This window comes from Scleropages formosus, chromosome 2, assembly GCF_900964775.1.
Source record: "Scleropages formosus chromosome 2, fSclFor1.1, whole genome shotgun sequence".
NCBI lineage: Eukaryota > Metazoa > Chordata > Actinopteri > Osteoglossiformes > Osteoglossidae > Scleropages > Scleropages formosus.
In genome coordinates this window covers 32,365,233-32,435,246 of record NC_041807.1, presented here as the reverse complement: position 1 = coordinate 32,435,246, position 70,014 = coordinate 32,365,233, and the positions used below count along the sequence as shown (strand labels likewise).

The following is a 70,014-nucleotide window of genomic DNA, read 5'->3' as shown; positions in this document are numbered from 1 at the left end:
CATTATACCACATTATGTTCAGTTTGACAGTGGTCCTTTCATATTAATAATGCATTAAACTAAGAAAAACTTGTTAGTCTTAAAAAAAAATACTTTCAGGTTTTGAAAAGCGTTCGAGCGCAGCTCTGAAAATCAGCGAGCGTTAAAGTCGAGCGCATCTGCTTAATCTGTGTAAATCGTACGTGCGCAACGACGCGAGTTCGTAACGGGAAGAACGCGTTGCGCTTCGGACAGCGGAAGCACGGAGAGGTTTCACCTGCCCGGTTGGTCTTCACAAACGTGTCCATTGACACGTGGACTCGCGCGGCGCCTCGGCCGCAGTTTAGGAAGTTCCGTTCAATAGCCGCGCACTTTCTCATTCGGCCTGAGCGACCGAAGCGAACCAAAGGGGAGAATTAGATTGCCCCTCGGAGTCGTGCACAAAGTGGGCCCGTTGTGTGGATGCGCATTCATCTGGGCCCATCAGAACCCGCGCCTGAAAGGAGCCCTCGCTGCACCTGTAAGGCCGGGCCACTCGGAGCAGGCCCCCGGCACACAGCGCTTTTTGTCCGCCTCTCCCTTTTAAAAGCATTTATCAGCAGGAAGTGGAGACTGCCAGGGCGTCTGTTTAAATCAGCTATATCCGTGCCAACTTTCGCTGCAAAGTGCGACAAAGCCGCTAAGTGCGGCGCTCGCGCCAAACGTGATGTCCCTAGTAATCAAAACTAATGGCCTTATTGTCCAATAAGCCCGCGGTGGCTCGGAGTGCGCTCTTTTTAAAAAGCGCCGTGAATTGAGCGCGGGCGTCGGGGGGCGACACCTGCTCCTTTGTGACGGCCACCGTTGCGTCGGGAGCGCGGGCGCCGCGAAAGGAGGAATTACGGCGATTGTGTTATTATTATTATTGTCCCCATCGCGGCGACGCTTCGGTCATAAATGGGCATCGCCCCAGCATGCGCCACCGTGGCGCCGTACAGTGTCCAATCACGGTGATTGTTCAGGTGCGGTAAATTATAGGAGGAGGCCTGCCGGGGGGCTGCGGGGGCAGGGGTGGGGTGGGGTGGGGTGGGGTGGGGGGTATTAAAGTGCAGCACAAACACTGCAGGTTTTAGTGTTGAGATTAATAGGGGCTTATTTCACTTTCATTTTTAGCCCTGTGATCTTTCAGCGATTCCTTTGTCGTTTCCCATCCCGTCCAGGCGGCTGAAGCGCGTTAGAGCTCCATCTAGGTTTCTCGCGCGGAATCCGCTTCGTGTTTTTACATCCTCGCACGGTCTCTGGAATTGAAAGAGGCGATGAAAGCGCCGAGCCGGTACGCGGAGCCGTCGCCGTGAGGACACGCGCGAGGGAAACGGCCGCGAACGCGCGCGAAGCGCGCTCCGGCGTGACCGCCGTCGCCGTGCATGCGCGTTCGTACGTATACGTACAGGTGCGTGTTCGTGTGCATGCGCGTGCGTGTTTCTCGTTGCGTTCGGCCGGACGTGTTGGGATAGGCACTAGGGTGTTGCACACATGCTGTTTTTCTCCTGGAAACAACCGTCGCTTTCTTCATCTCCCCTCCTCGTGGCAGATGAGCCAAGACAGCGAAAGCAAGAGAGCACGTACTCGCTCCAAGGGAATAAGAGGTGAGTCCAGTGCAAAGTTTGACGTGAAACATTTCTTCTTCCCCCCCCCCCCCCCCCATTTCTACTGGAACCCAGTGCCAGTGAGATGTGCAGGATAACTGTTACTTTCGAGCACATGCGTTTCATCATCGCTGCTTGTGAACCGTTTCGGGGGGTTTTTTTAATGACAGATCTCAGTTTTCTTAAAATTGACTTGTGGGACTGCAAGTGCAAAATACATCAATAACAACTTAGGAGAGATTGATTTTACCCAAGGTGCTGTTGTGTTATGAACCCACTGGGTTGCCAGCAGTCACAGAGATGATGAAAGAGCGTGAAATAATTGCTGGAGAATTCAAGCTTTGAAAGGAATACATCTGAATTATTTTGGTCATGTTTTTAGATTTTTGGCACTTTGTCAGCTGATTCAGAATTTTAATTGGATGCATTTTCTTGTAACAGATTAATTACTTATAATAACATCGCAGTGTTTTCATACTTTTTCCTACCGACAGCACCAAAAGTTTATTTATTCTTGTTTCACTTGTACCGTGCTCTTGCTTTGTGGCCTGCCCCGTATCGTACATTTCGGGCTCTGCACGATGTTAGGACACAAGACAGAAATATAGTTTTGCAGAGTCTTGTTTGATTAAACGCATTCTTGTCCTTCAGTCTGTTTAATGAGCTTCTGCCTTGTTGCCCTCGTATGAGGTTTTTTATTCATAGTCAGGTGCATGTTGTGTATGTCGCTACCTTTAATAAAATTCTCAAACGTAAATGAAAGTGTTCAATATCCTGACTTTAGAGAAGTGAGAGTCTGTCAATTAAAAGAGGTCACAGTTTGATTTAGATGAAAGATACCTTTGCCCGTTGTTGTTTGGATCTGTAATTGTTATCGTATTTCCCTTTCTCCCCCAGTGCCTATAGAGCTTGTAGGACAGGAGTTCAGGTAAGAAGACGGCTGGCTGTTTTCAGGAACATTGCATCACAATATTTGATGTGCACGCCTGAGCTCGAAGGAGACGAACCCTGCAGATTCGGAAGCACGGCGCGTTCGGTGGTTATAGCTTTTTCTCAAGGATGAAGACGCGCAAAATGAAGAAGCGGTGTGTAGCTCAGCATCCTGAAGGATGTTGCCAAGGCCGGTGCGATGCCTAAGGTCGTGAGGTAGCCAATTAAACGGAAACGATACGAAGGCCCCCGTTTCACCGCAGCCCTGAAATTAGTACCAAAATGGGGTTCCCGTGCTCGCCGTACTCTCTTCGTTGAGACCTCGCTTGGCCGTGTGTCTTAACAATACCCTGTTGTACTCGGACATCAGGTTTTGCTCCCGCTCCTTGTCTTCGGACGTCTCTGCGGTTACTGTCGCCGCACTTTGCGAACGGATGCCGTTCTGTACGGAAACGGCTTTCCCGCGCCCTCACGAGCCCATCATTTGTAAATCAAAAGTCAGCGTTGACTAATTTCTCATTTGTCATGCCTCACCTTGCAGCATAGATCTACATTCACGATGTGCACCTAAAGGCATACGACAGGGTGTGTTGTATGATTTAAAATGCTAATGTAGCATTTAATAAATAGAAGCGGTAATATTTATTTAAATAATAATGGCCAATATTTTAAAAATTAATGGGAATTTGCGTCGGCAGTCCTCGGGGAAATCTCCGATGTCTAGACAGCGGTTATAATTGTCACGAGAAGGGAGTTAATTGTAGTCGCAGGTAATGAGAGGAGTTATATGTGGAGGTTGTAAAGCTGGTAGTAGTTGTGGCTAGTAATGGGAAAATTTTATAGTTTTCAGATATTAACAAGGGTTGTTCTAACAGAATTTACATGAAAATTCATTGATACAAGTTGTATTGCTGATAAAACTGTTCTGTTGTTTGTCATATTAACTATCTATCTCCACATAGTGTGTGCATGCATTTCTCTTAATTTGCTGACGAACACTTGCTTCATATACATTGATGCGCTCGAGGCTATTCTTTGTCTGAACGTAAAGGGAAAACAAAATACTTAAAAGAGACTAATTCCAATCAATTTATTTCTGACCCCCCCATTTAGCTGCCCAACTCCGGGATGCAAAGGCTCAGGCCATATCAGTGGAAAATATGCACGACACAGAAGGTAGGGCAGATTCCACTGTAGTGACACAAGACACAGGCTAGACCTTAACCAGCCGTCTATTGAAAGCAAAGAGCTTTAACTGAAATATAAAATCAGTGTTAACTCTGCATTGGACGAGAACACACAGTACTAGACGATTCTCGGTTTCTGGGTGTCCCTGTCACAGGTGGAAAGTATAGCAGATAAGGGAGCAGCAGGAGAGGTTTCTCAGGATGACCCAGAGTCGGCAGAGATCAGAACCCTACAACCCAAATTTCAAAATGTCTCAAGTTTTTTTTTTTTTCTTTTTTTTTAGAAAAGCTGATGCTGCCATTTACTTAGAATTACTTGGCATGCTAACTTAGAATTTACTTTAATGATACATTTTAATAAATTGCCACGTGTTTTTCACTTATATAAGTTTCTCTGCCCCCTCCGTTAGTTTCTGGATGAGGGATATATTGAATTTTATCCAAACTGCTTTGTTTCCTAATGAAGCCTTCCATTTGATTGGATTTTATGTGTCTCCTAACATATTGCCTTGCAATGGGTTCATACTCAGCATCTGTCCATTATTCATGTCATTCACCCATGAATTAGCATGTTATTTACTTCTTACTATGTTGATTTCACTTGCTGTATCCGTGAATGATCTGTCTAAAGGACCTGACTGTTATATGGACTCCTCGTTTAACCTAACCCTCCATTCTGCTCTTCTGTATCTGCAGTGCTCTGAGCTGTCCACTGGCGAGGAAAAGGAGGCTCCAAGAGGCCGACTCAGACCAGGATCAGCCCATCTCCAAGAGGAAGTCCCACCCTCTCAAGCTGGCCCTGGATGAGGGCTACAATGTAGACAGCGATGGCAGCAGCGAAGACACGGAAGCCAAGGAGGACTCCTGCGCAGAGGAGTCAGAGGAAACTCCAGAGGACCAGGATGAGATGGTTGAGGAGAAGGAGAAGAACAAAGAGCGGTCAAACACAGACGAGGATGAAGATGGTGGGTATTCAGAAAGCCAACGTCCTACAGAGCGCTGACAGTGGTGGCAACAAAAGCTGCTATTGTGATACTAACAGCACTGCTAGGATATTGAGTGCAGAAGAAGTGATTGTGTGATCAGTCTCTATCATGACTTTTTTTGGCTACATTTCATAAATATGTTCTTAATTTTCCATTTCTTCATTGATTCGGTATCCCCACTGTCTCCCGCAGAGGACTGTGTTGTTGTGGAAACTTCGAGTACAGTACAATCGAAGGACGCCAAGGCAACAGCCAAAGTCGTGGTCACGGCGGGTGCTCGGAGAGAGGAGTACTCAAACTACCATGAAATGGTGGCCAGTTCCCTGCTCAATCTGAGTCAGATTGCTGAGAGCCACAGTCCAGCTGATAACACCAATGTCCAACGACAGGAGTCTTCAGAGCGTAAACCCGTAGATGAGCGGGGCAATGAGAATGAACACGGGGACAGTCGAAAGGCAGCTGAGGTGACAGAGAAGCACGTGTCAAAGCCGCAGCCTGAAGGGGAAGGCGTAGCAACACATGTAAAGGATGACGATGAGGAAGAAGAGCTAGATGATGATGATGAGGATGAGGACGAGGATGACGAAGAGGAGGAAACACAATTCATGAGCAAGAAGGACAATTCTGACCACCAGTATTTCAGCGAAGACTTCCAGAAAGTTCACGCAAAGGACGCGGTAGAGGAGGAATCGGGCTCAGAGAGACCGTGTGAGGAAACAGTAGAGGAAGAGGAGGAAGATGAAGAAGATGATGAAGGAATCCACACTCAGCATGCCATTGCTGCTGTCACGGCTATCAGTACTCCAACTCAAAGATCTGAGAGTGAAACGCTGAGCGAGGGGCAGAAGGCCGCGTCACAGGAGGACTACCCTTCCCAGAAGGCCTTACCCTCCGTGATTATCGAGGTGCAGTCCAAGGACTCAGAGAAGGAAGACAACGATGAAGACAATGGAGACGAGGAGGATGAGGAAGATGACGATAGCCTCTCGCAAAAGTCAGCAGTAACCGATGAGTCGGAGATGTACGACATGACGAAGGGCAACTTGGGCCTGTTGGAGCAAGCCATTGCTCTCAAGGCGGAGCAGGTGAAAAGCCCACGCGAGTTGGGCCACGCTCCCGAGCACCTCGGCTACCTTGGCATGGAGGAGCGCTCGGGGAAGCCCATGGAAACCATTCGCAAGAGTTACTTCAGCAAAGGTAAGGCATTTTCAATGGTGGTGGACGAAAAATGAGGGCCTAGATGGCCCTTACACCGTAGATACATACAAGTATAGGCAATTATAAATTCATTTAGTAACAAATTACTTTTTCAATAAATTAGTGAGTACAAAATGAGTTGATTTATTGAAATAAAGTGTTAGCACAATGATTAATTACACGAGGAACCACTTAGGGAGGGAGAGAGCGGAAGCGAGTGGTGTGACATAATGGGATTTATTCCATATTGGTTTGTTTTCAGCGCTTCGCTGTGCCACCCCAAAGCTGGCTCGGGTCCCAGTGCCAGTTTCCCCTCCCTCCCAGTTCTGTGTGTGTGTGTGTGTGTGTGTGTGTGTGTGTGTGTGTGTGTGCGTGCAAGCAGCCGTTCCCTGTCGCGTCGCCCATGCCCTGTCCACTTTTAATTAGGAGGTCCATGTCTTGTTAACATTCAATTTTCGGGCCAGCGGAGCGCCACGTCTCTCTCCCTCTCCATCTTCCTCCATTTTTCCCTGCATGCCGAGCTGCGCTTCAAGTTGCGCGCTGCATATGCGAGGAGGAGAGAGGCCCACAGCTCCACTTTAATGAGTGCCATTTTTTCGGTTTCAATAGGAACAACATGGCCGCAGGCTTTCCATCTTTTCACCTATAATAGTAATTACATACTAAAATCACAGCACACTGTGTAATCATATATAACGATGGTAATTATAGTGATAAATCTGCATCGGATAAGGGATCGGGGACGTGTTCGTGAGATGCTTTGCAATAGGATCAACAATGATGAATATGTTTGTTTTCCTTCTTCCCCCCATCACGACAGAGAGCTCCAGGCCCGAGAAAAGGGAAGTCAAATGTCCCACTCCAGGGTGCGACGGAACAGGTCATGTGACTGGACTGTACCCCCACCATCGCAGTCTGTCAGGCTGCCCACACAAAGACAGAATCCCACCGGAGAGTGAGTACAACCCGGCCAGTCTATTTTCTGACATATCTCTAAACTGCCCTCCTCCAGCAGACCTTTCCACTGTAGCAGATGCTTAGCTTTTCCTCTCGGGATTTTATTTCATTAAAATGTGTGGCAATTAGTAGCTGCTCTTTTTGCTGTGTGGGGTTATTATCGGCAACGAGATGCATCTCATTAATACGGAAAATCTGCTGTGATTTGTCAGTTGTTGTGCTTGACCGTGTCTGTTACTAACTCTTTGCCCCCCCACAGTCCTGGCCATGCATGAGAACGTGCTGAAGTGCCCAACCCCTGGCTGCACAGGACAGGGTCACGTCAACAGCAACCGCAACACGCACCGAAGGTGGGTTCCTTGCCGCGTTGTCGTTGACCTCTCCCAAGGGCCAGTGGGCACCTCCACCAGTGTGTGGCACCCGACTGTGAAGATGTATCACGCCAGCTTACAATGATGAGTGAGACGTTGCCACGTTAAGTAATGTGGGCTAAACAATTCTGAGTAATTCGGGGGTTTTTTTTTTTTGCGCAATTTTTACGGGACCTCCCGTGCGACTGTGATAACAGATCCTGTAACGTGTGCTTGTATATTTAACTGGTATGTTTTTTTTCTTGTCCCTCCAGTTTGTCTGGATGCCCCATTGCAGCAGCAGAGAAGCTCTCTAAAACGCAGGAGAAGCAGCAGCACTCTCAGACTATGAGCGAGTATCCCAAAGGAAGCCCAAACTCTGACAGAGTACTCAGGTATGCGATCTCACCCAGCACCCCATATCCCACAAGCACGACATCCATTCTCGATCAATAACTTCTGATAAAATATGCTCCGTGCGAAGACGGCTACAGGGGCGTGCTCCCGTTGTTCATTCATTCATGTAGTTGACACTTTTCTCCAAAGTGATGTGCAGTGATTTATCAGTTTATACTTCTGGGTAATTTTTACAGGAGTAGTTCAAGGTAAGTACCTTGCTCAAGGGAACTACAGTAGGAGTTGGGGTTCAAACCTCGGTCCTTAGAGTGTAAGGTCGTGGCTCGAAGCACTATGCCCCTAGTCGGCCCTACCAAAGTCATGACTGAGAATTCAGCCTCGGTGAAGCAGATCAGTGCGGAGAATTTGCATGAAGATCAGTCTTTGTTGCTGGTGTGCGTATCTGCTGCTTTCGTCTGAGTGCGCAGAGGGCCTGCTCTGAAATCATCGTTGTGTCCTCCTTTGGCGAGTGCTGTGATTCGTCAGCGCTGTGTTCCATCAGACGGATGTTCGCCCAGCGCCGCCATTAGTCAGCCTTCTCAAACCGGGCTTCTGTTCAGCATCCGCATATTACCGCATTCCTCCTACCCTCTCATCCCATCTTCAAGAATTATAATTAATGACCAGGCTCTGGTATTATGCTGAGTACATTTTCCATTTTCCAGAGTATTTTAATTATGCGGCAGATAAGCTAATTATGCAAGTTATAGGGCATTGTGAGCATGGAAAAATAATTACTTTCTTTGAGGAACCTCATCCATGGTCAAAGAAAGCACTCAGGATTAAAAACATAACAAACCTAATCTCTTTTTTATTCTAATCAGCATTTCTGTATCGTGAAACCTTATTAACAAAACATGCAAAACCTACCAAAGGGACTCTCCAAATTTCAGATACAATCTTTCAATGCAAATGTGTATAATTAAAACAGAAGTGCAAGGAAGTGATCAGTCAGGATAATCCTCGTGTGGTGAGTCGTGCGGTCGTCCCTGCTCCCGGGTTGCTCTCCGTAACCGTGAGGCCCGCGTTGGAATGCCCGCGAGAAGGTCACTTTGGGACCACTCTGCGATGCCCCCTCAAGTCTCCCGGAATGGTTTCCTCTCCTCCAGATAAAGAAGAAGAGCAGGGACCGTGCTCGCGCGCTCTTCGGTCGGAGGATTTTCCGGAGCCGGTCTGACAGGAGCCTCCGCACTTGAGCGAAACGAGAGTGTTTTAAGCTCCTCGGCTCCTCGCACTACAATATGTAAATGTGCCCCGTGTTGATAAGGCTCCTTTTAATCCGGCGTCTGTCGCTCCTGAAACACGTCTCCCCCGCGCTCTGTCACGTACCCCTCTTTACACCGTCGCTCCCCTGACCCCCGTCTCCTTCGCTCCCTCTCTTCTCTCGCTCACCACCCTCCCTCCGACGTCTCGCCCCGCCGACTGCCACGCTCTCCCTCTTCCCGCAGGCCCATGTGCTTCGTGAAGCAGCTGGAGATCCCCCAGTACGGCAGCTACAGACCCAGCGTGCTCCCTGCCACGCCTCGCGCCAACCTGGCCAAGGAACTGGAGAAGTACTCCAAAGTCTCCTTCGATTATGCAAGCTTTGACGTTCAGGTCTTTGGGAAACGCATGCTCGCGCCAAAGATACACACCACTGAAACCTCACCGAAAGCCTTTAAATGTAAGGACCCTACCCAACGCTGGTACCTCGTTAGAATTATGTGTGCGTCTTAACTTACGGAGTCTCCGTCTGTATGTTTTACGAACTTCTCCTTTCAGCTGATCAGCTTAAGCAATTAGTGCCCTATTGGTTGGACGGTGCCTTTAAAGTGTTGTGTGTGACCTTGGGGTGGGGTGATGTTCAAAACACCTGTTGAACGCTAAGAGGGTATGCTGTGATTCAGCACTGGTCTTGTCAGAGTGAGTTCTAGCTTTGCTCTGTGTTTTTCCATCTCAACTCCTTTGAATACACACGCACTTTCTGAACCGCTTGTCCCATACGGGGTCGCGGGGAACCGGAGCCAACCCGGTAACACAGGGCGTAAGGCCGGAGGGGGAGGGGACACACCCGGGACAGGACGGCAGTCCGTCGCAAGGCACCCCAAGCGGGACTCGAACCCCAGATCCCCTGGAGAGCAGCACCCGGTCCAACCCACTGCACCACCACGCCACCCTCTCTCCTTCGAATAGCATTCAAAAAAATGTGTTAAATTTATTTGTTTCTTTTATGTATTTCTTGCAATTGTTTCTATTGAAATGTTTGTTTCTGTATTTTATATAAGGCAACTCTTTCAGAAATACTGGTGTGCTATAAATAGGATACTGCGTCGTGAAACGTTTTTTTTCTCTAGTTCGCTGTCTACTGTGAAGTTGACGATTAATTTTCCGGGCTCCTTCGACTAAAATACTGTGCATGTGAAAGTGACCAAATAAGGAAAACAGTAACGATTTAGGCGTTAATGGGCTGACTTGTTATACCGTACCATCGCGATGTTGGACAGTTCTTCGCCTCGTGCCTAAATGTGTCCATGTCCCGCAGCGAAACCGTTCCCCAAGGCCTCCTCCCCAAGTCACAGCCTAGCGGGCAGCTACTCAAAGAGCACCTCGTCTCCGTCCTCCAGCGGCTACGACTACTCCCACGACGCCGAGGCAGCCCACATGGCAGCTACGGCCATCCTCAACCTATCCACGCGGTGCTGGGAGATGCCCGAGAACTTGAGCACCAAGCAGCAGAGTGCGTCCAGCAAGGTGGGACGCCGTCAGGTTCTCTCAAAGCTGGTGGTCCCAGACCGGTTTGCGTAGCGATTAGTGCATTGCGGTTACTGTACGTAAAGTGGACTCTGTGGACAGCTGTTGAATAGGCTGCCCGTTGTTTAGTGCTTGTTTTTGGCTGCAGGTCTGTGGCTCTCAATGGATGATAAATGTGGGTTTTTTCTGTGTTTTGTTTTTTTTTCCCCCCCTTTGTTAATAGAGCACTGTAATTGTACCTGCACTTTTCCTCTTGTGCCATTTTTAAATAGCTTTTTAAATCTGTGGAGAGGCATAATTTTTCAGCTTCCTGACATGGTTTTTCCATTGTTTGGGGTTTTGGGTACATGGGCTAAGATGAATGGTCTGAGGAAGTGGCTACGTCTGCTGCAAGGGACCATAGCACACAGTAGGGGCTGGTCCATCTCTTCCCAACAGCTCTCGCATCCTCTGGCTGTTATAGTTGGCAGAGGATTTTTGGTTTTCTACAACATCTCGGATTTAAACTTATTCATCCAGATTTAAACTAAATTACATTCATTTTCAACTTTCCTATGCATGTTTTGTTGAAAGAATGAATTTGTTCACATTCACGCCTGTGACAAACTGCTACATGGATGGCATGGTGGCACAGTAAATAGTGCTGCTGTCTCACAGCGCCTGGGTGGTGCAAGAGGACATGGGTTTGATCCCCCCTGCAGTCTGTGTGGAGTTTGCATGTTTGCCCTGTGTCTGTGTTGGTTTCCTCCCACAGTCCAAAGACATGATGTTCAGCTCCCCCCTAGTGTGTGAGTGACAGAGAGAGAGAGAGAGAGAGAGAGTGTGTTCCACTGATGTATGGACGAGTGACCCAGTGTAAGTAGTGTATCTAGCAGTGTAAGTCACCATGATGAGTAAGGTGTGTGTGGGCTGATAACACTACATAGAGTTCGTTGGAAGTCGCTTTGGAGAAAAGCATCTGCTAAATAAATAAATGTAAATGTACTAAGACAGGATGGTAGACTGAATTCATGTAGTGAATAGAGTGATTATAGCAATGTTTCATTTATTCATTAAATTTGACACTTTTCTCCCAAGCAGCTTATCCCATTAGGTTTAAGTACTAATCACTTAAAGCTATTCACAACGATTTTCCCATTTATATGGCTGGGTAACTTTTCCTGTGTCAATGCAGGGTCGCTACCTGTATCAGGGCTACTACAGCTGGAGGGCGATTTGAACCTGGGTCTTTGTCTGCAAAGCAGTGGCTTTAAGCGTTACACCACCTGCTGGCCCTTTAATGAACCTTTCCTTCTCTTTGGTCCTCAGAGCATGGACATTGAGGTGGATGAGAATGGGACGCTGGACTTGAGCATGAAGAAGTCAGTGAAGCGGGAAGGCAGCGTGCCGTGCGGCAGCCCCGGCGTCCGCTCACCGGACAACTCCTCGTCCTCCTCATCGCAGCACCCGGGCAACAGCAGCGCCGTGACCTCTCCCCAGTCCAGCCACGCCTACAAGCAGGAGGAATGGGAGGGCCCCCTCGACTACACGAAGCCCAACCGCCAGCGAGAGGAAGACTCTGAGGAGGTGAGCAGGTTTCCTCTCTCTCTATCCTCCTCCTTTGCAACCTTAAATGTCGAAGAAGTGTTCGGCTGCAGCAAATGATTGTCAAGAAAAGGCTTCCTCCTTCGCCCGATTTGCACAGATGGAGCAGACAGCTCAGTCCTACGCCTCATCTGACCCCGAGGATTGTGATATGATGCAGGACTGCCCAGAGGACAGGAAGTACCCTGGCGAGGTGACCACCCCCAGCTTCAAAGTCAAGTTCCAGACCAAGGATTGCAAGAAGGAGCTCCTGCTGTAAGTGGAGACTTTACCATGCCGAGATCCACCAGCTCATGACCCATGAGAAAGCCAAACATCAATCATTTTTTTCGATTAGACGCAACCACACAAGTCCCCTGTCCACAGCGGAATGGTCCGCAGGGGTAGGCAGCCGCTGGTAGCTGAGCCTCCCTAGATTTATTTTTTCCGGTTTCTATGGAGTTGGGAGTTTTTTTCTTTTCATCTCCTCATCTGGATACAGTTAACTGTAACATATTAAAAAGAATTTAGATTAAATTAATTGTATTGTCGGTCTTAGGCAAACTAGGGCAAGTTGAGCTGAAGGAGCACGAGACTCTTAACACCAGGGTTGCGGGTTGGAGCCTTGTGTTGAGTGATCGCTGATTCACGGCCGCAGCAGGGCAGCGTGCGGGATGTCACCTTACAGTCTAAAGTATTTACTTTGAATTAATTGATACGGTAAGAACACCTCGCTGTATAAATGAGTAAATCGTTGCAAAATTGCTTCTTTAAGATAATTTTCCCTGGACAAAGACACTGGCAAAGTGAAGATTAATAACGAAAAGTTTTAAAAAGTAACTTGCAATGCGGTGAGAATGTGCTGCATCAACGGCTGACGTTCCCGACGAGACTTTTGAGAGCCAATGCTGTGATTTTTGTAAGACGCTCATGTTCCTGAGCGACCCTTTGTTAATGAGACTGACTCCTGTCTGCCGTCCCTGCAGGTGCCCCACGCCTGGCTGTGATGGAAGTGGCCACATCACTGGAAACTATGCATCCCATCGCAGGTATGTCCCCAGACTGCCGACTGCTGACCCACCGGCGTCAAAAGAGCGAGAAACCGTATCCGTCCAGCTGGTTCTGTCCGTCCTTGCCCTCTGCCTTCCTTCACTGACCCGCACCTCTCCCGGCCCTCTCCCGCTTCTCGTCTCTCTGTCTCTTTCTCTTCCAGCCTCTCTGGGTGTCCTCTTGCTGACAAGAGCCTGCGATCGCTCATGGCAGCCAACTCTCCTGAGCTCAAGTATGTGTTTTGTGCACTGTGTCCCGCTTGTCTCTGCTGCTGCTGCTGCTGCCGCCCTCTCAGCTCCTCTTTTCACACTCGGACGGCTCGCGGCAGCAGCAGGCCTGTCATCTTTATTAACCCTTAAGTGCGGCCTCAGCTCAGCGGCCCTCTGTTTACAGAAATGAAAACTGAAATGTTGTTTTTCTCTTAAGGTCTTGTATGAGGAGGGCATAGTGTGGGAAAAAGTGATGTTCAAAGTAATAAAACATTTACTTTCATTCGTTTAGCAGACACTTCTCCAAAGCAACATCCAGTGATTCCCATGTAGTATTTAACTGACACCTTTATCCAAGGTATCATACAGTGCTACGTACGCTGTAGTAAACAGCCTATATTCGTCCATTTATACAGCAAAGCAATGTGGCACGCACACACATTAGGGGCAATTTACAGCCCCCGGTTCAGCTGACACACGTGTCTTTGGACTGTGGGAGGAAACCAGAGCACTCTGAGAAAATTTGCGCAATCACGGGGAGAACGCGCAAACTCCGCAGAGACTGGGCACCAGAGCTACCCAAAACCGTGTGAAATTTGTTACGAGCAATAAAAAACTGAAATCAACTACTTATCAGAGTTGATATTATGGAAGCGGAGTGCAAATTCACAGGCTCATTGTCACCACATTCCTGCTGGACTTACTCCAGCACCAGCAAGAGCCCACATCTGGCTGCACCCGTGCTGCGTGTTTTGGACATTTCCAAGAAGCCCATTGACACGCACTAGACATAACCTCTTCATGTCTACCCTTGTAACGTTTTCCTGCGTGCATGTCTTGGGTGTGAATGCTAGGGGTGCGTGCCTCCAGCGTGAGCTCAGTAACGAGCAGAACCCTTCCCTGTAAGCACCCATCCGTCGTAGTGAGAAGCGTGCATGTCATATTTCTGCACTCCCGCCGCTCATTAGTGCCCCTGCCCCGTGCCCACAGGTGCCCCACTCCAGGATGTGATGGATCCGGTCATATCACTGGCAACTATGCCTCCCACAGAAGGTAGGTTGGATACGGTAGCGCCGTGGTCCTTCCCGCTGACGGATATGTGAAGGGGCAGCTATGAAAGAGCAGTCAGTTTTTCCCCCGAAACCACAGGGACACGCAGGCAGACACCGTAGACAGGACACACATGTGACAACACATCTTGGCATCTTCAGCTGCTCTTTTTACTTTGCGCATTTCTGTACTTTTTTCAGTTCTCTTCCATTGTTTGTTAGTTGAATATTAAAAAAAAAAAAAAATCTTCCCTCGCAGATTGTCGTTAATTAGAGCGTGATATACAATTTTTGGGTTTCCATGAATTTATTTTCCTCTGGCAGAAACATAAACACCGAAAAATAACATGTCGGGGTGTTTTCTGCATTTTTTTATCGGCTTCATACTTTCTGTTTTCAGTTTGTCTGGGTGCCCGCGTGCCAAGAAAGGTGGAATAAAAACAACTCCCACCAAGGACGACAAGGAGGACTCCGAGCTCTTAAAGTTCGTACCACAATGAAGGCCACGTCGTTTGTCTTCTAATGACAAAAAGCCTCATAAAAACAGTTGCTGCTGATTTACACACTGATATAACATTTTGCTGTTCTATATCCATACCATCCTGAGGTGCCCTGGTACCTCAGAGTTATTATTACTATTATTACTATAGTTCATGATGGTGTAGAGCAGTGTAGGTCATAGAGATCCATCGTGAAGATTTAAAATAGGACGCAACATTTCAGATCCTTTCTGAAGTTGTTGTTATCTTTGGTAGATTGCTGCTTGTACAGAAACTTTTTTTTTTTTTTTTTGCTTTCTTTTTTTTTTGCTATACCAATTGCTTGTTGCATGGAATTGACAGCAAATTAAAGTGGTGAAATATTACCTTGCTCTGCAGGAGAGTTCAAGGCGCTCAAAAAATGCCTCGCGAACGTAAACCGGAAAAGTGGCGTATCGATATTTGCCATCGATAACGCCTGAGATCATAAACCTGTATCCGTGAGCACGAGGTTGGTTTGAAGCCCGATAAATACATACGTGCTCGCAAGATAATGTTTCACCCCGCTGCTCCCTGTGCCGTTGACTGTCCCGTGTCTGTCAAGCTGTCGTCTTCTCATAGCTCAGTAACGCTGGCTTCTTCCTCCTTCTCCGCCACGCACGACCCGCCAGATGTCCAGTCCCAGGGTGCGACAGCCTGGGCCACATCAGCGGGAAGTACGCCACCCACCGCAGCGCCTACGGCTGCCCGCTGGCCGCCCGCAGGCAGAAGGAAGGTCTCCTCAACGGCTCTCCGTTCTCCTGGAAGTCCTTCAAGACCGAAGGTCCCACGTGTCCCACCCCCGGCTGCGACGGCTCCGGCCACGCCAACGGAAGCTTCCTCACGCACAGAAGGTAACGTGGGGCCGCCGCGCTCAGCGCGCGCGGGGGGCTGAGGGACGCGTCGTCGGTGACCCTAGGCAACCCATGTGTCGCAATTTCATCCGCCCGATACAGACGATAACCGCTGTCTGACCGCCAGTCCGACTGCGCTTTCGGTTTGCATCTGTCACTGTGTAGCCTGGCGAAGAAGGTCCTCATGCTGTCCCGCACTTGTGTTCGCAGTCTCTCTGGCTGCCCCAGAGCCTCCCTCGCCAAAAAGAAAGCCAAGTTCCCAGGGGACGAATATCTCAGCACAAAGTTCAGGGCCAGCGACGGTAAGGGTTCGGCACGCGGATTTGCGTTCTGCGCGGACCTGCCAGCGCAAGGTTATCCTGGGTGGAACCTGAGCTACCGACCCGCCTTTCTTTGCGCTGGACGCCACGCTTTCTCGCCTTTGGCAAGCTCAGCGTTTTTCCTGTTCTGCTGCTCTACCCTCAGTTCTGGACAACGATGAGGACATCAAGCAGCTGAACAAGGAGATCAGTGAGCTGAATGAATCCAACAGTGAGATGGAAGCAGATATGGTGAACTTGCAGACCCAGGTGTGTCCAGATTGCTGTCTTTCTGGAATGTTCTTATTCTAAGTGTTCAGTCTGTACATTAATGTGCTCTATAAAAACTGATATCGCTGAATTTTAATGATGTAAAATAGAAGCGTAGATTTATTGATAGCTTTGTTAGGTTCTTTCTGTTTTGAGTTACAGCTGGTAACTCCAGCCCGACCTACGACAGCGTTACACACACACACGCACGCACTTTCTGAACCGCTTGTCCCATACGGGGTCGCAGGCAACCGGAGCCTAACCCGGCAACTCAGGGCATAGGGCTGGAGGGGGGGGACATACCCAGGACGGGACGCCAGTCCATCGTAAGGCACCCCAAGTGGGCCTCGAACCCGCAGACCCACCAGAGAGCAGGACCTGGTCCAACCCACTGCACCACCCACCCCATGACAATGTTAGCTTTAGTATGTTATTTGGAGCCTCAAAATTAGGTTGTAACATTTACCTACACGCACTCCATCTGCCGTACAGTCACATCACCACCCAGTTGTTATTGTTTGGGTTTCAGCCAACGTCTCAGTCAGTGTTTGTCCAGCAGCAATTGCTGTTTTTTTTTTTTTTTTTTTTTTTTTTTTTTTTTGCGCAGACGTTGTTTCTGATTCCATTTAGGTTACTTTTTATGGCCATAAAATGGCAATTGAAAGAGTGAGTGTTCTGGTGGTGCTAAAAAGAAAAAGGAAAAAACAATACATTTCGAAAAAAAGGTGAAAAATGTTAATAGTGCGTGAAAATATAACTAGACTACACACAGTGTCTGAAACAACTTGTCCCAAGCGGGGTCACGGTGATCCAGAGCCTAACCCGGCAGCACAGGGCGCAAGGCTGAAAGGGGAGGGGACACGCCCAGGATGGGACGCCAGTCTAGACCCTAGACTCACTGAACCGAATGACCCTGCCAAGCCTGCTGTGCCACCACGCCCTCACACTAGATTATATTATTATTTTAACATGAATAATGTGCAAAAAGGGGGGGTGGGTGCGGTGGCACAGTGGCTTTGACCGGGTCCTGCTCTCCGGTGGGTCTGGGGTTCGAGTCCCGCTTGGGGTGCCTTGCGATGGACTGGCATCCCATCCTGGGTGTGTCCCCTCCCCCTCCAGCCTTACGCCCTGTGCTGCTGGGTTAGGCTCCGGCTCCCTGCAAACCCCGCATGGGACAAGCGGTTTCAGGTGATGTTTGTGTAATGTGCGAAAATAGTGAAAGCATAAAACAAAGCCCATTATAGAACACAGCTTTCATGCATCTTAATTGCTCATGTATCCTTATGGTTCACATAATACAAGGGGATATTTGACATACGATGAAGTCGACTGGGGGTGCAGTCTGCTTAGCTGGGTCCTGCTCGCTGGTGGGTCTGGGGTTCAAGTCCTGCTTGGGGTGCCTTGTGATGGACTGGCGTCCCGTCCTGGGTGTGTCCCCTCCCAGCCTTATGCCCTGCGTTGCCGGGTTGGGTTGCAGCGAGCTGGAGCCTTGCTCAGGACGGGTGGCTTCAGCACCCGTGTGTGTGTGTGTGTGTGTGTGTGTGTATGTGTGAAGTCGACTTACAATAGAGCGACCGAAAAGTAACCCTGCCATAAATTGAGAACCACCTGGCTATTTGAACACATAACCCCAGGATGTCAGATGCAAGAAAGACATAAAATCACAGACCTGAATTGACAGCTCTTCTGGTTGTGCCCAGATCTCATCCATGGAGAAGAACTTGAAGAATATCGAGGAGGAGAACAAGATGATTGAGGAGCAGAACGAGGCCCTGTTTGTGGAGCTGTCTGGGCTGAGCCAGGCCCTCATCCGTAGCCTGGCCAACATCCGTCTCCCACACATGGTGAGTCCCACGCGCACCCACACCTGCAGCAGCTAGGTGCTCCGACACGATCGCTGCATCAGCCGCCGCTTCCTAAGCCTGATCGCAGCTGGCAGAGGGAAGTCCTGCTGTCGAAGAAGCTGAACGCCAAATGCGTACTGCGCAGTTTCAAAGTAAGACGCGCCTCGTAACGATTTCCGATTCGCAGTCGGAATGAATTAATGTCGCGTTCCAATTAAGCTGATGCCGCATCAGAATGCAAAGACAAATGATCGCAAGGGATGCTGAATTTGATTTGGTTTCAGCAGGCCATCACTCCACTGTTTGTTCTTTGGAAATTATTATGTAATGAAGGCTTCTCTAAAGCTTAATTGCTTTAGTTAGTGATGCTGAACATACGTGTATGATAAAATAACGACATTCATCGTGACGCATAGCCGTGACGCCTTCATCCAATGTGTCACGGTAAGGAGGTTACAGCAGTTCATTGCTTGGGCGAACGACAGCTGTTACTCTGAGCTCATCATTTGCCGTTATGGCGATGTGTATCTAACCTTGGAGGAAAAAGTACCCTAAAGAAGAGCTCAAACCATGTCGCATGGACTGTAAGAATAGCACGCTGATCCCCCATCTCAAAAACATACCCAGGGGTTAGTGCACGCTCTGCATATTGCGTGCCTTGTCAGGGTTCTGCTTTCTTAGAGGTGCAGCCTGAACAGATGGGTCTTCGGTTTGGGTCCGAAGGGCTATCTCTGTCAGTTTTCGTTTCTCTCGGCACCAAAGCCCACCACCCGGGCGCAAGACGAAGGGAAAAAGTAGAGGAAGGTGCCAGGGCTCGTGGATAGGGGTGCCGCAGTTTTGGCTGAAGAGGCCATTCATTGGCTTGTTTCTGAATGTGTGAATTTGTCTATTTACTTCAGCAGGAGCCAATAACCGAGCAGAATTTTGATGCCTACGTGAACACTCTGACTGACATGTACACTAACAAGGAATGCTACCAGAACCCAGAGAACAAGGCCCTGCTGGAAACCATAAACCAAGCGGTTAAGGGCATCAAGGTCTGAAAAGTAACCAAGGAAGGAATCTGAGGCTTCGGCAGAGGAAAACAATTTTTAAAAAAATAAATAAAAGGGCATTCAGGTTTTTAAACAGCACTGTACTTCTTCCCAGGGACGATGTCATCAAAAATGAAATGACCGTAACTAAAGTCCAGAGACGCTGCTGCCGGTTAACGGGGACGAGCCGAACGGAACCAAATTCACCATTTTTCATTTTTTAATTTTGAATATGTTATTCGTGGGACGGTCTTTTGCCCCCTGTTGCTCATCTGCTACCGCTGACGAAAAGTGATCAGGAGCAAAACCCAAGTGCGGCATCTGCCTGCCAAGGATAATATGAAGATCAAACCGACATTTGAACGTTTTCATCAATGTGCTGTCGAGGCTACGTGTGTTGGGAAGGGATGACAATTGATTATCGAAACAGCTTATGTGAAAGCACTTGTCAGAGCCGGCGCCAGATGAATTCCTGACACCGGCGGCCTCCTCCGGGGTCGTTTTCCCGAGCCTCGGCCGAGCGTCGCGTGGTCACGGCCGACGTGTTTCCGGCAGAGCTCCAGGAAGGCTAGCAGTAGCGTTGTAAATCAGCAGCCGGTTCAAACTTTTGCTCGCGACACAACTCCTCCGAGTCTGGAAACGTGTCTCATACAGCAGGGGGTCCTTCGACACAACTGGTCCACGCATCCGCGGAGATGTCAACCAGCGATCATCCTTTCTACTAGGTGTTCTTGACACGTCAAGAAAAACAGTAGATGCAGCCTCTCTCTCCTTAAGTGACAATATATCGTGTAAATAGATGTCCATCCTAGTAATATCTATAGTATTTTTGAGCATAGAAGTTGCACTTTGTTTCCCGGACTAGTTTGTAGATTTATGATTGTTATATAAATTATTTAAGTTGAATCACTGAGGAGTGCAAAGGTAATTTATTCTCAACTATTTTACGTTGCCTATTTATTTAATCTTGTCTATTTATTCGGTTAAAGGTGTTGTTTTGGAAAACGGTTTTTTTAAATGGCCACGAGAAAAACGAGAATGAGGACGTCTTCCTCGTCAGCGTTTAAGAAAGAGGAAGCTATTCAGAATATCAACCATAGCAAATTATTTTATATATCTTATTTATTTTCAGGGGTGAAATTTCTGGCCTCTTTTTTAAGTGCAAATATTTTATATGTGACAAGTTTTGATAATTTTTTTAAGGTTTTCCTTTTGTTGCTTCTATTTCTGTTGTCTGGAAAATATTTTCGGTCATCCGCAAGGCGATGAAAAATGAAAGGATGTTTTTATTATTTATTTAATATTTAACAAATAATGACATTGAGAAACAGTGATGTTGTATATTTATTTTATAATGTGTGTGCGTGTTTGTGCGGACCGAGTATGAATAGTCTTTACGTCTCCAATGTTTAAATAAAAGAAAAACCGTCGATAGAAAAAAAAAAAATGTACAAAGCAGTGTTTGATTATATAACTTGTCCGTGACATACCAGTATACCAGCAGTTCTTCCTTTCGGATTGTGCGAAGCAATGGGTGGAGGTCCGGTGTGGTTTTCATGAAGTCTTCAAATCCCAGTAGCTTTTGACAGGGTCCCATTAGATCAAAAATAAAATGAGACAAAAACAAGTCAACCTTATCGTATTTTACCTCCAAGCGTTCTGTAGCAGCCAAATGGGGCTCACCTGAAATGTTGTTCACACTCGCGAGATGTTTTATGCCTTGTGTTAATTTATTCTTTCTTCGTATTGTCATTGTACTGTCATGTTGAATCAATGGAAATGTCTCCGGTAATTTGTAGGTGTCAAAACACTCTGAAGGAAATTATTCTTTTAGGTACATATGCCTAAGTCGCAAGACTACTTATTTTAGATAAGCATATACCCTTGTAGCCTTATTCTTATTTTCTATTTTCAATGCACAAAGTGCCACTAACTCTTATTTGTTTATTGATTCTCATTCAGCAATGACGCTACCCTCTTGTCAGTGGCGTAATATAGAGTCGTGATTGTTATAAAATGCCTTTTTTCTTGCCAGGATGGCCATAAATACACTATATTTACATTCTGTAAAAAAAAAAGAAAAAAAAAAACCTAAAGTAAAACTATATATAAATATATATATAAATATACATATATTTTTCCAGTGTAATTGTTAACACGCTTTCTCTTGTTGTAACTTATCAAAAAGAACAATATTTGTCTGAATACTGTGAGACTCGGTGAACTATATCATTTTAAAGTGGTGATTCCCATTACAGACCTGGTCGACTGTGGTTTTAGGATACTCCCGTTCAAGGCGTTACCTTTTAGATATGAGAACCATTTTGGAAGCTCAGTGCAGATCTTCTGGATTTTTAGCAGCTTCTGTCATTGCCCAGACATATCTCTCCGTTTACTCTTTAAAATGAGGTTATACCGTGTTCGACCACATTATTGGCTTTCTTAACAAAGATGCGGTTCCTTCGTAGACAGCTACCGTGGCTCTGAAAAGGAGGATCACGAAAGTGTATAGCGAACACGCAAGAGGCGTCGATAATGGATGCTCCTTTCGTTCACTCGCGCGTTCTTGTATACGTGGAAGTGAGACCGGTGCGCGACGGGAACGGGCGAGGCGAGAGGTTCCGGAGACGAAGTGGCTCGCGGAGCGCATTAATAACGCGACTGAAGAAGTTCGCTCGCGCGGCAAGTGCGAGGTACAACACCGTCTCTTTACTGCAGGGTGTGTCCCAGCTAATATGTAACATTCTTTAAACCTCGTATGGCAGCTCTGACGTGCCTCTGATTTACACCAGAGGTTTACAGATCACTGTAAGGGCCTTTGGAGCAGATTGCGGCATTCTACTTTTCAGCGGTTTCTTCGTAGGCTGTCCGAGACTTTTTTTCACGAAAGAGTGCACTCTCGAAACCCTTTAGGAAGGTACAATTTGCCAAAACAGCATTACACCCTTGGACCTGATGGATGGCTGTAGACTAGTGAGAATTTGGTTGTAGCGCTAGAGTAGCGAGAGTAGGTGTTATTTTGTAACCACACACTTGCATGCCGGTGCCCTTTGGCGTAGCGACCGGGCGCTCGGCTCACCCTACGTTTTCACGTCCACGCTTGTTGAAATCAACGTCACGCTTAATGTGAGAACTTTCGCTTCCCGACGAATGTAAATAATCTTCCGTTCGGTGCTTGTAAGCATAGTGATATTTTGGGACAGAAAACACCGCCGTGGGATCCCGTGGATCTTGGCGATAACCTTGACACGCTCGAGGGCTGTGTCAAAAGCAACAAAATCAGTCCTTATTGTATAGAACACGAAAGAGGTTTTTGAAACATGAAGCTTATGGCTGTTATTCAGAATTTAAAACCCCGAGCATTTCTTTTTCATTCTGACTCATCCCCTAAAATTGACTACAATTACTGACATATCCCTTCAATAAACCCCCTTCCCCCTCCCACATCTCCCCTGACGTTATTCATGTTCTGACCTACAAAAATGTGTTTTGATATTCAGTGGATAGAAATGACAGAAGATTAACTGAGTGCTCCCTTTTGCTCTCGGAGAGAAAAATATTGTATGTCTTTTAATGAGACTCCGTAACCCATTAAGTCTCTTAATTCAGCAGCGAATGGGGATTTGCTCTTGTTTCTGTATGAATGGCACGAAAAGAATCGATCTTTCACTTATTTTGCCGCATACACGTATAGGCAAACGGTCCAAGTCCCCATCAGCTGGAGGTGTCAAAAGGAAGGCGAGCGCACCTATCGGAGATGAACGGGGCGCTACGCAGGACACGCGTGGCACTCGTCTGCGGTTCTGTCCCCAGGTGTAAAGTCGAGGGTGAGGTACTGTACTTGTCACCGACACCCTCTATGACTTGAAGAAAAAGAAAGAAAAGAAAGGTGAAGGAAGGGGACGCTTAGGACAGGTCTAAACACACACGTGCACACAGGGGAAAAAGGCATGTTTGGTGGAAATGGACTTTCTATTACGCTCATATAACCAAAATCGCCTACATGGTACTGTAGGTTGGAACTCTGTAATGTTATCATTTGTGCCTTTCTCACTCCATTCATTGCAGCAAAGGGTATGTTTACATGTGGGAACTGGTTTCTAATCCTGCTCAGGATGTGGCAAGTGCTCGGCGGGGCCTCCGCGAAGGGGGCGCGGCTGCCGAAATCCGGAAAAGTGACAAAATGAAAGGCGCCACAAACTAAAAAGCACCATATTTAAGGTATACAGACTGCGGTGGTGGTGGGTTTCATGCAGCTTTACAGAGAGTCGGAGACAAACGCAGAATAAAAAGAAACACACACAGCAAAAACTGTGATCTGATGCGATGATTCAGGTACCAAATTGTATTAAGAGGTGAAATATTGTAAGATACGAAACAACACATTATGAAATATAAATGATCGTGCATAAGGGCAGGGCATTATTTTAAAACAAGTGGAATTCTCCATATACATTTGTATGAAAAATGCAGTGTTGTTGTTATTGTACTAAAGAAAAAAATTAATAAAACGATGGGGAAAAAAAAAAAAACCTAGATGCAATGTGACATGATTTTAAAAGGTTTGTCCTGCTAGCACATTTTTACAGAGAGCTATTTTTAATTTTTTTTTTTTTTTTTTTCCTTTTTCGTATCGATATCGATTTGAAATGGCAATGGTACTTCCAAAATGACAAGAACTTCCAAAAAAATGTAAGGAAAGTATTTATTTAATTTATTTATACTCGTTCTCATGCTTAGAAGTGGTGTTACTTTGCAACCATATTGTTAAAGCGGGTCAAGCCTCGAGTTCTGTGTTTTGTGGTCCCGTTTTCTGAAGTGAACCCTGTAGATCCGCGTGGATTGTGCAGTCTGTGAATATGTGTACCAGTGCACTCGTGTACATGTGTCAGTGTTATAAAATAAGAATGTGATGTCTGTAACTGTGGGAGTATGATCCATTTTAATGTTATCTATGGGAAAAAAAATAATAAATCATGAAAACAATGATGAAATTGTGTTATCTAAAGTTTTTGGGGTTTTTTTTTTTTTTTTTTTAATATTTAGGGAAATACATAGGTGAACGTTGAAAAAAAGAATTTCTCAGAAGACCTTGGACTCTCGTATATTTGCAGTCGTCCTACGTAATGACGTAGACGGGAGATGCGCACGTGTATGAAAATGATGTAATGATCCAAGTGTGTCGACCGGGAACGAAAGCGGAGCCCGTTGATGCTCGCTTTAACGATCCCCGTCCCGGCCCCCTCGCAGGCAAAACGCAGAGACGCATGAACTTAAGCTTTAAACCCCTACCGGTTTCCTGAATGAATTCGGAACGCAGAAGAATAGCCTGTCCATCTGCAGAGGACTTTCGGGCCCTTCTCCCTCCCCGAGCTGCACTTGGCACGGATGACAGGCCGTCAGCCTCTGAAGCCCGGACAGCCGAGGGGGCTTCAAAGCCCCTGCTCTGCCACTCACATGCCACCGATCTGCTGCTCCTTATAATTAATCCCAAATCCATTTGCATGGAAAACAAGCGAACAACAAAGGTAACTTTCATCTATAACCACAGATTGATGCTTTTGTGCTGCTTGTTTCGGTTCTGGTTCGTGCGCGCCCATGTATTCGTGCGTCCGACGTTCACGCGTGGGAGACGGAGGGAGAAAACGCCGGAGGTGGCGTCGCAAGGCGACAGTTTCACGTCGGATTTTTATTCGTCCCTAATTGTCTCGTTGAAGCGCAGGCCGGAGCACAAGACGAACGGCGCGAGAACATGCGTCTTGTCTGAGCTCCAGCGTGTCTTGGTCAGAGCAGCGTGGCTGACCGCTGAGGGAGAGGTTACGCGGAGCACAGTTGACTTTGCCGTCCTGCGTTGACAGATGGACCCTCTCTGATGACAAAAAGTGACTCTCAGTGGGATCACGGGCTTCTGCCATCGCGCGTCGGCTCTAATCTCCCCGCATGCTTATCCGGCTACCAACTGTTAGTATAAAATAGTAACGGTGGCGCTGATGAACAATACAAGCGGAGCATTTTAACTGTATTTACACGTGAAATGAGCTTCATCTGCATCTATATATATTTATGCATACCGAGTGGCTCGGCTTGGCCGCAGTGAAGTCGTGGGACCCGTACCTCAATCTGGGTTCTCTTACTTTTCAGACCGCGGCTAGGAGTCGTGTAATAGCTTTGGTATCATTTCGAGAGGGACCGTAAGGGCCTCGGATGGCCAAGGTTGCTTGGACGCCGCATTAGGTGTCCCTATGGACTTGACATTTATTGCCCCATGTGAGTCTGCTGTGAAATTCAAAGCAACATTTCATATATGTGACTCTGGTGGATCTTGTGTAAATATGTCTAGATGTGTGAGAGAAGGGGAAAAAAAGTGCCTGAACTGTTACTTTCTGTGTTTTATAGTTTCTGTAAATGTATTTGCTCAGTCTACATAAGTATATAGCTTGACAAGTTAGAGGTCAGACAGATTTTAAGAAATTATTGTTTGAGGGTAACAATAGTAGAAATGCATCTACCAATAAATAGTACAGTCACACATTTTTTTTTAACCAAACTTTATTTAATAAAGTTATCAATAATACACAACCAAAACAATACATTAAAATCCACAATCAAACAAACCCAACACCACTGTCCTACAGTTGGTCAACAAAGTTACTAAGCAACCCATTACATAAAACACATTGTCAAAACAAAATCTTTCCCACACATATTACAGTCACACATATTACATGTATTCATTTAGCAGCCACTTTTCTCCAAAGTGACTTACAATGGATACTATGTAGTGTTACTATCAGCCCACACACCTTATTCACCGCGGTGACTTACACTTCTCGATACACTGCTTATAATGGGTCACTCATCCATACATCAGTGGAACACACTCTGTCTCTCACTCACACACTATGCGGACTGTGGGAGGAAACCAGAGCACCCGGAGGAAACCCACGCAGACATGGGGAGAACATGCAAACTCCACACAGACTGAGCGGGGATCGATCCCACGTCCTCTCTCACCACCCAGGCGCTGTGAGGCACATATAAGCTATTTTTCTTTTTATCGCCCATTATGAGTCTCACAGCTTTTGAATCAGTGTTTACATGACAGTGCCTTCAGGTCTTTTCTCACAAACAGCAAAAGTCATTTCTTAGAGGACATCCTGTTTTGTAAATGAATGCTGACATCTGCTGGAACGGTCTGGTACGGAACTTGATCAAAAGACAAATAACAGTGTGTACCAAAAAATGGCGCATATACCAAAACAAAGTGTAGCAGGAATATTTTTCCGTAAGAAATTATTGAAAATGTCACTAATGTGTGGAGTGTGAACGCGCACAGTCCTACTCAGCTTTTCATCCTTTCGCTGGGAAGGCCTGAGGTTCAGTTTGGGCAACTTTTGAAGATGCTTGGGAGGAATAAAGCAAGAAATTCAAAAGCGGGGTTTACTTTATAAACACACAGAGCGAGACACTACCATCGGAAAGTGATCTGATTTTCCCTGGAGGTGGACAATGGGATTAAATGCTTCATCAACTACATTTCATATCTATCAACCTTCTCATCTAATCATCCAATCATTGCTGCATTTAATCATTTCCACCCCCATCATGAGTTATTTTTACTGATGTAACAATACCCAACAGTTACTCTAGGTACATTTTTAGGGAAGCTGTATGTACATTATGGTAGCACAGTGAACTGAACACTGAAGTAAACAGGAGGCAACAACAAATGTCTTCTCACTGCTGAGAAAAAACAAACAGTACTATATTGTAAAGGATGTTACCTGTATTAAAAAAAGATATTTACCTGAAACTCTGGCTGTTTATTGTTATTTATTGTTACCATTGTTTATTGTTGTTCTTAGCATTATTTATTGTTATTGTTTTGTTTTGTCCAGTATTATCTTTTTTTTTGTTGTTGTTCATAGTCTGTGGAGAAGCACTCCAAGAAGAATTTCATTCCATGGTACTTGTACACGGTACTTGTACCTATGACAATAAACCATGAACCCTGAAGCTTGAAACGCTCGTCAAATTTTGGAAAGTGGCTGCAGAATTTGGGTCCATTGTTGGAAATTAGGCGCTGTGTATTTTATTTCTTTATTATAATATTATGGGTGCACTGCCACTTTAAGTGAGTCGGACATGCGCTCTCACTTAGTGGGCGGGCTTCAAATGCTAATTTTTCAAGTGTTTTATTCAAAAACAACCTTTATAATAAAAATCAATGATTGTTCATTTTTTTAAAAAAAAGTCTTCATAAAACACTTATTTTTCACTTTAAATGCCTGTCTAGGGACGCATGTGTGGTTGTACGGTAAAAAAGTGTTCGCTGGGAGAAGCAGCAGTGTGGAGTCCGACTTCCGGTCCCGACAGGACATAATAAATGAAATGAGTGACTATGAACACAGCTGCTTGATCTTTCAGTAAGTTAGGTTCCTCCGGGGGGGGGGAGGTCTCGCTCGGCCATCTGTCCGTGAGTACTGCTCGCAGTATAACTCCTGTTAATTACCGACAGGCCCTCAGTCGTTACCATGGGAACGGCCAGCGTCTGCTCACAAGTCCGTCCAGCGCATGCGCGCAGCCTTATTACCTCATCCAGCATCGTTTTTTGTAAAGCTGCAAAATGCTTATCCTCTAAAGCAGTCTGACTGTACATTTTTCATTTAGCAGACGTTTTCTCCAAATCGACGGACATCTTTCAGAACAAAAAGTGATTGCAAGTCTAAAGCAGTGTTCGTTCCTCAGTTTGCTTTCATACACTTGAAAGTCCGAAATGCCACTTTAAATGGTTTTTAAAGCATGATTGATTGTTTGATTTTTTGTTGTATTAATTAATAATAAATTTTATTATTATTATTATTATTATTATTATTATAACAGTGTATGTGAAATTGAATGATGAAAGCGTTCCATTGGTGTGTTAATTCGGCCCCGACAATGCGCAGAAAAATGGTCCATGACGACGGCTCTGTGCACAAGAAAAAAAAAAAAACCGTTTGCAAAACATCCGCTCGCGCCCACGTGACTGCGCACGTATTCGTTCCTACGGTTCAACGGCTCGCTCGCGCAGGTGCTCGCGAGGACGCCGCCGAGCGCCCCCTGGAGCGGGCGGCTCGCGAGCGTCTGCGTGTGACGTCAGCGCGTCAGCTGCTCAGTGTTGACGCGCGGCGGTGCGCTGCGCTGGGAATGAAGGAGCGGACGGTGAAACGCGGTATAATCGCAGCGGCAGCGCGTGAGCACGGGAACCCGCAGGTGAAATTCGCGCTGTGACGCCGGGGTTAACGGGCGACACGTCGCCCGCGCCGCTTTGCCTTCTCCCTGCCTGTTGCATGAACCGCGCTAGTAACGGACGGAGATCGTCTTCAAAATTTGTTTCTCCCGTCGACGACGGCGCCGTCGTCTCTCTCTCTCCGTCCAGTCCAGGTTGCTGTTCTGCTGCTGGCGGCGGTCGGGTCCGGGAGGGACCGGGCAGGTGAGAACACGGACACGTCAGCTCGAGCTGTCCCTCCCTGTGTCCCCTTGTCCGCGTGTCCCCGTCTCTTCCTCATAACACACACACACACACACAGCCTTCCTTCTTACCAGTTAGCTCACGTTCACTCTCACTCCGGAGCGGATCACTGCATCGCATCCTGGCATCGGTGCGTCTGATTTGCAACGATATCATATACATCTGGGTGTTGATATAATTTGTTTATTTTCACCAGCTACTCTCAATATATATATATAAAAACAAGCGCACGATTCTCCTGCGGGGGGGGGGGGGATGGGGGTTGTTATGTTTACTCCTCCTAGCGGCGGCCCTTTGTTATTGTGCTCCGCAGCGCCGCCTATCGGTGGACTGGCGACAACAAACGGAATGTTGGCAGATAACGTGCACTATATAAACACCATACAGTACCAGTGAGAGGTAATGGAATAATACAGCCAAATACACAGAAAAAAAGTATATATTGTCTTTTATCTATATATTCTCTAATATTGAGTCTCGACTCTGGTCGATTTACGCTGTTTACAGTGGATCCGGAGGGGGCTGCGGTGGCGTGGCTGGTTTGGCCGGGTCCTGCTCTCCGGTGGGTCTGGGGTTCGAGACCCGCTTGGGGTTTCTTGCGATGGACTGGCGTCCCCTCCCTCTCCAGCCCTGCACCCTGTGTTGCCGGGTTAGGCTCCGGTTCGCTACGACCCCGTTTGGGACAAGCAGTTTCAGACTGTGTGTGTGTGTGTGTATACACACACTGGGTCCTGTAGTGAAAAGCATGGTGTTTTTTTCCAGCAGTTTGCAGCTTTGCCTTATTACTGTGTCTTTTCAACCAGACTGTGCGGGAAGAAATGAGCAGCCAGTATTATTTATTTACCTTGTTATTTAGCTGATGCCGTCATCCAAAGTGAGTTATAATGATCTCCCCTTTTATAAAGCAGTTCTTACTGTACCAATTCAAAGTGTGGTCATGGAATATTATTGTTGTGCTGCATTTATATTTAACAAGACTTTTTACTGTTTAGAGAGGAAAGACAGTGTTTTTATTTCTCAGGCACATACATGGGTGTGTTAAGGTACACAGATAAATCACACACACACACACACACACACACTCCTTGTTCTAGTCGCCTATGTAGTGTACTCTTTGACAGCATTCCGGTTACTGCTCCCTCACTTATCTACTTCTGCCAAGGCCTGGCACCTGCAGCTGGTTATTATTTAGGATCCCCTAATCTTGTTTATTTAGCAGAAAGGAACAGAAAGACCTTTTCTCTTACATGATCTCTTCTCGTGACCTTTTCAAAAGCTCTTCAACATCAATTTGTATTTTGAACATCTACTTCTGCAATATCGGTCATGGCTTCAGTATGTTGGGAGAAACAGACTCGAGTCATTTGTTATTCCCAGGCTCTTGGCAAATGAAGTGGATGGGAAAAGTGAATTGTCCACATTGATAGAAAGTTCCCAACAGGTGGACAAACTTGCTGGAAAAGAGAGGAGGATCTCAGTTTAGGAGAGTTGGAGTTGTAGATGTTGATCAGCCATCCAGGCAAAGATGACAGAGAGGGAGGCTGTAGTAAGAGAGGATGCGTCTGCAGCAGCGGGGGGAAAAGAGAAGAAAAGTTGGGTGATGCCACAGTAGGCAATGACAGAGGCAAGGGAAGAGGTGTAGCTGGAGGACACTAAGGGGCCGAGCACAGACTCCTGCAGAACACCATTTGAGTGAGGCTGAGAGAAAGACGGGGAGTCACGCCAAATCACTGGGTAAGGTCTACTCGACGGGTAACATTCACTAGAATGGAAAGTGCGAGAGAGGAAAGTAGGATCCGGTTGACGGTGTCATATGCACCCCTCTCAAGCAAGAGTGAAATACATATCCAGGACCTTCAGCCAACATCTGTAATCTCCATGCAGCCTGCTGTCCATATGTCCTTATAATAGAAATGCGAAACTGTCTTATCCCCTTTCAACCACCCCTTATCAGTAACCGAATCGTCAGTGCAGGGTTACAGCGGTCCAGAATCTGTCCTGAGAAACCTAAGGCTAGAGGCAGGGTATACCCCGAATGGGCTTCCGGTCCATCGCAGCGCGATCTCACGCACTCGGTCACTCTCGCGTGCACGCACAAAAGGCGTTTCCGAACACCTGTTTGGACAGTGGGAGGAAACCAGAGCACCCGAAGGAAACCCACACGAGTGCAGAGAGAACACGCAAACTTCTCACAGACTGAGCTGGATCTGGACCCACACTCCAGGTGCCGTGAGGCAGTAATGCAACCCGCTGCACCACTCCGTTGCCCATCGTATCTCTGGTGGAAAAACCTGTGTGTAGGTTGTCTCCCCTCTTCTTTTCTGTCGTGTTTTGAAATGGTCTGTTTTGCGTTAAACTAGTCTGCTTGGTGTTCGCTGCAGGTTTCTGCACTTGCAGAAAGTAATCCAGCAGTTGTACTTCAGCCAAGATGGGAGGAGCTGTGAGCGCCGGGGAGGACAACGACGGGCTGATTGACAACCTGAAGGAGGCGCACTACATTCGCTCCGACCTTGTAGAGAAGGCCTTTAGAGCCATCGACCGCGCCGACTATTACCTGGACGAGTTCCGTGACAATGCCTACAAGGACCTGGCCTGGAGGCACGGCAACATCCACCTGTCTGCCCCGTGCATCTACTCCGAGGTGATGGAGGCCCTGGATCTGCAGCCGGGACTGTCTTTCCTCAATCTGGGCAGTGGCACAGGCTATCTCAGCACCATGGTGGGCCTCATTCTCGGTGAGAGTCGCTGCCGCGTCATTTGTGCTCACCTGGATCAGACGTGGCAGGGGAGTGTGTGGTGAACCTTACGGAGATGCTAGCACCCCCCAGTAGAAATCCAGATATCCAGATCGAGGATATTTAGGGTATGTGGCAAGCTAGGTATCCATGACTCGATGATGGTTTTGTCTTTGGACGACAGACAACTGACACAATACAGCCAGTATGCTAAAGTAACTGAGCCATTAACGGAACGGAGTCCCGCTGCGAAGTATATTGTACGGTGTAGCTCGGTGTTGCACAAACTGAGCAACCGTACTTATCACATTGTTCCTGTTTTTTGTCTGTTTACGTAGCAAAATGACCAAAACCTGGAACTCGGGTACCAAAATTCCCACTGCCGTTACCACACGTTCTTCTTTCTGCTCAGTTTGCAATGTTACAAAACGCACTATTCTCTACGTCTGGTACAATATTCATTACTGAAAGCGACTTCGATCCGCAAGCTCGGCCCAATCGCCGACTCGTGACATTCGCTCGTTGCGCGTGGAAGCGCTAATTGTGTCGTTATTCTGTTTACAGACGTGCGCAGACCTTCCGATTCTGCTTCTCGTTATCGCCGAGTTGGTTACATCAGTGGATAAGAAAGAGGCCTGCCCTGTACTTAAGTTCCTGAATACTTTGTGTAACGGTCATTTCCGCCAGCGGGATGACTGCAGCTTCCGTCGGGCTGCTCGGGCTCACCACCGATGCCGCGATCATACAGATGTGTGCGTCACGCCCGTTTCCCAGTCCCAGAGGGCAGTATCGGGTGTGAAATGTGTCTCGGCATCCCGTGGCGCATTCTCCGCGTCTTACTACCTTTATCCGCTGCCTGGGCAGGGACCACGCGTGGCACCAACAGAAGGGATGTGCCCTGCGACGGCTCCGATTAAAGTCTGTGACCGCACCAAAGCAACAGATGGGCCTTTTTTTTTTTTCTTTTTAAAATTCTACATTATTTACTTACTTTATTTTGAAAGTATGTTACTTCAGTTGATTTGACAAACAGTATTATAACCTACTCCCCATGTTATTCATTTAAATATGTAAAATATCTTATATTTGCATGTTTTTCAGTATGTTTTCAGTTTTCGCCGTAATGTCTTTGGGTACACAAAATTATCTGTAGGGTTAATAATTCATGAAGTATAAACAAGTGTTTTTAGTGGTGATTTTTAACATTGATGTTAAAGCTAGTATTTCGTTTAAATCTGCTGTGCGTTTTTTGGGCTGTGTTTTTATTCTGTGAAATTTCTGCAGGGTTTGGAGCAACTGTTCTGTGTTCGGAGTTTCGAGAAAATGAGACGTGGTTTTAGGAAAGCTGCGCTAAGAGTTGGGCAAAAACTGCCACTGGAACCGGGTGCATAATGGCAATAAACCCTTCGCTCGCTGCGTAGCCCAGAGTCAGTGCAGTGTGACCTCTAGAGCTGTTCTCTGACCCTTGACCTTCATCTGTTACAAGGTCCATTTGGCGTCAATCACGGGGTGGAGCTGCATGCGGATGTCATCGAGTACGCCTACCAGAAGCTGGATTTCTTCATCAAAACCAGCGACAGCTTTGACAAGTGAGATTTCACCCTCCTTTCTGTGATTAGCCTGTAGCTCTGAATTCAAATGGAAAATTAAATATTTATCTGCATGGTAAGGTCTGTAAATTTATGTAAATGATATTGAGCTGCGTGAGTCACGCAGATGTAAGCAGTTTTTGCGCAAGCTGCTAATACCTTAGTCAACGCTCCTGGGCAGGTTCGAGTTCTGCGAGCCGTCCTTTGTGGTCGGGAACTGCCTGGAGATGGGCCCTGACTGCAGGCAGTACGACAGGGTTTACTGCGGAGCTGGGGTGCAGAGGGAGCACGAGAGCTACATGAGGAACCTGCTGAAGGTGGGGGGTATCCTGGTCCTGCCCTTGGAAGAGAAGGTGAGAACCGTTTGGGTCAAGCGAGGACAGCCTCGATTCACTGTAAATCGTGGTTAGAGTTTGAGCTGCTGCATCCCGATTGCAGGCACCTCAGGTGATCCTGGTACATCGTTCCTCCATTGGGCTGTTGGGCAGCCGTGTCCCGCGCGGTACTTTGTGATCCGCAGTGTGTGTCGAACAGGCCTGCTGCCCTTTGCTGCCTGGCGCTGAACTGGACGCAACTACATCCGTCCCTTTCCTCATCCATTCTCCATTTCAGCTAACAAAGATCACCCGCACGGGGCACAACACCTGGGAAACAAAGAAGATCATTGCCGTGTCCTTTGCTCCGCTGGTGCTGCCAAAAAGTGGCGATAATTGCAAGTCCAAAAGAGTTCCTTTACGTGAGTACATATGGATGTGGTGCTAACTGTGAAACGACAGAAATACACCTGTAGAAACATTCAGGTTGGCAAAAAAAAAAAACTACCTTGCCAAAGTATTTGTGGTTTTTTTTTTTTGGTCAGGTTCTGTTAAAGGGGTTATAGTTAAAAAGTAAAGGCTTTAGCTATTCGAACAGTAAGATGATGCTGTGAATAATGGTTTTCCGCTCCCTCTTTCTCCTTTCATGCCCCCTCGCTGTTTGTATGTCGGCGCGAACGGCACCCCCTGCGGAAACGATGCCACAGCGATGTTCGAAGTGCGGACGCTGCAGGACTTGGCGCGCATCTGCATACGTCACACGCTGAAGAAGACGTTGAGCCCGGAGCCGGAGCGCAGGGTGGGAGGGGGCCGGCGGGCGCAAGTCGGGGCATCCAGGAACGGGCCGCGCTTCAAACGCAGGCGTCTGCACCGGCGGCGCGTCGATTCCGTGCTCCTGGCCAGCAAGCACGCCTTCGTGAGCCGCATGGTCTCGGGCCCCATCGATGACAACAACAACTGCGATGAGGTCGAGGAGGACCAGGCGGACCAGGCCGTGGCCAATGACCCCGGCCACGATGAGGTCGAGGAAGAAGAAAAGGGAAGCAGGGATTTTGGGTCACAGCCTGCCGCTAACCAGCTGCGGGAAAAGATTCTCAGCCTGCCTCTGCCCGAACCCCTTAAAATGTACTTGCTCTACTACAGGGAGAAGTAGAGCGATCTTCTGAAGCAGGCTGAAGTGGAATGGAAAGTGAACGGTGGTACCGAGAGCATTTCACTGCTGCAGGTACAGCTAAATGGCTCCTTCACGCTTGTTCTCTCCTTTCCTGTTCTATCAAGGCACAAATGCGTTTTTAATTTATTGGGTGGATTGGATTTTTTTTCTCCCCTCTCCTCTTAAGTGGACTGGCACACACCCCGTCTTGGAAAATTTTCTTGATTTTTGCATCATTCTTGGAGATGCTGGAAGCAGAATGTCTTCCTGTTCCCAGTCTGTTGCACCTGGTTTGTGCTGAGTTTGGAGTCACCTGGTGCCATCTGGGCTGCAGGAACCCCTCCCAAACTCAAAAATGCCCCCAGCTCTTAGGAGTCAGTGTTACCAGGATACACACTGTGTTTTATCCATCTAACACTCAACTTTACTCAACATTGTCTAACTATCGCTGCAATGGAAAAAGGACAAGAAACTATATGGCTGCTCCATCTTCATGTGATCATAAAGAGAAGACCAAAAAGAAAGCGCTGTTTTAAAAAAAAAAAAAAAAAAAAAAAACTCTTTGTAGCAAACGGACCAGCTGTGTTCTCAGTGTTTGTGCTGTGGGGTGGTTCCTGCTGTTTTTTTTTTTCTTTCCTTTTTTCCTTCTGAAAACATATGACTAGACATTTCTTGTGATTCTGAATATGTGGGAGTGTTGAATCCAGCAGGAGAAGAGTAGACTAGTTACACGTAACACAGCATCGTATATATGTACCTATCAGCTTGACACAAAAGCTAAAACTACCCTTTTTTTTTTTTTTTGGGTAAATGCATTGACTTCTGTGATATCCTCTTGAGCTTTAGTGTGTGTTTCTGCTGGCCGTGTGTATTCTCAAATAGTTAGGCAGCAACTCAGACCGGTTTTCAAGTCGCTGATAGACCTAGGTATGGCTTACTGTGTAGGTATCTCGCAGTTCATTCCAAATGTTACCTCCCACAATTTCTATTTTTATGAAATTTAAATAACTGTTTCAGATCTTCAAATGTTTTGTACTTGTTTAACCAGTTTTTCTTTTTAGATGTTCTTTGGATATTTTAAACTGATTTACTCTGTATTGAAAAAATGAATAAAGAATTGCTGAGGAAAATTAGACGTAACTATTGGATAAATGTCAGCTTGTTATGGGATAATAGCTTGAGGAGCACACCTTTCCAAAAGTGTCTTTCACCAACATTTAGGCTTTGGCAGATGTACCTGTTAAATCATAGCGGAAAACACTATTTGCCCCATTGTGCCAAGATTATTGTGTAGTGTCCTTGGAGGTTGATGCTCAAGTGACACTTCGTAGACAGAACAGTGCAAGTGTAACTTGTCAATAATACCATATATTCTGCCTGGAACTTTGAGAAAGATCCTCTGTATTGGCAACAAAATCAGTTTTCCAGTTTCAACTGCTGCTGTGTCATGCTACAGGGACACCTTGTTGCTCTGGTTTCCTATCAGAAAACACTATGAAGTGTAATGAGCATAAAGATGAGAAGTGAAGCAGTTAGAGCAAGAACATAAATGGTCACCGATCCAGAAAAACTTGCACTGGTTAACCAGTGTGCAAGGTGAAAATTAACAATTATACAGATTATATTAAATACTATGGTTCTCAGAAAACATTATGAGCTGGAGGGTGAAAATGATTTGCTGTAAGCACAGACTGGGATTTCAGAAACTGAAAAGGAGGAAAGCTAGAGATGTGTAGATACAGAAGGGAAGGAAAAAGGTACAGTGAAGGAGCTACCCTAACCTCCTGAGGTCAGACATCAAGCAAAAATGTCAAGGTGGAGTCTGAACTTAGAACTGTCCTGGGATCACCTTCAGCAGACACACAACAGAAACTCAGTAGCTGGAAAGCTGAGCTCAATCCCACAAAGCATGGTGATGCTGTGATTCAGTGTGATGCCCCCTGCTGTCACACATTCAAAAGCAGAGTTGCCCACAAGAGACTTTTTAAATAAGCTCACTTCTGCAGATACTGCTGGCTCCAAAAATTACACACTGAAAAAGACACTCCTTTACCCTGATTTAAACTTAAATGTGAACCAAAGATGCTATTTTCATATCATTAATCTAGTAATACAGAAATGCCATGTAAACTGAGTAATATAAATTATACTGTCAAGTTACACTGGCTCTGCTCATTGTGAATACAATAAGTGACTGGAGGGCTGTTAATTTGCTTTGATTGCAACTCTAAAGTCACTTTTCACCTAAATCAAAAGTGATTAAACTTTAGTACAGACATCCTACAATTTATATGCTGATTACGTTCTATCGAAACCTCAAATAGTAATGCAAAATAATTTTAATCATTTAAGTTCAGGCTATGTTAAAATTCAGATTCATCCCTGGTATCAGTTCCACTCTTCAGCTCAGCCATCCAGTTAACTCATCTACACAGTGAAATTTTAAAAAGATAAGTGAAGAAAATACAATTATAAAATACAAAAAGGGATCTCAGGAATTTCATAACCATTTATAACGCAAAAAGGCAGTGTACATTGATACTAGATCCATTAAATTTAAAAACCCCTTTGGGTTTTATATGCATTTTCAAATTATACATTTCACTTTAAGACACCACTTTAAATGGAAAACATTGCAATTTTAGCAACTTCTTAAATATTAATCATTGCATGATTTTAAACTATAACTGAATTATTTATTCTGAACTAGAATTCAAGATTATCTCTATTTCAATTCAAACAAATGCATGTAATGTCTCAGTAGGTAAAAAGATGTTAATATTATTCAGACATTTTTGCCTTTAATAAAAAAGAGCCAAAGGGTAAAAAGACATCAATGAGTTCAACATTCTCCATCAACATGCCTCGGGCAGCATCACCAAATTTAAGCAACATTTATAAATTGCTCGTCACAAACAACTGGGTCTGGGTTCAGTGAATGTGACTATATGGTAGACAGTGTATATAGGAAGCAGTGCGCAGCTCCATCTTCAAAGTCTTAAACTGTATGGCCTCAGGTGAAATAAACTTAAGAGCCAGAATACAGTGAAACTAACCTTGACCACTGACTGAAATACAGGAAAAAACTTGCTGATGAGTCACTGCCTCACTAGTTTTAATCCTGTATTTGTTCCAGAGTGAGCTCAGTTTCAGTATATGTGGTTGTCCATGTAATAAGAGCATCTGAAAATGCTGTTTCATTTATGCCAAAATGTCTCAAGGTTTTCAAACAATCTTGTATAAAAATGTTTTCATATAATTTAGAAGATTGTGGGTTTTAGTTATTCAGGATAAGAAAGACTTTAAAAAAAAATATTAAAAATATGCCACCATTTTGAAATAGCCAGAAATATATGGGCTTATTCTGCAGGTTTTCGGATACGATGGACAATCTTCCATATCACAGCTGATAATATTGTACCTGATGCCAGCCAAACTTGAGTACTACCCTTAAACCACTGATTCATATCGTACAAAGTAAAACCAACCAATGTACACTTTTAACCATAAACATAGCTTTAAAAATGCAAAATATACACAAAATAATTTTACATAACTTACTAAAAACAAACATGTCTGTTTCAAGAAAAATAAACAAAAGTGTATCTAAACTTCTCTTTATAAAATCAACTATGCTGAATAACAAAATGTGATAGCAATAACTTACATATTTGCCAACTTTTGCCTAGAAATACATTTCTCAGACTCATTTCCACTAAACCGGAGAAAATTATGTATTGGTGCCATATATACATTATATACGCGCACTCACATACACATACATATGTGTGTGTGTGTGTGTGTGTGTGTGTGTGTGTGTGTATATACATACACACACACACACACACACACACACACACACACCCAACCATACAGACATATAGACACAATGTACATGAAGAAGTATTACAGAGTAACAGCATTAAGCAGTGGTACTATCCTAAAGGGTAAATGGAGGCAAGAGGAAAGGGGATGTATTCGGAAAAATACAATAATGTTAGTGTACACCAACCCCAGCAAGCAAGAATGTTTTGTAAATGTTTAAGTACAAGCAGGCAATGGAGGCACGGTACACAATGATTTACACCAAAGACAGTGATAAAACACAGTGGGCCAGAACATAACATTTCCTAATCTGGAGCTTATAGGTCACTGGTACACGAAAAACTTCGCACAGCAACTTATTTTGCACTGGCCAGGATGCGGACTATGAGGAGAAACGACACTGAAACAAAGTGTTGGTGCCAGGATTCCACGAGTTCTCACTTTTTAAAACATAATTATCTTTGTAAATCTCTTCGCAAAATCTCTTTGTTAAATGACAGAGAGACAACCTATAAAGAGTCTAAGGCACCTTAAAATCTTTATCTTTTTGGTTGCATTTCTCCTTTTTCTTATTCTGAAGGTCATAGTCCACTTTGCCCACAATATTTCTGTAACTGAGGGGGAAACACTATTCTAGAAGACTGAAAATTAGAAACTGAAAGACCCACATAACATTTTGGTCCTATTACCTGATCTTTAAAGGTATATTAAGGGCAAGATCTCTCATTTGACACATTTAATATGCATACAAATATAAACTGAGAAATTCACACAAATTCAGGACTGCAATCCTCATTTAGAAATGTGTTTTTACCCATTATCAGCTGGCACCTTTCTCCAAGGTGACTTACAATGTTAGCTTTGTACACCAAGCTACTTCAAACGGTTTACCCATTTATACAGCTGGGTAATTTGTACTAGGGTAAGTACTTTCATTAAGGGTACTACAGGAGTGGAACATTACTATTCTACTCTGTCTGATTAGCGTTCTAGTCACAGTACAGCCCCTCTCCATGAGAGCAGAAACCTGTGATAGATGACTGACCAAACGGATTCTCTTCGTCACAGCTTCAGGAAAAGACTCGTTTCTAGAGCAGCCAAGATGCTTTGAAAACAGTATGGAATCATTCACATATTTTTCAACATGTGCAATGTCATAAAATTTGACCGAACATATAACCAACAGAACAATACACATGTCCCGAAAAACAGTAATTCCATGTATACAAGTGTTGTCTTAAAGTGCCTCAAGTATGTGCCAGCTAGGAAAGCGCCGAGACGTGTAGGTCAGCTCAACTGGCAGCTGACCTTCTTAGTACTGCTAATTATCATCTCTTGAAGAAAATGTCCTTCAAAATCTTTGAAAAATGTCTGGGTGGGAATGACACTTTGAGGAACTGCCATCCTTTTTCAACCAACGTTTATATTGTGTACTGTGGCCTTTGTTAGATTCAAGTTATTCTGGAGGAAAGCCTGTCCTCTGGCTCTCATACTGAAGACACTTCCTGCTCCAAAAGTCAATGCAAGACTCTGATCTACACTGAAGACACACGCCTCAGTGACATCTAGAATATCGTCAAATTTGTCTACGCTGCGGTCCTGCACACTAATGTAAGAGCTACAGTCAACTGACAACAGCAAAGGTCTCTAAGGTCTCTTCAGGTGGATACAGGCGAGTTTCCTCTTGCACCAAGAATTGCAGTCGTTTCACATGTCAGGTGAGGCAGGCCATACTGCTCCACCCCATGGCTCTCTGGCAGAGAAATGAGGACCCAAGTTGGGGATCACTTAGGTACAAGCCCACGGGACTGTGGGTAGAGGGGATGTCCTGAGCTGGATGGACTCTGCGCAGAGTTGGGGGTGCTCGCCTTCTTTCCAGTCTTTGGGCGACTGCTGGAACAAAGGGTTTATAAATAAAAATTAAGAGCTCAACATTCTGCTGTTAACTACTCCACCAAACAGCTACTTTCAAGTTTGATTTTTAAACTTCAGCATTTTTAAGAATAAAGACAACATCAGAATTCAACTAGAAGTCAAAAATTTTTAGACAAAACCATTATAAATCAAACACTCATTTTTTATATACTGTACCAGTACTGCACTGTTTACATACTGGGGGGGGGGGGGGGGGGATGTTAATTTCAGCTAAAGCAATATATAATTCACAAAAAACTTAATCACTAGACAAATGGATTATTTTCTCAAAACCTCACACAGCTATCAGTAGATTATTCAAATTAGAACATTTTTGGAATACAATACAAATAAAATTAATAATCAGTTAAATGTTTTTAAAAAAGCAAAAGTAACTTAGCATCTTACCTGGATTTTGGCTTCTTGATAGCAGCACTGGTAAAAGGCAGGCCAACGCTGTGGAAGCCGGACGCGTCGACCTGAATCTCATCCTCATCCCGCAAGGCATCTTCTAGCGCCGCTGCCACCTTGGGCGCAATGACTGGCTCCTCATACTCCTTTGTGGTCCGTGTAGGAGGGTCCAGCTCTAGCAGCATGATGTTCTCCGCCTGTGGGATTGGAGAAATGGACAGAATCGCAGAATGGTCACAACAAGCCCATGTCCAGAAAAGGAGCAACACATAAAAGGTCAGAAGCAGCAGCAGCAACACAATTACAGACTGCATTGCATACAGTAGGACACGCACATCGTGTACGTAAGTGTGATGGTACAGAAGAGGTGGGCAGAGAGCAACAGAAAGGATAGCCATAAGCAAACAACAGCAAAACACTACCACTGTGTGAATTAGGCTTCTCGTCAGACTTCTCACCAAAACATCAGCACTGGTTCTAAAGGCAGTTTGTCTGCTGCCAGCATAGACTTTTTCTTCAAATTACATTTTTGACAGATCAAATTTCCAGTTCTCCAGCCATTCATCAGGGATGTGCCCGATGTGGCAAGTGCAGTTTTTTTTCTTGGTATTGTTATTAGTAATTTTTAAATTAGCTGTCACTTTACTCCAAATCAGTTTTACAATGTAAGGTTTGTAGACTACAATCATTTACTCATGCATACAGTTGGGCAATTTTTACTGCAGTAATTCAGGGTAAGTACCCTGATCAAAGGAATAGGGGGAGGTGGGATTCTAAACAGTGACAGTTTCATTGCAAGGCAGTGGCTATAAACCATTATGCCATCAGCTGCCCCTAATAGAAAATGTCCTTTTTACACATCATTTCAAGCCTTTCAGTTTCACAAAATCTGCTGTTGCACTCAGAGTTGTTTAGTGCTCCTATACTACACTCTAAAAGAATAGTTACAAGATCAATGTAAAGACATCTTGTTACCAATGCACCAGAAGGACCACTCCCTGAGGTTCAGCCTTCTAGAGAGACTCACAAGGGCCTTACACAGCCCTGAAAACTAAACCTTTGCAAAAGTAGCAAATTTGGCAGTGGGTTAACAAACAAATACAGTCAGGATGGCTCACCCGATATCTCGTACCCGGTCGCATCACCATAGCCATACGGGCATGGTGGCAGAGGGGCCGTCTGTAGCCCACGGCAGACACAGGCCGAGTCATCATCTGCTGGTTTCTGAGGGTAACAAGAGAGAAGCAGCGATAATTCCGAAGAGCTGAATCTCTGGCTGCTTGGTGGTTCCATGCACAAGAGGTCCAAAATCAAAAGCTCAAAAGTTACATTTATTCATTTAGCGGATGCTTTTCTCCAAAGTGACTTATAACGTTAAGGTCACAAAGTTCCATTTATTCTTTCTATTACTTAAGTCTATTTTTCTGTTTCTATATTTCTATTAAGTTCTATTTATTAAAGTTAAATTCTATTTTAAGTTTTACTTTTTTTTTTTTTTTTTACTTTTTACTCTTCTACTTTTAAGTAAACTTTTCTTAACTTTTAAGCTCTAGTAAAAGTTCTTGGTTATGATTCCAATGTGGTGGAATGATTTCCCTTCCTCACTGAGAACTGCTGAATCCCTCTTTTCATTCAGGAAATTGTCTCAAGACCTCTTTCAGTACATTATCGGTCAAAAAAAAAAAAAATTCCCTATTAATTCTATCTACAGCTATTTGTAGTGTAATATACACTGGCAAAACAGTGGCAATGGACTAATTGTACTTCATGAATCACCTGAGTCTGAATCTGTTTCTATCGGTGAAATGCTCTTGGCGAATGTTTACTTTGACCTAAATAAATAAATGTAAATGTACATGACAAACACTACATAACCTCCAGTACAACACAGCTGATTCCATGGAAGGCTGTATGTAGTTGGAGAGAGATGGGGGTCAACTTCAAAAATAGCCCAGGCATATACACTGGTTACAGCTCGATACAGAAGGAAACAGAACTCAAGCCTCAAAACATGAATATCTGAGTATCTGTTACAGAAAATTTAATTATGAGAGCTACATTACATCTAGATTGTAAAATCTACTTAACATCCAAGAACTGGTTAGATCAAGTTAGAGTGAAACACAGTGCAGGTGTGTTAAAATTCCTGACTTTCCAACAAAGAAAACAGAAAGCAGATGGCAGGTCTTACTCCTGAATGCGGGTAATGGGACGTAACTTCCACTGGTCGTCCTCCTCATCCAAGAATGCTCTATTCATTATTTTGTTCTTCTCCTCCAAGGGGATGAAGTTCTCAATGATCAGATGTCTGTAAAAGGAATATTGTGTTACACCTTAACTGCATATGACATAAGCACATGCAGAACACACAAACAAGAATAAATGTGTCCAAAATCCTGCCACTCTCTTAAAAGACGGTTCTTTTCTTAGGGCGTTAGGGTGTTTTAAGAGGGCACTGTTACTCCTTACTTGAGCTTCAGCTCTCGAGTCAGTTCATTCTGCGACTGCTCCAGATCTTGGCGTTCCTTGATGTGCAACTCCTGAAGATCCTGGATCTCGGACTTCACAGCCTGCAGCTTGGCAAAGAGCTGCCAGGAGAAAATAACAATCACTGAATGATATTCATGACAGCAGACACATTTTCCCTCAAAAGTGATCTAAGACAACAACTAAAGTGAAAACAAGCACAACAAACAGGACTGGTGCACGCAGAGTCACGCACACACACCCACCTTCTTCAGCTTCTTGGTCTTGATGTCCACTTCCTGCTGCAAGGAGGTGTAGGTCTCCTTGAGCTCCAGTGTCTCCTCATCCCGGCACTCCATCTGTTGCTGCATCTCACGCTCCCGGCGTTTCTGTGTACATCACACAAACAAGCATACAGTGGACGAACAAGACGGATAGCAAAGTGTGACAAAAACCTAGGCGGTTATGACATTTTCCTCTCTAACACTATATAAATACATAAAGGGTAGCTATTAAGATTTTTCTTTCCAAACCAGTTCTGATTGATTTTAAAAATAAATAATTTTGACAATCATCGTCAAGACTACATTCATCTAAAACATCTGACACAAAGTTCCCTACTTCTGTTATGTCTGACATTTCTTTTTAAGGTAAATTCTTACCTGTTCAGCAATTTCATGTCTTTTCTGCTCCAGTATTTTCTGCTGCTCGTTAGTGTGGTCCACAATGTTTTTCCCCCCCACAAGGAGCTTGCTCTCCATGGCCTTAAAAACACACAGAAAAGCAGACAAATGAAATCAAAGACATTAAAATTCATCAAGTTATTTGCAGTAACCAAAAAAAATAAATAAATAAAAACAAGATACCGTAACAGATAAAACAAGCATTTCTACCTTTACTTTAGCTGCCAGCAGTTCTGCAGCTTCTTGCTCCCTCCTGAGGTCCTCCATCTTCTTCTCCTTCTCCCTTAGCAGCTTCAGCTTTTCCTCTGCCACAAGGCTGTGATCTTCCATGATGGCCTTCCTCTCCTTCTCCAGTTTTTCCTGCTGCTCCAGCCAGTAGTCTGCATCCTCCTTTTCATCTCCATCTACACTATCACTCCCATCTTCCTCCTCATCCCCTTCCTCCTCATCCAGCTCCTCCCCACTTTCCCCAAGCCTCCTCCTCCTCCGCCTCTTCTTGCGCTTGCCTGAGCGCTTCTGCAGCTGCTCCTTAAGGTGGGCAATCTCCTCCTGAAACTTACGAAGCAGTGCATCCTTTGGATCCTCATTGATGCGAGGCTTGTTTTTTATGTTCTTGGCACGGTTCGAATACCGCAGGGTGGTCAGAGTCTCCTCCACATTATATGAGGCTGGACCAATGTTGGCCACCATCACAGTCCTTGCGTTACCCCCCAGAGAGTCCTGCAAAAGTCGGGTGAGCTTGGAGTCACGGTACGGGATGTGCGTGCTCTTGCCGTCCACCAGTGCAGAGATAACGTTGCCCAGAGCAGACAGGGAAAGATTTATTTTGGTGGCTTCTTTCAGCCGTTCCCCCTGAGTCCCCGTCTTGGTCTGCCTCTCGCTGCCTGCCAGGTCCACGAGGTTGAGCTTGCCAACACGAATGTGGTTCTCTCCATCCAGACCCATCTCACTGCACTCAACGGTGATGACAAAGATAGCATGAGAGCGAGAGCTGTGTTCATTCATGTTTGTGGCCCCAACTGACCGGTTCTGGTTTCCCAGACTCATGACACGTTCTATCTCTTTGACGCTCTTGGTGACAAAAGAAGACAGGTCCTTGACATAAACCCCCGTGTCCGGTCGTTCCTTCAACTCCAGACGCCGGGATTGGTCTTTTGACAGTAAATCCCTGATCTCTTCCTGGTAGATCTCCAGGTATGAGGCTCGCACTAAATACTGCTGGTTTTGTGAACGTGATATGTGTGTGAAAATGTGCTCAAAAGAGTTGGGAATAACTCCTCTTTTCTCAGGGTCGTTGCGCACCCCTTCCATTGTGTATGTTTTTCCTGTGCCCGTTTGGCCATATGCAAAGATAGTGCCATTAAATCCCTGCAGAACAGAATCCACAAGAGGCCGGAATGTCTCATCGTAGAGTTCCACCTGCTTGGAATTCCAGTCGTAGACCGAGTCAAAAGTGAACACTTTTGGGTGTTCCTGGGATGTGCCCCTGGGGTTCCTCACCACCACCTGACCCAGCTTCACATCCATCGACACCACCTTCTCAAAATTAGCCGCTTTCTCCTTTTCGTTCATCGGCCGGCAACGCACCACCACCTTCACAGACTCCGAACTCTTGTTCTTAGACATTGTGAAGGTTTTTTTTTTTTTTTTTTTTTTTTTTTTTTTTTTTACTTTCGTACGTTAACAGTAAGTCGTTCTGGCATCAACACCTGCAAAGACATTAACAATTTTACTATACTATGCCCTCAGGAATCATCCCATTAAAAAGAGAGGGAGGGGGAATAAAAGTATGGTTTCTTCGGCAACTTTACATGACCTGTTCTTACCAAACCAATTCAGGGTAATCACATTAAGCATGGCAAGTACCGAGTTTAACCGTAAGACGTTGCTGAAAGTCACTGATCTTGATCGCTTAATCGTCCATCTCATGATATACATGCTGACACACTTTATAACCTATATTTAAGCTCTGGGAGTTTCTGCAAGTGAAACAAATATTGTATCTCACAGCAATGTATCAAACTATTGAAAAGAATGAGACAAGGAAAACCCTTACTCACTTAACCGCACTGTCTGACATCTAATGGAGGTTAATCCAAAAGAGGTTTAAATCTCATCGTCCAGATAAATGGCAGAAGCCGTTTCATCTCACTGCATGAATTTAAAAGCATGCAGCCATACAGAACTGAATGAGCTCATTGCGAGAGAGTCACCGCAGCTCGCCATACACCGGTACACAGGGCAAGGAAGGAAACATACTGATCGATTGACTGCTACCTCTATTGCTGAGTGGCCTCCCTAAGCAATTAGAGAAATACTCAGGACCACATATATTTTACATAATCATTATGTAATATATTGCAGCTATACAGCGAGCTACATGTAAGATGTAAACTTCCAGTGTGTGTATCTTTAATGTGTATTTTAAGTGATCTGATGTGACACAGCCCCCCAGGCTTGGCCGCTTCTGCGCATTATGGCTGGCGTTACACACACACACACACACACACACACACACACTAAGGGACAATCAATCATCGGAGGACACCGTGCTGCGGAAAGGCGAGCCACGCTCGGGTCCGAGGGGTTCACCTTCACGGGTCGACATGGCAACCGCGGCGAGGAAACACACAAAGACAAAAAAACACACATCGCTCCGTGTCGAGCTTCTCCTGCCAACCCGCCCATCGGGAACGATCAATGACTCCATGATTTACAGTTACTCGTTTCAACGAAGCAGTTTCCGTTCCGCCTGCCCTGCACCGCCGAGCCACACAACAATCCCAACATTTCTTCTATTCGAGGTCGACGTTACGTTACCTCAGGCTCGCCGTCGTTATCGCTTTATCATCGTTTTACCGAATGATTGAATGTTCCTCTCACTCAGTCGCACTGGCGGTCGCCTTAGCCTAACTAGTATCAGAAGGAGCCTTATCTTTATTGTCGTTGATAATAACAACAATAATAATAAGATGGCAGTCCTGAGGAGGGTTGCGGTGAACCCGCTCCGAGCGGCCTGGCAACGGAACAACATTCACTTCAGCACGGAGCGCTGGGAGGAGGAGAAGAGCACAGCACAGCACAGGAGCGGCCTGCACCTCACACTCACTGAAAGAAAGAGAGAGAGAGAGAGAGAGAGAGAGAGAGAGAGAGAGACACTCCGACGGTCACCGCGCACCAAGCAGCGTCTCGCCGCTTCAACCGCTGTACCTGAACCGCAGCACTTCGGCCCAGTCAGCCATTACCGCCCTCGAGCTGCGCCGCCGTTCCTCCCACCTCTCCCGTTCCCGCTCCGGCTCCGGCTCCCGCTCCTGCGTCCCACTGACTGTCCCGGATGGAATGCGCACGGAACACGGGCGCGCGCTGGGTGGGCGGGCTGTGGCGCTACAAAGACCCTCCCACGGCTCCAAGACCCTCGACGCCAGAGGCCAGCAGCGAGTCGAGGGCGTTTCAATCACTGCCCCTGAATTGTGCCGCAGAAGAGCTGTGCCATCATGGCCTCAGTCGCGGATGGTACAAGGGATAAAAAAAACATCTTGATTCATAAACAGCTAAACACTAAAAGAGCGTTTGAGCAATGCCCTGTGTTTATTTCATTCACGTTTAATGTAACAGCGCTGAAAACAGCTGAATTGATCAAATGGTCAAGGCAAGGGTCAACATTATTCAAAGAGATTCAAGGTAGAGCAACACACAATTATTCTCATCGATTAATGGAATGCATCTTTATTCTTATCTAAAGATTACTTAATAAAGTAATACTGCAGTTATTAACAGGAAGCCTACAAAGAAAATGACATATGTAGTGGCTACATCAAAACTCCAAAGAATACTTCCATTTCTAACAATACTGCTGTCAGGTTTACACAGAACATGTAATATTCCAAGGTACAGTATTTACCATCCAAGTGAGGTGGGTCAAACTCTGGTCTCAGGGGGTGCCTCAATAAATTACAAGAAACAGTTGTCCTGCAAAATTTAAAAAGTAAAAAGCCTGAGATATTCATTCTGCCTAAAAACTGACTACCTGGCTGAATTAACGCAAGTATATTAATGGGGGAGGCAGCATACACACCAGCCTGCTATAGACTGTGTTTGAAACCCTTACCTAACTGAAATTAATACTGGACCAGACATCCAGGCAACACAAAAGTACGATGTCCTTACAAGGTATTGAACCAACTTCTACAGCCATAACCTTGAACATGTAACCTGACCCATAGAGGGTAAAACCGTTTTACTGAGATCTATTGTGTGAACTTTTTCTCATGTGTCCTGTTGCATTTATCAGCCTTAAGCATTTAAAATACATTTTACTTCTAGACTTGACCTCCAATTATGGACTATTTTACTAGTTCATCTCACCCCTCAAATATATGCATTTATTTTATAATATATACATTTGAGGGGTGAGCTGAACTAGTAAAATAGTCCATAATTGGAGGTCAAGTCTAGAAGTTATATAGTACTTACACTGGTCTTGTACTTCCTTCGAAATCACTCTGCAAAATGTCAAGTCATTCAGACCCAAGATAATATTCTAGCAAAAAAAGGAGGATAAATAAAAACGTAATGGAGTGGCTGTACTTTTTTGGGTCCAAGTTTCATTCCTGTCCCATACACATTGGGGAAAAATAACAAAATGGTTAAAATTACATTTACATATTTATCTAATGCTTTTCTCCAAAGCAATTTATAGTGTCTCTCTTATACAGAGCAGGGTCGTTTTTCCACTATAGCACTGCAGCTAAGTACCTTGTTCAACGGTACTACAGCAGGAGCTGGGATTTCAACCTGCGTTTTTCAAGGTCAGGTGGAAGCTGTAACCTTTGTGTCACCTGCTGGCCCAGATTGCATGGCTCCTGCTTCGATCCATAACGTACTAAAATAGAAAGACGTAACCTAAACAGTCCTTCACTTTGAAAAGGTCTTGCTGGTTGTGTAAAAACAAAAGACTGTACAGTGTAGTCAACATGAAAGACATTGTGTAGAAAATGGTAAAAACCAAAGCCTTTATAAAGTAGCCTATGACCTTTAGATTACTCTGTTCACTTCTCACAGCAAATGAATTTTTAAAGAATGTTAAAAAAATCAGGTCATTGGAGAATAGCTCAGTTATAGGGAGGCATCAATCCATGGGCAACAGGACGAATGCAAGGAGATAATACTGAAAACCCACTCCCCTATAATTAGCATCTGCAAGATCAGTTACTGCTACCTAAACAAGATCTTGGGCACCCTGTTTTTCCCCCCTTCATAACATGTGCGCTTAATAGTAGAGACTTGTGTCTAAATGAAGTGGCCCATATTCTCTCTTTCTCGGCTATAATGCAAATTCCAATGAATCGCAGCTGTATTCAGAAAATTGAAAGCCCACTGGTGGTATGAGGCTCCTACTGATGTAAGTTTTCATGCTGGCCACAAATAGAGACATTGCAGCACAACAAAGAACTGTAGTGTAAAGATATTTTGTACAGCTCAAATGTATAACAACAATATTTTGTGCAGTTCTGCTGGTGAAATTCCCAGGTTGCTTATAGATGAGGTCCCCAGATAAACCATACCCGGATTAAAAAGGCATGCTAATCATAAAACTGCTCCCCATTAGTGCTCTGTACTACTCCCAGCCACTGTTCACAGCTTCAGAGGCAGTAATCATATCTAGTCCGTTCAAGTATTCACAGCGAAGAGTTACTTTGTGCCATGTTTAAAGCTCATCCTTCTTTCTGGGGTTGTCCATGCCAAAAAAAGAGGAGGTTCGCCCATGAACATCCCGATCCCTCTTAACAAATGCCGAGAAGGACGATGCACAGTTTCCAATGAAATGATCTGCCTTTCCCAGAATATAGAGGTCAATCTGTGCTGTATCTGGCTGGAGGCTCACCACACCCACCTGCAGAGGAACAGAGACGTTACCTGCCACTGTGATCCATTTAAAATGATCCAAATTAGACTGAAGAAAATACCAAAAAAACTAAGCGGTCTTAAAAAGGGAAAAAATTTTTCACCAAGAAACAGGCAGTATTTTTCCTAATTTTAAAGACTTGTAATAAAAACAACAATAAAATCAAATTAAAGGTCTTTAGTACACTGTCTCAGCCTTATATTCAAAATTATACAGTACAGCATATATTTATTCATAAAAATGATTTCAAAGCATTATTTTATTATGAATGCTCAAACAAAACTCAAACTGTCTAATAAACTTTAAGCAGTTTTTCATGGGTGGATATTAAGACTAACGCTATAAAACAAACATTGCCAAATCTTGAAAACAGTACTACTGATGCAATTTTAAAATGCCATAGAAAAGAAGACAAGAGACTTACATTTCCCTTGAAAAGCTTCTGGATCTCTGCTTTGTGGGACTCCGAGTCGGTTGCGATGTAGACCGAGCGAGCTTTGATCTTCTTCACCCACAGCTTGATAGCGCGGCTAATCTCTGCCAGGTCTGGTAGACACATGGTCATGGTCAGAGTTCGGGCAGTCTGCCGGTTGTAGCCAACACATTGAGGGGATGCCATGAAGTGAGGGCCTGTTTCCTTATCCTGCAGAAGTTTGCAGGCATTTTGCTGGAAGGACAAAGAAACTGATTACTGTGAAAGCCATATGAAGCCATCTTAATGAGAAATGTATTTAGGACTGGACTGTACTATTAACTATTAACATTTGGGGGCAAGGGAGGCAGGTAGATAGGCTACAAACCCACATTCCAGTTTCACACACTTAAACATTACCAGTACTAGAAGGAACCTGTTAAACACAATCTGCATACAAACTTAGGTTAAGTATATAAAAGCTGGTGTGACTGTTCTTCCTGGAAACTGGACACAGAGTGGTCTCACCCAGTCTGATCCAATCCTCAAATGAACGCCCACATACGGTCGGGTGAGCAGGGCTCTGATGTGCTCCTCTCCCTCCTGTACCATTCTGTCTGCCCACACAACATACTGCTGCAAGCCCACATGGTCCTCTTGCACTGGGAACTGAGCAGGAGCACCAGGCAGAGCAAGGACTGGGTGCTCTGCAGGAGGAAACCTGAGGGTGTAAACAGCAAAAGCATTTTAGGATCAGTTTCATCACAATAAAGCACACTGATTCTAGCCATTAAAAAGAGTTTTGAAAATTTCCTGTAGTTCATGAAAGTAACAGAGCTTTTTTTTTGCTGAATGAAATTACTGGGCATGGAAGCCTTTTTTTTTTTTTTTTTTTTATTAAAAAAGTAAGATTTTTTTTTTAAAGACATCCAGGGGCACAGGTTTGATTCCTTGTCAGCCTTGAACTTCTTAATGCTGCGGTTAAGAGTGTACATTATGTGATCATGCAGAAGAACAGAAAATTTGACAAAGTAACAATACAATTATCATAATTACTAGAATCTAACATAAAATAAACTTACTTCTTTATCCAGTGTGGCTGATAGTAGGAATTGAAGGATATACCACCAAACAGTACAGACTTGACAAACTCCACAGCAAAGTGGTCCCAAAACGGACCAAAAGGATTCCCATCCTGGTAATGACAAAGTTGAATCCAGCTTTTTTTTTAAATCAGTATACAAGACATAGTGACAGAAAAACATGAAAAACTGAACAAGCCAGTACTTGTGTTGCACACATTCCAGACATCTCTGTTGTACCATTCATCAGAATAGTGACTGCATTTATCCATCTTCCTCGTCATCACAGTTACAGTTTAATTTGTTAAGCAAACACAAAACAGAGGTACAAAAGCAAACTATCCACACTCTTTCAGAAAGACAGTTTTTACAATAACAATAAAAAAAAAAAAAAAAAAAAACTTTCATCTCTCCATGCATTTCACCAATTAGTATACTAAAATACACACACACACGTCTGAACCGCTCGTCCCACACGGAGTCGCAGGGAGCCGGAGCCTAACCCAGTAACACAGGGCGTAAGGCTGGGGGGGGGAGGGCGACACACCCAAGATGGGACGCCAGTCTGTTACAAGGCACCCCAAGCGGACTCGAACCCCAGACCCACCAGAGAGCAGAACCCGGTCCAACCCACTGCGCCACCGCGCCCCCCTTACTAAAATACAGTACAGAGGAATTAATTTGCTTTATTGTTTTGTCGCTTTCTTACTAAATCTCATCCCCCATTGCTGTCAGTGTTCTCACCTTCATTGGACAGGTTTTCTGATCAGCACTGCGAAGCGCAGCTGCCTCAAAGCAGTAAGCCACCCTTTTGCCCGGGGGCCAGTGTGTAGGGGCCAGCTGCTCCATGAAGTCCTCCAGGCTGACAACTCGGTGGTACATACTGAGGGGCTCCAGCTTGAAAAACTCTTTGTAAGGAACATGCACCTACAGGATGGGGGAAACAGGTTGAGAAGATAGATTATTGTTATAACTGTTTAGCTGATAGTAATATGCCTTAAATAAAGCTATTGCCAGATAATTTTACACTGATTTACCCATTTGTACAGCAGTGTATTCTTACTGTACCAGTGCAGGGTATCATTTACAAACAAGTCTTCACACATTCCAGGTCATAAAAGACAATTCTTAGGATGCTAACAAAAGTGGAAAAAAAAAGAATTAAAAGGATCCACTTTCAAATCACCAAATACTTGTTTCTCAGTCAATGGTGAGTATTTTGCTGTGTTTTATTATTATGTAGTCACAGCTATGGTGGAACACAAATTACATGGCGAGTCTAGCAAGTGTAATTTTGGAATCGCATTCAAACACATCATGCATTTTTTTGCCTTTAGTGTTTATTACAGATGTTATACATACATATTATAAAAATCTTTGAAAGAAATTAAAATACAAAGTGTCACAAACTGAACATTTATTATTTCAAGAGCTTTATCATTCATTTCAAGTTGTTTTTGGTAGGTTTGGCATCTTCTAAATTAATCTGTAATAAGTTATATGTGATGATTAGTGTATTTATAAATGTGCTTCAAATTCCAAGGCCAGATTTGAATCTGCCTGAGATCAAGTCACAATAAATGCTATGGAGATTTTTAAGATTCATTTTGTAATATTGAGTAAGGGAACTTCAGCGATGCAGATGTTTAAGGACTTGAGATTTAAGATTATTTTGTACAAAGAGTCATGCTTTAAAACTTTCTTTTCAAACAAAAAACAGGACAGTGCACAAGAGAAAAATGTTCCTACATCATTTATATTAGAGTATTATTGGTGGCATGGAGGCACAGCGAGTGGTGCTGATGTCTCACAGCTCCTGGGCTGTGTATTTGGATGTGGTTTCAAATCTGGCTCAGTCTAAGGTGTTTGTATGTTCTCCCTGTGTCTGTGTGAGTTACATTGCTCTGCCGTATAATTGGTAAATGAGTGGAGGTTCAGCGTAATTTAGTTGTTGCTGAGGTGCATATGGCTTTGAGGGGGGTGAGATTTAGGGGAAAAAGCAGCTATGAAATGAATAAATTTAAATGTATTAGATGACCGGTGAAATAAATACACTACTTCAAAAGCTTACAGAAAAATTAACAATCATTTTTGATGTTCTGCACCATATTAACAAGCTGTCATGCAGATTTCCCTTCAGTTTATATCGGTACTGAAACAAACAATTTAAACAAATCTGTGCCCGATAAAATCGTATCCCTCAATGCCAGTCCTTTGCTCTGTCAAGAGCTTTCACTGGCCACTCACTCATCCTCATATTTAGTCAAAAGCATGACAGTAACTACCAGAGGTAGGTGGAACAGCCAAAAACAGTACTCAAAAGTACTGTAAGTTTTTAATAAAAAAATAAAAAAAAACACTCATGCAAAAGTTCTGGCAAAAATACACTTAGGTAAAAGAAGTATGAGGGGAAAAAAAAAAAAACACTGAAGCTACTTTATCGACCGTGCCATTTTTTGACCATGTTCGTTAATTCTCACTTTAGGAACTGCATGCATAATTCAGTTTTCATTAATGCTCTCATCTACAACTGAACCTGTAAGACCTACTAATATCACTGGCCTCTGTGCAGATGGCACAGGTTCCACATGTGCACTACTTATATGTTTACAATCAATAAATATTGATATTAATCAGTTGTAAATAAAGACCTACAACATACACCAACTCCCTGTTTTAGTTGTACTGGGAGGAGCAGAGCTACTGGTGAGCAGCTCTGGAGACAAAAGTCTGGGAAAAAGCTTTTTACTGAATCTGGGCACATCTCAGCAGTAATCTTCGCAAAACTGGGCCAGAAGCTCTTGAAAACACAGAATAGTATGGGAGTTGGGGAAACCCCAGCTCCCCCGACAGTCATTACACAAATCAATAATTTATTTTAAGAAACCATACCAATCAAAAAAACATGTCATCATTGCCTACCTTAACACCAAATTTAGCAAAATGACAGTGCACTAACTGTACTATTGTTGCACCATGCTCATGATGTATGGATTTCTTCATGCTTACATGTATGGTTGTACCCATGAGACCTACTAGTCTACACCTCTACAAAAGCAGCACAGCTCGCACATGTGCATTACTTTAACAGATATATGACAAATAATATCAGTATTAATTACTTCTAGATAAATGGATAAAACATGTTATTACTTCTGCCCGCTTGGTGGTCCCGTGCATGAAAGGTAAAGTACGGAGGTTTTCAGTTCTGGCTCCGTTGTGGTGAAATGGCCTTCCCCTCTCACTCAGAACTGCTGAAACTCTGTCCACATTTAAGAAGGGTCTGAAAACTCATCTTTTCTGGACTCACTTCACCCATGATCTCTCAAGCTCATGTAAGGTGTAAATGTTCATGCACCAAAACTTTATGATCACACCCAGATAAGCCTTTACACAGCTGCTACTCCTGTATTATATCTAAATCTTCGTGCACCTTTATTTAAAAAAAAATTGCAGGATGATGATCAGGAATCGTCTATTCTGAGTTTGCACCTACTCGTCCAATGAAGATTGTTTCTTTCCACTGTATGCAACGAACTAAGTCTACTTAAGAATCACACGTCTGCAACTACGTCTCTCTCTTTCTCCTAATGTAATGTACAAATTGTATTTTCTCTGAGATGTACGTCACTTTGGAGAAAAGCATCTGCTAAATGAATAAGTGTAAATGTTATGAAGTGTTTCCAAATAAAGAACGAAGGTTTTCCAATCCTTCACAGTTCAATTCAACACACTACAGTCCAGTCCACCATCATGTCCATGGTAAAATACAGTACATTCCAGTGCACAACAGTTCAGTCCAGACCACCACGATTCCAATACAGTCCATTTCAGTCCAATGGTACACTAATTAAGTACAGTCCACTAGTCCAGTTACCAGTACAGTCCACTAGACTACACTAGTAGCCCACTAGAGCCAAGTACAGTACACTTAGCCCAGGAGAGTCTGGTGCAGTCCACTCCATCACACTGCAGTCCCGTCCAGCACACAGTCACTGGCAGTGCAGTTCTGAGTTCAGCAGTACTCACGTTGGTGTAGGGCGGTGTATGGTGGCGGTACACGATCCAGGGCGGCACCGCCAGGGTCCTGTTGAGCATCTTGGCGAAAGCCAGAGAGCCCAGGAAGTGGTCCGCCTGGTTCCCAAAGCGCCCTGAGGGGGGCAAATTCCACTCTGTTTCATTTCCAATGAATAAGTGAAGGAGAAAGACTATTTCGAGAACACTGATGATTTAAATTGAACAAAAAATCATGCACTAACTAAAATTCACTTCAAGTATTCTCTATCTTGTTTAAATTATATTTCCTCTCAGAAACTCTCCAGGTTACCGCGCTAGAAGCTAGTCGTCAGTCACTCACTACCTCGCAACCCTGAGACTCAGACAGAGGAAAAAAAAAAAAAGTTGCCACTCGAACGGTAATTATTTGCAGTAATAAATAATATGAGGGGATTACCCATGCACGGGCAGTACAGTATGTAGCCATTCTCATCCCACTCGAGCTTCGTCGCGTCGGAAACGGAGTCCGACAGCAAAAGTACCACTTGCGACCACAGCGCGAAGGAAACTTTCCAGCTCTTTGTTTTCGCCGCCATAACTGTCCGCCGCCTCCCACAATGCACCGCGCGGCGGCGGCCACGTGACCGCTTAACCCTCCGTCACCCGCTTACGTCGAAGTAGCTAAATCAGAATTACAGGCGCAGCTCCAAAGAGGAGTTATTTGTTAGAATGATCTGGAACCTGGGATCACGTTTCAGCTATAGAAGAGGCCCGACAATTAGAACGGTGATGTTTGAGTTTTTAAAGCGATGTGAGGCGACTAACACTGTTAGTTGAGCTGCAAAGAGACCAAATGCATTTACAGTATTTATTTAGCAGACACTTAAGTTTTCTCCAAAGCAACTTCCAATGAACTCTATGTAGTGTTACCAGCCCACATACCTTATTCACCAAGGTGACTTACACTGTTAGATACACTACTTACATTGGGTCACTCATCCATACATCAGTGGAACACTGTCTCTCTCACTCACACACTCTGGGAAACCGGAACAGCATGTCTTTGGACTGTGGGAGGAAACCAGAGCACCCAAAGACTTACACTGCTAGATACACTACTTACACTGGGTCACTCATCCATACGTCAGTGGAGCACACTCTCACTGTCACTCACACACTATGGGTGAACCTGAACAGCATGTCTTTGTACTGTGGGAGGAAACCAGAGCAACTGGAGAACACGCAAAATCCACACAGACGTGAGTGGGGATCGAACCCATGTCCTCTCACACCACCCAGGCACTGTGAGACAGCAGCACTACTCACTGTGCCACCCAGATGGTACCCAGATGGTGCCCAAACGGTAGGCACTTTACTCACAAAAGCTGTATTAATTACGTGTTGTGTCAAGGGGAACCGTTTCCAGAATAGTGAGAGTATGTGGCAAACATGGACAAACTGCATCAGCGAGGGTGAACAGCTCTTCAAGCGAGTCCAAGTTCATCGGCACGGGTGGACACTTCACAGGACAGTTGCTAATGCCACAAAAGCACATCCTCAAAAATTACCACACGGTCGAATCACACCTCAGTGGTCCAAGTGAAAACTGCGTGCTGTGAGTTTCACGGAGCTGGGATTTACAGCGGGGCTCTCATTCAGAAAGTGCTTGAGATGGGAGGGGGCCACAACAAGTGATTTTGCTCCCTTTTCATTAACTTCTTTTGCACAAACATTCATTTCCTTCATTACATCATTGTATATTTTTTTTTTCCCCAGACATTGCGTGCACTTTCATTTTTATTTGGCAAGTTATAATTTGAAATCGGCCACTTCTGATTTTCAGTTTTAGTAGCAAAACTCACTTTTTCCGGTCAACGGGGTTCATAGACTGATTTTTAAGTCAAATCTCTTTAGTTGTGCAGAAGAGTAAATTTACTGACTCAACAAATGTCACTTTTTCACACTAGCTCTGTTCTTGTGAGACTGATGATACAATTTTTTTTTTGTATTTTAGAAAAAAAAATATTTAATGGTGTTCAGTAATGTTTTTAGAAAACTGATGTGGAATGAACTTTTTTCTAGAAACAGATGTTTGTGCAAAATCTTTTTTACTCTGAATAATTTTCAAAATAGTTTTCCATAGAAATTCTGCTTAAAATTTTAGTTATAAATTTTAGTTATACTTAGATAATACAGTGTTATCTTGTTCACTCACAAGTTGCTGTATTGTATTCCTTAATTATATGCTTTTAACTGAAAGTTTTAAGAATTATTTTTTGTGACTTTTAAGTAAGCAAGAACATACACATTTCAATATATGAACAGATAAAATATTTCATTACTGCAACATACAGTACATTTGTAGTTAGTATATCATACATTTAATATAAATTGTATGACATTGTTTTTGTGTATCATTATTCTGAAAAAATAATGTAAATATAAAGAAATTTTCAACAGTCAGTAAAATGACAAAACACAAATTTAACTTTTCATTCCACACACACAAGCAATTAAAAGATAATACAGGTGATGTCTTACATAATCACCTTGTTAAATGCAGTTTTAATTAAACAACATAAATCTGAATCAAAATCACAATCTAAAATCTGTCATGTGTTTTCATAGGTTTGTCTCTTTGAAAACACTGAGGACTGTTTGTTTATTGAAAAGACGCAAGGGCCAGCGTTCAGTCCCAAGTTCCGTGATTGAAACCCTCATCAGAAGCAACATGTGTTTGCAATGTGCCCCTTCCTGTCCTCTCCCCTCCCCATCCCAGAAACCCTGCCGCAGAACTGTGTGATGTGAACGTGGCCTTGTTTGGACTGATTGATGGCATGGTGCGGTTCGGAGCTGGTGAGCTCCCATGTGCGCCCGAGCAACACCACCCACCTACCTTTTATGTTATTATTACTATCCCTCATTATACCGACTCCTCTATCCAAGGCGACCGTAGTACTGGGTTCGTAGCGTTTCCTTTGTCCTCATTGGAGAAAAGCTTCTTTGACTTTCTTGTCCAACTGGTTCACTTTCAAGGTCCAAAATACAGCCTAAATGAGCACACTATTTAGTTTATGTGCTCACAGCAATAAACAGGGATTATGAAAAAGAGGAAATGGGAGAAGCTGGAAGTGGCAGATAACCGCCACCCAGAATTACAAAATGTTAAATTAAATGAGTAATAATTATCTAATTGACTCTAATTACAGTAACCATTAATTGGTTATATTTTGACTACATCATAGCCAAATAACACTCATTAAATGAAGACCATATTAATTGAACTGAGAGCACTTTCTGTGGTTTGTGAAAAAGCAATTAATTCTTTAGCACAGCTCGTAAATGAATTTGTGAAAGAATAAACGACTGATATTTCAGTCAAGCGCTACTTGACACAAGATCACTAAAAAAAAAGTGTACATACATCATTATAAGTTCTCGCTACCTTACACAAATACATCTGCAGGCTTTTTTCCTCTGGCTTTCTCTTGCTATGACTTTTTCCATGGCACAGATGCCACATACAGAATACTTCTATGTGGCTTAATTCCTTCCAGAACAAGGGCCACTGGTCCCTGGGCAGTTACATTTATTTATTTAGCAGACACTTTTCCAAAGCAACTTCCAGTGAACTCTGTGTAGTGTTATCAGCCCACACACCTTATTCACCATGGTGACTTACACTGCTAGATACACTACTTACACTGGGTCACTCATCCATACATGAGTGGAACACACTCTCTCTGTCGCTCACACACTATGGGTGAACCTGAACAGCATGTCTTTGGACTGTGGGCAGAAACCAGAGCACCCAGAGGAAACCCACACAGACTGAGTAGGGATCAAACCCATGTCCTCTTTCACCACCCAGGTGCTGTGAGACAGCAGCACTACTCACTGTGTCATCGTGCCACCAGTCACAACCAGCCTGGTAAGCTTCTTCCTATATGTCCCACCACATGTTGGAGAAAACAGCCTGAAACTGGCCTTTAAAAAAACAATTTATTCCACACATTTCCATGAGCCTCTGTGATTCCTCTCCATATGTCTCTACAATCCCATTTTTTCTTCATCAGTGATAAAGAAACATCAATATGGTTGTTATCATCAACAGATTTCATGAAAAGCTAAAACTAAAGCATACATTTAAAAATGCCTTGTGATAGTCCGATGTCCCATCCAGGGTGCATCCTGCCTGACATCCTGTGTTTCCAGGACAGACTCTGGACCGCCACAGTCCTACACTGGACAAACAGTTATTGATAATGGATGAACTTAAGAAATCCCTTTTTTACCATTACAGTTAGGGGCAGAAGTTGGGTAATTGTTACAAGTGTATAAGTGTGGATAGGGAATAACACCTTATCAGATCATATTTCACTGTTCCACTGATGGGCATGTGCTTCCAGGTGCTGTATGGGGGGACAGCTGGTAGCATAATGGTTAGAGTTTGGATCTAAAGGTTGCAGGTTAAATTCCCACTACTGGCTGTAGTACTCTTGAGCAAGGTACTTACCCGAAATTGCTCCATTAATAATTACCCAGCTATATAAATGGGTAAATAATTTTAAGATTTTTCCTGTAATAATTGTACCCTTAACATTGTAAGTCACTTTGGAGAAAAGCATCAGCTAAATGAATAAATGTAAATATGTGCAACTAGTCCTATACGAACCCATCAGGGGTTACCGGGGGTTGTTGGTACTATGCCAGTCAAGCACTCATTTTGGACCTCCAGGCTGTTATTAGATCCTGAAAAGCAATATTGAAATATCACTATTTTTCATTTTGTAGCCTGTTAGGATGCCAATTTAAAATCAGCTTTAAAGCCTACTTGATGCGCCCATGCTGACTCATGGCAGAGTGAGCAGAGATCTCCCTTCTGCACATGCTAATCATACATGTGTGGTAGCTGCGCACTTCATGTACCTGGTGCTTTGGCTTCTGTCTCTTTTATTTTGTCCACAGTCTGGGAAGTGAAACACACGGGAATGATACAGCGCTGCAATGAAAAGTCGGAATTATTATTAGAATTTACCCGACACAAGATGAACAGAATTATTCGGTGGCAGCACTGAATAAGTATGTCCCGTGCACTATGGGACAGCACGGAGTCCACCCATATGACTTATCAGCTTATAGCAGACACCCAGCCCTGGCTGCCCAACGCACGATATCCACGCTGCCAGCCCTGGATACCTCCCGATCTTCTGAAACTGCATTATCTCACACCCTTCCCCCCTTCTTAAAAAAAGGTGTTCTATCTTTCAAGATGTCCTCAACTTCTTCTTCATATAAATTTCTCAGTTCTACATATGCTGCCTGTATGTATAGAGAGCTTTGAATGGATTGTTACCAGGACATATAATAATGGTTAAATGTACTTGTAGCTTGTTTAGACATTAAATGACAGAGGGAGAGAAAACAACAAAGCAATCTTTATTTTACAATTATGGTTAACTGAACACGCAGTGGAGGATACAAAAGCTTATCTAAATATAGCCATTTCTTAGTTTAGTATTTGTATATACTAGGGGTTCTTACCCGAGTGGATTAACCATGGATGGACTTCAGAGCTTCTGGGGAGCACAGACTCACTTTGAAAATAAGAGTAGCTAGCTAAATAAAAGTTTTAAAGAAAAATATTGCTATTATTTTCTGTGATATAACAGAATGTGAAGGTAATCAAGTTTCAGTGCAATAAATTGTGAACAATATATTCACAGAATTTATTTAAGGGCATTTTTGTGCGATGGAGGCCTTAACTTGATCAGATTTTTCTGGAAAAGGTCAAGAACTTCTAGCGTATTCACACTTTCTGTAAAGAAAGAGAGGTGTAAGAAATACGACAAATATTAAATAAGAGCGCACTAAATTCACTATAAAGTAACAACTGCAAAACATTACTCATGTAAACGTGCAAAATGGAAATTATTGAACGAAATGCATGGGTTTGGGATTTTTAAAAATGAAAAATTAGTTGATATGAAATTTCACAGACTTATTGCATCCAAGTGTTCTCGCAAGAGGACAGGGCACTAGTTAGATGTGATGGCTCTTTTAGTGGTTCTCTGTACACTCTGTACACATAAGCTGTTTATTGCCAGGTCTAGTAACATAAACCAACCATCTGTTATTAACAAAACACATGTCTAGTGCTCTCTGCCTCAAAGAAAAGATTACTGTCTGCTAAATGCTCTGGCAGTGAGAAAATAAAGGCCAGATGTGTACAGATATTCTTATGTTAATTTCAAAATATCACCATCAATGTCAATTTTCGTTTGCTTCTACCGTATTTACTTGAGTCAAGGGAGAGGGGGGTTAAGTTTAGGGTTTTACAAAAGATGGGGAAAGAGCAAAAAAGTGAAATTGGAAAGGCAGCGGAAGTTGTTTGGGATTAGACGTTCAAGGTGCTTACTCATAAACAGCTGCAGATGTTCCTCTGCCTCTGCTCTGCTGGGTTTATCAAGGTGATTTTTCTTCTTTCAGTCATTACTTTAAAGGCTTTTACAGCTTCCAAGTTAATCAGACTTAATTGCGAAAGTGGTCCGAGCCCAAAATAGCGACAGTCAAGGAAGGCTTCACAAACCGCATGATTTTGATCGATCCAAATTTTTTCCCCCTTCCACAGCAAAATTCTGTAACGGACTCAAATCAGAGAAACATTGAGAGAACACAATAAGAAGTTAATGGGACCAGACTTGCCAGAGCTACCGGAGAGCAAGAATCTTCTCAGCTAATTCAGTAAGCGGTGGTGAATGTGAACACAGTGGTGAAAAGAGTTAGAGGTGAGCTGCTTCAGCTTAGCACAACATCTTAGAGTACTTTAAAATATATCTGACAATTAACATCATGTGACCACAATCCACAATGACGGAAAGCTGAGAAGAGGGAAAAAAATATGAGAAACTCTCCATTAAAAAAATACAGGAACTTGTATTTTTTCTCACTGGGAGAGAAACATTAAGTAAAATATTAAATATTAATCAGAATTAGACACCGCTTCTGATGGACTGATATCTGTCAGGGGGACTAATTGCCTGATTCTCTACTCCTCTTTTCTTTTTCACTTAGGAAAAAATAATGTTGTTTTGTGTTTTTTTTTTTGTCTGTCTGTGGCAGCATTATTGTTGTTACAATATAGCAGTGGAAATATGAGATTATAGCTTAAATAAGAGTTATCTTGAATAATAAACTTGAATTCTACTTATAATAATAAAAAAATAATTAGTAGTAGTAGTAGCAGTATTACTTTGAACAACTGGAACAAGTACGCTCTAGGAAAAGTATTTTTTTCCTCTAAACAATATTTCTGGAAAAATCATTTAAATTCAGTCTCCAAAGCATGAGTTAACACAGATTTCTTCAAAGATTTTATTGTTCTATTATTTAAAGTAAATGCTGATGTTTTGGGCAAATGACTAACATGTATATTTTATCCAGTAGAAATATGTGGAGAGTACAGTGCACACAAATTTCTTAAGGACTGAAATTGAGACAATTAAGATGTGGTTTCTTTAATCTACTGTCAGTTTTTTTTTCCACTTTAAATGTAATTTTAAAAGCATTCAATCCCAGTTTTCCTACTGAAACATGACACTTAGATGTAGTTTCACAGTATATATTTAAAAAAAAACATTCTTAATTCAGACAGAAGATAAATATTAATATATGTTAAAAATAAGAATGATTTAATACAACTGTATTTTTATCTCACCACTGTATTCTCACAGAAACAAAACTCATTAGACTGGTTTAATTACGAGGCAAAAATGATCTCAGTTGCAGATAATTATGAAATAAATATTTCAGTGAGTTAGTGTTTTCTAATTACCAAGAAAACACTAAAACCACGTGTTTTTTTTCTGTTCTAATGTCAAAATCTGTGAACTTTTTTTGTGTCACACAAAAGGGAACCCACAATAAATGAAATAATTCCCACGACTTCTAGTTATCTTTTCAAAGGTGTATTAATGTCACGATAAAAGCAATAATGCTTTTAAATTGTATATATATATATATGTATTTGAAACATTGTTATAATTGTCTTATATATACACATATATTAAGTTTTGAGTTCAGGAAATGTTACATCATCTGAGTTGTTCAAAGTTAAAAACGCCCCCCCACCAGGTTGCACTGAACTATTTAAGACCCCCAACTCCCCACAGTTTCTCTCTCTCTCTCTCTCTCTTTCTCTCTCTCTCTCTCTCTCTCACACACACACACACACACACACACACACACACACACACACACACAGAGAGCCCCTCCAGGAAGAGTGATGGTGTTGAAGATAGAGAGGGGGGGTCGAGGGCGGGCGAGGAAACGGGTCCTTGCGCCCTGGAAGTGATTCTTTCTCCCCAAAACACAAAGGTGAAGTAACGACCACCAGGAAGTCGCACGCGCGACTGGCCGCGCGCGCCCGCGCCCGCGCCCGATCCCACTCCCACTCCCAGCCGCGGGCACCCGCCCAAATCTGTCCCAATATGTGTTCGATCCGTGTTCATGTCCCCGTGGCACGGCTTCACCTTTGCACAGCTTTCATCGAGTTTTATTGCAACAGAAGTCTTTAAGAAGTAATAACATCCAATACGATTATTATCAAAGACAGATTTCGAAGTATTTTTACTTAAAATGTAATAATGACGTATAATGAAAACTTAAGACAATATACCTACTTTTAATGACTGATGACATCATGCTTGCACGCTATGTAATGAATTACAAGCGATGCATAAACACTTATGCATATCTTTGCTGCTCAAGGCTTCGAGAAAATGACTCATTTGTGCACAAAAAAGAAGAGGAATTCCACGCCGTGTGGAAGAGGGCTGCGATGCACCTGTCCGCTGTTTTCGTGTCCTCAGGCATTTCTGCTTCCATGGACGAGTTTCTACCTTTATTCTAAGAACGTTTCTAAAGGAGATTTTTTAAAGATGATTTTCATACATGTTGTCCAAATAAATACGAACAAACTTAATAAATTAGGTCTGAATATATCATCACATTCTTTGTAAGAAAACGGAACGACTGGAACGCTCAAGTGCCAGTTTAATTTTTAGAACTATCACTGAAAGAATAACAAGTTATTTGTACATAACAGCAGCGACATGCGGAGCACAATAACCTCGAAAATAAAAATCGAAAAAAAAATTTGCTCGGTGGCAAAACAACACAGCTGAAAGGCCAGTTAGGTGGTGGGTCAATAATGAATTTTATTTATAGATGACTTAATGAATTAAGAAATGACGTTGCATCCTCTGATTCACTTTTTAAAAAATTATTAGTCCAGTTTAACTAAGTGCAGTGACTGACTGCAGAAACTGTACGTTGGGTAAGAAGTCCGATGGAAAGGACGCTTTTATACATATATATATATATATATATATATGTATATATATATATAGTGCTGCGAAAAGAGCCCGAGCGCAACGCGCACCGTCCCCGTACAGTGACGCTCCGGCGAGAGTAAAAAGTTTGCTCGTGAAAAAGTTGGTGAAAAAGTGTCCCTGACGTCACGCTCCCACAATGCACGCGCCCCCGGAGCCCCGTGCCGCGGCAGCGCGAGGAGAGCGGAGACGCTCAGGCCCCGAGGAGAGAAAAAAAGAGAACATTAATTTAAAAAAATTATAAAAGAATAAGGAGAGGCGGCGCGGAGAAGAAGGCGGCGAGCGGAGGGTGCCGTGGGGCTCCCGCGGTAGGTTTGCGCCGTGTTCTCCGTGGATCGGCTCCGCGGTTCCGTGTCGAATTGACCAGTGCGCTGCTGGAAACTTTTTTAGTGGGTCGCTGCGGATCGTAGCTGCTGCTGCTGCTGCTGTTCTCTCTCTCTCTCTCTCTCTCTCTCTGTCTCCCCCCTCTCCCTCTCTTTACTTTTTTTTTTTTTTTTTTTGCAATAACGCGTGTGCACGTCCACTTCCACGATGCGTGCATGATGATGATCATGATGTTCGGGGATGCGATGCGGATAATGCCCGTGCCCCTTCCTTCTCAGCCAGGTCTGCCCGCTTCTTCTTCTTCTTCTCCTCCTCAGCGTGTTGCCTGCTGCTGTCGCCTTTCGTGTTGCTGCGTGCGTGTAAATGGTCACTTTCTACTTGGCAGAAGAAGTGTGTAAAAGGCACGGGGCGCTTCGCGTGCAGCGGGGCGACCGCCTGTTGCCTCGCCTTTCCACCTTTTCGACACTGTTTTCGCGCGGCTCGCCTCGGTTTTGCGCCGTTTTTTGACGCTGTTGCTGCGCGAGTGCCGCGCGCGGACGGCGTCCTGTCCCCTCTCTCTGCGGGCTCTGCCGCACTGTTCGGTTTTCACCTACTCGAGTGTGTGTGTGTGTGTGTGTGTGTGTGTGTGTGTGTGTGTGTGTGTGTGTGTGTGTGTCTGCGCTCGGACGCGCGCGCGTGTGTGTACTATGTATGTGTGGGGGGTTGGGGGTGCCGGTGGAAGGCAGGTCCCGCTCCTCCGGCACTTCGGGCGACGACACGACACAGTGAGTGAGTGAGAGTTGCGCCTTCTTTTTCAACAAATACTCCAAACAAGTGTGTCTCGAGCACGTCCGTGCGCACGAGATGTAACATCCGTGTATAAAAAAAAAAAAAAAAAGAAAGGAGGCATCACCACCTCCGCGCCGCGAAGTCCGTGCGCCGAAATATGGAATGTTTTGCCGCTCTCTCGGTCTCGCTCGAGGCTCGTGTCCGCCGTCTTGTTTGTGCACCCTTTTGACTGCTGCGTGCGCGTGTGCGCGCGCGCGCGCGCGGTGGTCTTTCTGCACTATTGTGGCTCCTTGACCGGGACTGTCCGGTGTAAACGAAAACTGCGTGTAAAATGTACCACGCTTCAGGCTCAGCTCGGCGATGCGCCTCTCCTGTGGGCCACACTTCTACCTCGAGCTTTAATATCTTCCCCGAAATTTCTCTTAGTGTTTTTTAAAGGAGTGTCGTAAAGCCACTTTGACGTCTGACGTGTATTTTTGGCAACAAGTTGACAACTTTACTACTTTTACGCTTCGGGAGCTCGAGCTTTTGTTTACACGTCAATCATACTAGTACTACTAATAATAATATTAACAGCAATAAAAATTGTATGTAATACCTTAAAGAGTGGTATTTTGTGTAAAAGGACAAGGAAGAGGTGTCACTGGTCTACAGGTTTTCCAGGCCTCCTTTAGCGTTGACAATTTACAAACTTGTTTCTCTCAGTCGATATTAATCATGTTTTGCACTACATTTTTTGTTCGTGTTTTGTATAACTAAATCCTGAACAAGGAGATTCTAAAAGAAAACACTGCCTGGATATAGTCAGTTGTGGTCTTGGTTTATTTTCAGCAGTATTATTATTATTATTATTATTATTATTATTTTTCTCTGTCAGAAATGTGAAAAGTGAAATATGTTTGGAAAAACAGCTGTAACAGTTCCTCCTAAATTCTGGTCAACATGGAGTGAAAGTTTTAATAATAATTAGTTGTTACTTTCGTGAGGTAGGCGGGCTGTCGTTATTAATTTCAGTTGTAAAGTGCTGAGGCCATGTAGTTAGGTAATTAGTTGCGCTCGCAGTGGTAAGGATTACCGCAACACAAGGCAGCACGGTGATATAAAACAGGTCTTTCTGATGTAAATAAAACGGATTAATGTCGACGCGGAGCGACGAGGACAGGCGGTGTCGCAGAAACCATTATGAAAAATGTCCTCTTTGCAAGGAGATGGAGGGTAAGCGCTCGTGTTAGGGCCCGTGGACCCCGTGTTCGGCCCTATATCCATCCTCGTGTCCAATCCCGATTCCGCTGCCCCCTTTTCCCACCCCCGCGTGCAACCCCGTTCCCACCCCCCATTTCCACCCCCGCTTGCCCTCGAGCTACATAATAAGGAAATGGAAGTGAGAGCGTCACGAGACAATGCCTTTGTCACTGACACTGCAGTGCAGGCTCAAACACATATTGGCATTTTCCTCCTCCTCCTCCTCCTCCTCCTCCTCCTCCTCTCGTCGGCTGACTTTGGCCGTCCCCGTTGCTGCTCCGTCTTGCTGTTTACCTTTTGCTCTTGTTTCCTCCCGCGTTTTGCCAGCAAAGTGTTTTATCGGGAAAGCCTTGCCCGGAAAGGTTTGGCGTTCACCTGTTTGCCCAGACTGTTAATTTCAGTATGCGCTTCGTGCCGTTTTGAAAAATATATGTTTGGGGCATTATTCAAATGCCTGCACTTTAACTGTGTACAGAAATGAAACTTTTGTGTGATGTGTTTTACTGTTGACAGTGAGGAGCAAGCTGTATATTTAGGCTGCGCGTAGAACCTTTAAAAGCATTTTTGTGTCCTTCTGCGGTAAAATTTAGCATTTGTTTTTATATTCTCCGGAGCCACATTTTCACCTGACCACAGGCTATAAATTTAGTCATATGGTTGCAATTTTTGGCATATAGTTAGCACATACCAAAACTGCAAAAGTTTGACGTTAAAATTCAAATGTAAAGGACACTGGCTCTATTTCAAGTTCGTCTTTCTGCCCCGGGCTTTTGGACGTGATAAAAATCACGCGTTAAAATTGCCGACGTCTGTGGGCTTCTGCAGGCTGTTTTGTTTGTGTATTGAACTGGTTGTAGGCCGTTCGGTGGTGAAGTTGGATGCTTTGGAGCGCGAGGGGAGTTCCTCCCCGCGTGCGTCCCATAATTCTCTGCACCTCTGTGGGTAGTATTCCGATTACCATTATAAAGGAATGTCAGTTTGTGTAATCAGCAGGACGACCCCCGCAGAGCCCGAATGGCACCGAGCAGCTAAGAGCTCCGACGTGAGCCCTGATTGCGTGATACTTTCTACTGCTTTATGCTAAAAATCTGCTTTTATGTATCTATCGCTTTTTATGTCTATATGTATCTACGGGCAAAGTTTATTCTTTTTTTTTTACATCTAGCAGGTCCTAGTAACTGCTCTGCTTTTACAGGATGCATTTGCAGTTTGGAAGTTGCTCTGGACTGGAGTACTATCAGTGTGCTAACTTTGTCATACCGGGCACCGAACGTTACGTAGATAATATCGGAACTTGTTAATTGTGTCACGGATGCCAACAGCTCAGTATCAATGATGAAGACTAAGTGTGATACATACCTGTAAATTGTCTCTAAATATAATATTTCAGGGAAGTCAGCCAGTGGTCTGATTTCTTCTTTTTTTTTTTTTTTGGAAATACACACTGCGTCTTTGCCAGTGAAAGGGGTGTGCAAATATCTTTCCCGTGAGTGGACCGACTCGGTCCCAGTTTGGTGACGACAAGACGGTAATTGCAAAATGCGCATTTAATAGTCTTTTCTCGTGGGACTCGCAAGGTTGGAACCAAGCGTGCTGCAGTTGGCGGCTCAGAGATGGGGAGCAATAGAGTTCAGCGGACAACAGATAAAGGGGTGATGGAAAGCAGACGCTTCGTTCGGAGCTGGGCGGCGCGGTGAGGCTGCTTACATTCTGACTGCACTTGCAGTATGCGGCATCTCAAGTCGTAAGAGGATGCTAGATGCTTGAGCCACGAGCTGTCGTACTTCCCTGGACATTTTCTGGGAAGAACGGCGCAGCTGGGGATTTTCAACGCGGTGGTCCATCGATCATGGAGCGCCCACAGATTACCGCTGATCTCCTCCTGCCACCGAGGCGGTGCGACGAGAAACGATGAGAGTAAACAACCTTCACGTTCCCGCCTACAAATTGTACTGTTTACATTTATTCATTTGGCGGACTCTCTTCTTCAAAAAGACTTACAGCATTAAGCTACTTACAGTTATTTACTCATTTGTACAGCTGGGCAATGTTTTTTTTACCGGAGCAATTTAGGGTAGATACTTTGCTCACGGGTGCTACAGCTGAAGGTGATTTGAACCAACAACCTTTGGAGCCAAAGGCAGTAGCTTTTACCACAGCACTATCGGCCGTCCCCTGTTTAGAGGGGCAATGCTTAAAATGTGTGTATTTTAACAGCATGTCGATGATGTCAGCGTTAAAATAGTATTATCAGATGATGTAACTTTTTTTGGAGTCATTTTTGGATCGGAAGTTTCTTCACCTGAACTTCTTGGCACACTTGCTGATTTAAACATAATTTGAAAACCTGTCCATTATCAGTTTTACACCTATACAAATTTTACTAAGTAAAATTTAATGTGCTTTTTTTTACCTTTAAAAAATTGGTGAGAATTGAGAAGTTTCTTTGTTAATATCAGGATACATTTTGTTGAAGAAAATTTTCCAAATTCTTAGATGATTTATTCAGACAGAGCTATAATAAGGGGAAATAAATTTGACTTTAAAAATATATTTTTTTTGTTTCCTTAAAGCATGTGTGAGGGGGGCCAGAATTCTGATTTTGAACAGAAGGAAGATTTTTCTTAGAAAATATGAATTCTTTTTTTGTCCTACAAGTTCTTAAAGATTCAAGGCTGGTAACACACACACACACACACACATTTTCAGAACCGCTTGTCCCAGACGGGGTCACGGGGAACCGGAGCCTACCCGGCAACACAGGGCGTAAGGCCAGAGGGGGAAGGGGACATACCCAGGACGGGACGCCAGTCCGCCGCAAGGCACCCCAAGCGGGACTCGAACCCCAGACCCACTGGAGAGCAGGACTGTGGTCCAACCCACTGCGCCACCGCACCCCTGTAAGGCTGGTAACATTTTTAGTTATATATTGGGGTATTAAAAACACGGCAATGGGAGATTGTCTCCTAGGAAGGTGAAGAAGTGTCCCGAGAAATTGAAACATTTCCGTTTATCATTCGCAGCAACAAGTAAATGTTCTGTGTGAAACTTGCGTGCACAATTTGAGCATTTCTGAAATGCACCCTATGTCAAATGATGGTCCTTATGGACAGTGTTTTTCCGAGATATCCATCATAGCAACTGCAAAATGGACATTTGCGCTGTTAGGTTTAAATGTCAAGTGTCTCAAATTAATTCTGAAACATGTAATATTTAGTTGAACAGCAGCTGATGTGACCTTTTCAGAAATTTAAAGTTTGTC

The 70,014-nt window shown here is 44.2% G+C and overlaps 4 protein-coding genes across 13 annotated transcripts in view; 2 read left to right on the top strand and 2 right to left on the bottom strand.

The window, feature by feature from the left end:
- myt1b (myelin transcription factor 1b) overlaps positions 1-20,286 on the top strand; it is a 29,441-nt gene extending 9,155 nt beyond the window's left edge. For 3 of the 8 annotated variants that reach the window (XM_018737746.2, XM_018737750.2, XM_018737751.2), the window contains exons 3-23: positions 1,550-1,604; positions 2,502-2,532; positions 3,648-3,710; positions 4,418-4,686; positions 4,900-5,904; positions 6,725-6,859; positions 7,121-7,211; positions 7,487-7,606; positions 9,056-9,270; positions 10,129-10,337; positions 11,646-11,903; positions 12,022-12,176; positions 12,887-12,949; positions 13,114-13,182; positions 14,150-14,212; positions 14,609-14,692; positions 15,359-15,580; positions 15,791-15,882; positions 16,046-16,149; positions 17,850-17,993; positions 18,893-20,286. In XM_018737746.2, coding sequence (XP_018593262.1) covers positions 1,550-1,604; positions 2,502-2,532; positions 3,648-3,710; positions 4,418-4,686; positions 4,900-5,904; positions 6,725-6,859; positions 7,121-7,211; positions 7,487-7,606; positions 9,056-9,270; positions 10,129-10,337; positions 11,646-11,903; positions 12,022-12,176; positions 12,887-12,949; positions 13,114-13,182; positions 14,150-14,212; positions 14,609-14,692; positions 15,359-15,580; positions 15,791-15,882; positions 16,046-16,149; positions 17,850-17,993; positions 18,893-19,036 — 3,591 coding nt within the window. In that variant the 3' untranslated portion in view covers positions 19,037-20,286. The remainder of the gene's footprint in view (positions 1-1,549; positions 1,605-2,501; positions 2,533-3,647; positions 3,711-4,417; positions 4,687-4,899; positions 5,905-6,724; positions 6,860-7,120; positions 7,212-7,486; positions 7,607-9,055; positions 9,271-10,128; positions 10,338-11,645; positions 11,904-12,021; positions 12,177-12,886; positions 12,950-13,113; positions 13,183-14,149; positions 14,213-14,608; positions 14,693-15,358; positions 15,581-15,790; positions 15,883-16,045; positions 16,150-17,849; positions 17,994-18,892) is intronic. The other 5 variants (XM_018737748.2, XM_018737749.2, XM_018737752.2 and 2 more) reach the window with 5 other exon arrangements.
- Positions 20,287-28,101: 7,815 nt separating this feature from the next.
- On the top strand, positions 28,102-35,050 carry pcmtd2b (protein-L-isoaspartate (D-aspartate) O-methyltransferase domain containing 2b). The gene is made up of 6 exons (XM_018737810.2): positions 28,102-28,502; positions 30,923-31,276; positions 32,763-32,865; positions 33,047-33,218; positions 33,478-33,601; positions 33,887-35,050. The coding sequence occupies exons 2-6, from the start codon at positions 30,970-30,972 to the stop codon at positions 34,330-34,332; spliced, it is 1,152 nt and encodes a 383-aa protein (XP_018593326.1). The 5' UTR covers positions 28,102-28,502; positions 30,923-30,969; the 3' UTR covers positions 34,333-35,050.
- Positions 35,051-39,066: 4,016 nt separating this feature from the next.
- Positions 39,067-46,944, bottom strand: kif3b (kinesin family member 3B). Of its 3 annotated transcripts, none has more exons than XM_018737605.2 (9): positions 46,810-46,944; positions 43,842-45,340; positions 43,611-43,712; positions 43,215-43,337; positions 42,952-43,070; positions 42,674-42,790; positions 41,601-41,706; positions 40,480-40,679; positions 39,067-40,050 (listed from the first exon to the last, which is right to left on the bottom strand). In XM_018737605.2, exons 2-9 carry the CDS (start codon positions 45,255-45,257, stop codon positions 39,942-39,944), a joined length of 2,292 nt encoding a protein of 763 aa, XP_018593121.2. In that variant the 5' UTR covers positions 45,258-45,340; positions 46,810-46,944; the 3' UTR covers positions 39,067-39,941. The 3 variants fall into 3 exon arrangements, with proteins under 3 accessions (XP_018593121.2, XP_018593120.2, XP_018593122.2); XM_018737604.2 differs by having other exon boundaries at positions 46,842-46,944; XM_018737606.2 differs by having other exon boundaries at positions 39,067-40,047; positions 46,842-46,944.
- A 1,086-nt stretch (positions 46,945-48,030) lies between these two features.
- On the bottom strand, positions 48,031-55,632 carry pofut1 (protein O-fucosyltransferase 1). Its single transcript, XM_018737654.2, has 7 exons — positions 55,484-55,632; positions 55,060-55,181; positions 51,775-51,957; positions 51,031-51,143; positions 50,477-50,669; positions 49,961-50,203; positions 48,031-49,524 (listed from the first exon to the last, which is right to left on the bottom strand). Exons 1-7 carry the CDS (start codon positions 55,620-55,622, stop codon positions 49,339-49,341), a joined length of 1,179 nt encoding a protein of 392 aa, XP_018593170.1. The 5' UTR covers positions 55,623-55,632; the 3' UTR covers positions 48,031-49,338.
- Between the last annotated feature and the right edge of the window lie 14,382 nt (positions 55,633-70,014).

Bases quoted from the DNA above. Each gene is read 5' to 3' on its own strand.
- kif3b (XM_018737605.2), bottom strand. From the start codon at position 45,257: ATGTCTAAGAACAAGAGTTCGGAGTCTGTGAAGGTGGTGGTGCGTTGC. The intron at 43,338-43,610 runs GTAAGAATTTAC...TGATGTACACAG, and splicing joins GACATGAAATTGCTGAACAG to AAACGCCGGGAGCGTGAGAT. The intron at 42,791-42,951 runs GTAAGGAGTAAC...TTCCTTTTACAG, and splicing joins ACTCGAGAGCTGAAGCTCAA to ACATCTGATCATTGAGAACT.
- pofut1 (XM_018737654.2), bottom strand. From the start codon at position 55,622: ATGGCGGCGAAAACAAAGAGCTGGAAAGTTTCCTTCGCGCTGTGGTCG. The intron at 51,958-55,059 runs GTGAGTACTGCT...CCCATCCTGTAG, and splicing joins ATACACCGCCCTACACCAAC to GTGCATGTTCCTTACAAAGA. The intron at 51,144-51,774 runs GTGAGAACACTG...TGTCATTACCAG, and splicing joins AGAAAACCTGTCCAATGAAG to GATGGGAATCCTTTTGGTCC.
- pcmtd2b (XM_018737810.2), top strand. From the start codon at position 30,970: ATGGGAGGAGCTGTGAGCGCCGGGGAGGACAACGACGGGCTGATTGAC. The intron at 32,866-33,046 runs GTGAGATTTCAC...GCTCCTGGGCAG, and splicing joins ACCAGCGACAGCTTTGACAA to GTTCGAGTTCTGCGAGCCGT. The intron at 33,602-33,886 runs GTGAGTACATAT...ACGATGCCACAG, and splicing joins GTCCAAAAGAGTTCCTTTAC to CGATGTTCGAAGTGCGGACG.